Source organism: Callospermophilus lateralis, chromosome 3 (assembly GCF_048772815.1).
Source record: "Callospermophilus lateralis isolate mCalLat2 chromosome 3, mCalLat2.hap1, whole genome shotgun sequence".
NCBI classification, from domain to species: Eukaryota; Metazoa; Chordata; class Mammalia; order Rodentia; family Sciuridae; genus Callospermophilus; species Callospermophilus lateralis.
Window position 1 is genome coordinate 193,991,040 of NC_135307.1, and position 69,498 is coordinate 194,060,537.

The window sequence follows — 69,498 nt, forward strand, 5'->3', positions numbered from 1 at the left end:
AGGCGGTCCCCTTATTCTAGGAAAGGAAGGTGGTTGTGAGGGGGTCTTCTCTGGCTGATGGGGAGGGGAACACTTCTGTTTTGATCTCATCTCAGCTGGTGCTCTGTGCTCACTCTTGTGCAGGTAGCTGGTGTACTCTCCAGTCAGAACCTGAGCGCTTTAGAGAGCCCCCTAGACACCTAGGAAGTGCAGGTGCCTCCAGGCACAGGAGTGATCCTTGGGCAGTGCTTGCCAGGACAGGGCCCCAGTGCTGCCCACACACAAATTGGACAGCCAGACCCAGTGCATTCACGTGCCTCTTCTGTCAGCAGAGTTCAGTGTTCCTGACAGAGTCCAGTTCCTCCTTGAGGGCCCCCTGGAGTTCCAAATAGCACACCTCAGGCCATGAAGGGTATCATAAAATTATTTTTATTGCATTTTGTGCAGACGAGAGTCTAAAAAATTAATACAGTAAAAGCCTTAAAGCATTAAATGGGAGCATTCAACAATAAAGGAAAGAACAAAGCCTCTCCTTTTCATATTGGCACGAAGAACACAAGGTCAATACTGAGGCAGGATGCGGAATACTGAAACACTGAAAATTAAAGGCAGGCCTAGTAATAATAGTAATAATAGTAATAAATACTCTGGATTTGGTTTGCAACCTCTCCTATTTACAAGGTTTTCAACTTCATTGCATTGCCCTGCACATAGATCTTCTAAAACAAAAGCAACACTAGTTAATCACTACAAGGCTATTGAAATATTGCACTCAGAATAAAAGTCACTTGAATGGACATGAAACATCTAGCTACAGTGATTATAAAGATAATTTGAATGACGTGATAACATTCATAACAAATATTGCACATGTAGCACAGAAAACTTGGGTTTTTGTTGTGGGATGTTTGTTTCATCAACGGAAACTTTGCTCTTGCCAACCAGACAGTCTGGGCCCAGATAGTGCAACTTTGGTTCCCTAATTGGTGTTGACCACCACCACCGCCCAGCCCCACCACTTTAAACCAAAATGCTCAGGCCCCCAGAAAGCAGGACCCATGGTTCTCAGAGGGAGGGCTTTTGGAAGATGCAGGGGGCTGGTGTCTAAATAATTCCAACTATTCTGACTAGTTCTTGGAAGAATCTATCTAGTCCACGGAAGAATCTATCTAGTCCACGATTAAATTTAACTGGCAGACCTCCAGACCTATCCCCAACCATACCTGACCCTGTCTAGATGGCACCAGCTGCAGCTCTCTGCCTTGGGCTCAAAGGAAAGGAGGTGATGAGGTCAGGAGTACCCAGTGGCCCCAGCTCTGGGAGATGGGCAGGATGTCTAACTAGGTGCGCAGTTCAGGGCCCTGGGGCTGGAGATGCTGTACCCAGTCCCAGAGGGCGCTGGAACGAGCATGCAGTGCCTGTCCCCCTTAGTGTCCTGGGGGAAGGAAACAGCCCAAACGCTTTCTCTATGGGCAGAGTGCGCCTCGCTGATAGGGAGAAGCGCCAAGGACTGGAGTCAGTCAGAGGAAGCCAAAGGCCTTGGGTCCTAGCTAGAGGATAAGGAGGTGCTAACCTCTAAGCTCATGTGACTCCAGATGCCTGGGGGATGTAGCTAGAGGCCGCTGCTAGGCAGGGAAGCCTGGCCTCAGAACACGGAGTAGGCAGGGGAAACCCAAGACTGGAGCTGCGGATTGGGACAGGGGAGGGAACATCAGGGGCGGTGCTGGGGCCTCCCAGTGGGTCTGACCCCTAAACCAGAATTGCCCCCTCCTCCCTCAACTGACCCAGGGAGGAAACTCTGGGGGTGCGCCCTCCAGCTCCACGATTTCAGTCTTTGGCGAGGAGCCATGGGATGGGGGAGCAGGCGACAAGCCAACTGAGGAGAGACGCCTGCTCCCCAGCGAAGGCACCGGGGCGGGGCTTCCTCGGTGGGGCGCGGGCCTCTCTTGGTTTTTCCCTCCGAAGAGCGCCCCTCCCCTATCCTGGCCCCAACTTGCATAAGAGCCGAAGAGAGAGGCTGCGCACGCGCCTCTGCAGCCACAGTGGAGGCTCCCATCCGCTGGGAGGCGAGTCCACGGGAAGCTGGCCGCATCTCACTTCGTCTCCGAAAAGAACTGGAGGGAAGGGAAAGGAGCCAAGGGCGCGCGCAAAGGACGAGGAGGCGAGAGCGGATGGAGCGAGGGTGTCGAGGGACCAGGACCAGGACCACGACCCGCGCCTGGGCCTACAGCACTTTCGCTCTCAAACTCTCGAACGTCAAGGAAAACTCGGCTTCCCAGGCCTCCGCCTCCCCGGCGCCCCAGCGGGAGGGCGGGACCGTGGCGAGGAGTCCGTTGCGCTTCTAGTTACATAAATATGGGGACTTTAAAAATACACGCGATGTCTCCTGTACACTATGTATAGGCTCGGCCGCCCGCGCCCCGCGCCCGCGCCCGCGCCCCGGACTGGCTGGGCGGGGAGGGCGGTGGGGACTTGGGGCGCCGCCTGCCCAGCCGCGCCTCGGGGCCGCTGGGAGCGAGCCGCAGCGCGGAGGAGCGCAGCGCCAGGACCGCGGCGGGCGTGGGAAGGGGAAGGGGCCGCGTGGATGCCGGGGGTCCTCCGGGCCCCAGGTCCTCTGCTTTCTGCACCTGCTCCCGACCCTTATTGCAGCGTCTCTCCGGCGGGGCGAGGCCGCGCTTAGAAAAGGGCAGCGCAGCCGGGACGACAGGGCGCTCGGGCGCCCTCTCCGAGTCAGCCCCGACGGGCGTGGCCTCCAGGCTTCAGGCAGCGGGGAAAGGGGCCAGGGCACGGGCACAGGGTGTGTGTAAACGGTGACAGCGGCGGGGGGCGCGGCGAGGGCTCCGGGGCCGCGGCCTGGCGCGCTGGGGCCCGGGTGGCAGGTCCTGGCCCTCAGGAGTAGATGGTGATGACCTCGCGGCCGCCGCCGCGGACCAGCATCACCCGATCCAGGTGTTCGGTGAGGACCTCGAGGAACTCCATGTCTGAGAGCCGGTCAAGGAGAAAGACTCGCCCCTCCCCTCCCGGCAGAGCAGGGGCCTCACCTCGCGCTCCTGCGTCCCTGTCCGAGGTGCTGATCCTGAAGCAGGACCGGCTCGGACCTTTCATCCCGGGACTAGGACCAGGTTCCCGGAGGTCACCTCCCCGCCCACCCCCGCCATCTTCAGCCCAGGATACAGTTTTCGTCTCCGTTGCGGTTGCGGGGAGGCCCGGGCATGTTGAGCAAAACGAGCTTGGCGTCCCGGGATTTCTTCACGATGACCTCGTTGAGCCGCACGGCCGTGTGCATGCGCCGCACGTTGGACTGGTTCCTGCGGAGCAAGGGGAGCAGAGCGTGAGCCCCGGGAGGACTCGGTGCCCTCCCGGCAGACCGCGCTGCTGGCGCTGGCCCTTGCAGGCCCGGGACACCCACCCCAGGCCTCTCCGACTGAGCAATTAGAGACTCCGGAGGCCAGGGGCACCCCTGGGGGTCACGAGGGAGCAAGGAGAGGGGAGACCTGGCCGGCGGGAGGTAACATGGAACATGCTGAAGCACTTACAAGTTCTCCCACTCCCTTCAGGAAACAGAAGCAAGGAGAGAAAGAGGGAAAGGTGTCAGAGGACGAGGAGGCCGGGTCCTGAGATGCCATCACCTGCGCTCTCGGCCCCGCATCCTTCACCTCCCCATTTCCTGAACCTGGAAGTCCCCCTCAGCATCAGGCCAAACCCTGTGAGTTCTCAGGTGGGAAAGGAGCGGCCTCTGGGGCTTCAGACAGGACCCCTGCTTGTTCTCTGCCGTGCTGAGCAGGACCCAGGCGCACCCCACCCAAGCCCTGGGCCCCAGCCCATACGGCTTCATGCTGAAGAAGTCCTTGATGCCCTCCGAGGAGACGGGACTGGGGCCCTTATTCTTCTCTGCCACGGACTTGTCCTTGGTCCAGGTGAGATGCACCTTCTCGGGGTCTGTCTCGCCCTCCCCCTCAGGCTCCTCCCCTGGGGACGGGGAGCTGCTGGGGCAGCTGGGAGCACTCTGGTCGTGGATCAGCTGCACCTGGGGTGAAGGAAAGGCCAGGAGGTGACTCCTTTGGCAGCCAAAGGTCCTGCTCCCACTGGCTGAGGCCAGACCACTGCCGCTGCCCACCTCCTCCTCGGGCTTCTCCTCGCTGTCACCAGCCGTCTCTTCCGGGACGTTGAGGCGAAGCCGAGTGTTGGCTGGATTCTTTCTCCGGATGGAGCCTCGAGACTCATCTGTGATACTCTGAATCTAGGGAGTGACACAAGTTGGTGCCAGCTCTGCTGGGAGTCACCACTCATGCCCTGCCAAGAGCTACCACCGGTGCCAACATTCAGCCAGGAACCAACCAGCAGTTCAAACAGCGCAGGACTTCCCGTCTGGGAGGGCTGCACACTGACTGGCCACTCCTCCAGAGCCGGGACCTCCTGCCATCCCACGACCAAAGTGCAGCACTGCCACAGCTAGGCTCTACCACGCACTGTGGCCCACGTCAGTTCTGGCTGGTATGAGCAAATGCCATTTCTTACCATTTTTACTGCCACCCCTGGGTAACACCCCCATCCTTGGAGGTTCCTCCTTATCTGATAAAGGGGTACCCGTTACTCATTTCCCTGAGGATCCATCAACCACAGTCTCTCTGGGGGGAAGGGGTACTGGGGATTAAACCCAGGGACAACTTCACCACTGAGCACATCCCCAGCCCTTTTTATTGTTTATTTTGAGACAGGGTCTCACTGAGCAGCTTAGGGCCTTGCTAAGTTGTGGAAACTGGCCTCAAACTTGCAATCCTCCTGCCTCAGCCTCTCACGTTGCTGGAATTACAGTCGGGCACCATGTGCCTGGCCATCAGCCCCATTCTGAGAAATGTATCAACCACACCTGGGAGACTCATAACCCATGGTTCTGTCACCCTCCCCTATAAGATCTGCCCCCATTCCCCAAGCAACCTAGCACCACCTCCAGGAGTTTGTCCCCAGTCCTGGGTATTATCACTCATGACCCTAAGGACTCCACTCCCTGGGGAGGGCCTTTCATCCGCAGTCCTGGGACCAGTGATCCACACCTGGGAGGTCTCACAGGCACACTCCATGGGAGACCCATCACCCGTAGCCCTGGGAAGATGGACCACGCCCATCGCTACATCTGTGAACAGCCACCTGCCACCCACTTTCTGAGAGTCTATCACATGAACCCTTGTCTCCCACCCTGGCAGCCCACACCCCTGAGGACTCATCACTGTACCTACTGAGCATCCATTATTCTCCCTTGGGCCCCCAAAGTCACATGCAGAGGACAATCCACGCTGCATGCCAAGGCTCCTCTGCCCTGTGGCTGGGGGTGGCAGTGTGTCCTCCGCTGCCCTGCCCAGGAGCCCGTGCCGCGGGGTGGGGGGAGTAAGGGTGGTAGGGTGAAGGCAGCAATGTGCCTGGGCAGACCCAGACCTGAAGCAGGCTCACCTCCCGCTCGCGCTCGTTCTTGGTCAGGTGCATCTGCTTGAGGATCTGGGAGCGCTGCTCCATTACCAGGGTCTTCTCGTAGGTGTAGGCGGAGATGTCGCTCTCATGCTGTGGGCAGGGGCAGGTGCAGTGAGAAGGGCAGGGGGAAGCCTGCGCCCGGGGAAGCTGCAAGGCCCAGGGAGGGAGACCCAGGGAGGGAGGCCCAGAGCGTCCCTGCCCAGGCCTGGGACAGCGGGAGGCAGGGCTGGAGCACAGAGGGCAGCAACCTGGACATGGGCAGCTCAGCACCAGGCGTGTGAATGATGAGCTAATGAATGAGTTGATCAATGAGTGACCTGGTGAGTGAAGAGGCCGTGGAAAAGAATGAAGGGTGAGTGGACACACAGGAATGAGCGCAGCAGGAGCAGGTGAGTGCGCCAGCGGCCATGTGGGTAAACCAGGGGACACAAGGGGGACAGGCGCAGAAAGTCACTGCGAGGATGGATGAACAAGAGGCTGGGTGGTGTCACCACAGGAACACAGGCTCTAAAGCCAGCCTGCCTGGGTTTGAATCCTGGCTCTGCCATTTACTGTGGGTTGTGGGAGAAATTACTTAACCTTTCTGTGCCTCGATGTTCTAATCTGTAAAAAGGAAATCCTGATAATCACATCCATCTCGTGGTTGCTGGAGAATGACTGAACATGAAACGCAGGAGCGAGTCCTGCCAGAGGGAGCGCACGATCAGCCTGTTGTTACAAAGGGGCGCGGGTGGAGGTGGAAGGAGGGCGGACACCAGGATAAATGCGCGAGGCTAAGAGGTGGGCAGAGGGCGAAGCCGGCATCATGTGCTGTGGGTGCTGGTGGCCCCGGACGGCGCTGGGGCCAAGGGAGAGGCCCGGGCGCCTCCAGAACTTCCAGGAGCTCCGGGACTCACCATCTCCACCACCTCCACCTCCGCGGTGATGCGCAAATGGTACAGAAACGTGGTCAGGTCCTTCTTCATCTGGATGCTGTTGTCGTCCATCTGGGCCACAGTGAAGATTCGCATCTTGCACTTCCGCCAGACCTGCAAGGGGACCCAGAGAGGTCCAGCGGGGATGTGTCCCCAACCTTCCCATCCCTCCTCGCACACACGCGTGGGCCTGGGGGGCCAATGCTGCAGTCTCCATCCCAGCTCCGAGGCTCCCGGTGAAAACGTCACTGCTGTCCTTTACAGCAACGCGCTCACCTCCAGCCTGAAGCAGGGAGCAGAGCCCCTCCCCGGGAGTCCACAGGGGAGGCCAGATGTGGAGGCCGCCCGCCCGCGGAGGTGCCCACGCGCATGCGCACGCGCACTGACCTTGTGGTGGCGCAGCAGGAAGGGCAGCAGCATGAGCATGCCGCCGTCGTGCACGATCCACCAGACGTCGATGCTGCCCTCGGAGAAGCGCTCGGGGTTCCCAGGGAACATGGACACGTTCTTGGTGACCAGCAGGGCCAGATGGCCAGCTGTGGTTTCCCGGACCAGTTCTGATGGAGCCCAAGGAAGGAAACGGGAAACGTGACTGTGGCCCCCAGGTCTAATAGCAGCCAGGGGGCTCCTGGCACCCAGCACCTTCCCCGAACCAGCATCCACCCGGCCTCCCCACGTTCTGTTTGGATCTGAGGAAGTCCCCCAACCTCTCTGGACTTCAGCCGTCCCACCTGTCAGATCACAGTGACACCACGTGCCCTTTCTGATGATCAAGAACCCACCACACCCGGCTCCCTGAATCCTTAAGGGAGACAGAGCCACTTGGAGCTGAGTATGTACAGCCTCTGGGGTTGTTGTTAAACTGTGTGACCTGAGGCAAATTCCTTAATCTCTCTGTGCCCAAGTCTCACCAATAAAAGAGAGAGAAAAATGCCTAGTGCTCAGAGGACCCTGATGGGATTAGAGAAAGCCTCCACTTGTCTGGCACAGAATGTATTCTACAAATGTTAGTTATCATATGGCTATTTCCAACTATCACCAAGGAGTCAGATGCTCAGAGAAGGTGAGTCACTTAGGCACTATCACACAGCTAGGAAGGACTAGAGTTGAGACGCAGACCTCGGCCACTGTGACTTCGAAGCTGTAGCTCTTCCCCCTGCTCTGCCCTGTCTTTCCCTCAGGCCTTGAGGGCCATGAAGGAGCCAGGACGGTCTCATTCACATCTGAGTCCCCAGCACATAGCAGTGCTGGCACGTGGCCAGCCTTGGCGCGTCATCTGCGGATGCCGAGAACACACTTGTGCTGGGCCTGGGAAACTCCTCGGGCCACAGAAGCAGAACCCACCCCTGCCCGGCCCAGCCGCCTGCAGGGTTACCGATGAAGTTCCGCCACGTCTGATGGTCCTCCTTCTGCCTCCAGTTGCGGGGCCAGCCCACGAGCACCGTGTTGTGCTGCAGGCCCCCGAGGCCCCCCGACTGAATCAGGTGGGACACGCCGTCTCGCAGGTTGGAGGAGATGACCACCTGGCAGAAGCCTTTCACCTTCTCGGCCTCCATCAGGCGCCGGATAGACTGGGGGTTGGGGGGACCAGCCTCAGACCTTCCTGGCCCTGGCTGAGGCCCCTGCAGCCCCCTGGCTCCGTCCCCCTCTCCATACGTCCCTGTCCTGCTGAACCTCAGCCCTGAGCATGTCAGAACCGTGCCTCCCTCCTGCCACCTACGAACCCCATTCCTGCAGATGAGTCACAATTTGCCCAGACTTCCCACCACCCGCCCGATACCCCCCACCGCCCAACACATCCCCTGCCCCTGCTGGACATCACAGCCTGCCCTCCCTACTGAGTGCCACCTTCTTCAGATGCCTCCCTCCACCCAGACTGAGATCAAACTCTCGGATGGGGGCACGATCTGTTTTAAGAATTGGGGGGATATTGGGGGTTGAGCCCAGGGGCTTTACCACTGAGCCACACCCCAGCCCTTTTTATTCTTTATTTCCAGAGTCTCACTAAGTTGCTTAGGGCCTCGCTAAGTTGCTGAGATTGGCCTCAAACTTGCAATCCTCCTGTCTCAGGCTCCTGTGTTGCTGGGATCACAGGCGTGAGCCAGGGCACCGCCTGGCAGGGCCCTTTTGTAACGCAGCGTACTGCACAGCTGATGGGCGTCATGCGGGAAAGCTCTTCTCACCCCCATCTTGTCAGTGAGGAAACTGAGGCTTGACGAGACTAAGACTGGCTCAAGGACACAGCTCATGCCCACGTGGGCATGTTGTTGGCACAGCCTCCCTGCAGAGCCTACCCCACCAGCGGCTGTCCTGGGTCAACAGAGGGTGATTTCCACCTCCGCCACCCCTGGCCATGGCCTCGCGGACCATCTAACCTCCACTCCTACCTGTCAGGGGGCCGACAGCCACCTCATCTGGGGGCAGGGAGCACTTCGTGCCATGCAGCGAGAGGGGCTGGGCCCTGCCTGGCGTGCTGGGACCCTGGCCCTGTCTCCCTCCGCTGTTCTCCCTCCCAACAGCCCTCACGGACCGCCGAGGGTCTGAGGCCTGCTGGACGTCCCATCTCCCGGCCCTGGCCTCTCGAGGGCGGCCACGTGCTCCTAGACAGCTGACCCGCCCGCGCCCGGCCTGGTGCTCAGCACACAGCTCGCCTCAGCCGCTGCACGTTGCGCTGGATCGGCCAGCTGAAGCCTCCAGCCCTGGCCCTGACAGATTGGTGTGAACGGCTCAGTGAGGCGGAAACAGAACTGTCACAAGGCATTAGGGGTGTCCTGCCTGCCCCCCTTCCTGGAGCGCTTTCCTTCCTCCAGTGCAGCCACGGCCTGGGGAGAATGGCGCCATCATGGGCCGAAGGTTCTTCCTTTGGGTCCCCAACTGCCCACCAGGCTCCACCCGGCTCGTCCTGCACCTCATGCGCACACAGTGGCCCCGGCCCACACTGGACACTGCTCTGAGGACATGGGCCAGTAGATGGAGACGAACACATGAGGAGGAGCCATGGACCCATTTCTAGTCCTGACAGCATCTGTGTGACTTTCACCAAGCCGCTTTCCCTCTCTGGGCCTCAGCTTCTTCCTGGGCCGGAGATAAGTACGACACATGCCGAGTTCGTGCAGAGTGGGGATGAAAATGGTCCACAAATGTGAAGACAGTTTGGAATGTCTGTAGTTTGGCAGGAAAATGTCTGAGGTAGGAGTCAAGTATCCGAATTTGAATCTCTTTTTCTGTCCTTAGACGGGGGACCTGGCCTATCTATGCCTCAGTTTCCTTATCCACAACACGGGCCCTTCTGTTTCGGATGGGCTTTGGTTCAGTGGGTTGACTTCTAAGGGACTGGCTACCTGGGCCCTCAGGCTCCTCTTCTAAGGAAGAAGATGGGAAAAGCCACTTGATCCCAGAGGTTTCAGGATGAGGGGCAAACGCTGTCTTCCTGAGCACCCCACTCACCTCCTCTGCCCGCTGGGCCTGGGGGTGGTTGTCCAGAAAGGTGCCCTCGAGGACTGAGCCCACGATGGTCAGGCCCTTCCCTGCCTTGAGCTGGGAGGTCAGGGAGAGCAGCTGGGGGTGCACCACGTTCTGGTCCTGGTCCACGCGCACCAGCACCAGCAGCTGAGGCCTGCCGAGGGGACAGTCACATGACCCCCGTGCCCGCTCCCCAGCCACCCACGGCACGCCCATCACCAGTTCCCTTACCGTCTCCTCAGTCCCCACCCGCCTGTGCCCATCACCTGTCCCTCTGAACAGTCAGCCATCCATTTCTCCAACCATCTCCCCAATGTCCATGCCTCCACCCACCGCCCAGCTCGCCATCCTCACTCTTGGCAGAGGGGCCTGGGGGTGAGCCAGGGTCTGGGCCTGCAGAGTAGCTAGGCAGAGGGCAGCTGGGCCGAGAGGCTCGGGGAGGCTCTGGTTGGGTTTTGCCTTCTGTGACCCCAGGACCTCTCTGACCCCTGACCTCATGTGAATGAAAAGGAGGGACTGTCACTAGTCCAGAGTCCAGAGAGCTCCGTGTTCCCTAAGTGAGAGAGCGATCCCACCTGTCTCCATGGCCTTCCCTGCAGAAGCGTGAGCTCGCTACATCCCAGAGACTGGGAGGCCCGGCCGCGCGTTCACCAATTTTTTGAACCAACAGCTGAACACGTGGTCAGGAGGCCCAAGCTGGGCGGCACGTGGAGAGCAAACCGAGTGATCAGAGGAGGCCACGGAGAAAACAAGGTGAGTGGGGAGAGTCGGCCCTGCTCCCTTCCTGCCCCCCCAGCACCTCACCAGGCGCCCCTCGCACTGACCTCCAGTTCTTGGTGTGCGGGGGCCCTTCCTCCAGGCGCAAGAGGGCATAGCGAGCGGCGCTGAGGGACAGGCCCCGGATCCCATCGCCCCATTCCTTCTCTGCCCTGGGGGCAGGAGGGGACCACGTGAGGCCAGAAATCCCGGAAATGGCATCGAAGACCATGCACACAGAACTGGCTACCCCAGCGCGCATCCCTCTCTCCTCTCCCAGGCTCAGGAAGGGCGGGCTCTGTCACCCAGCCACCAGGAAACACTGCTGTCACCACCCATTTCTCAAAGCCTCCACCCGTCTCCCGTCTCCCAGTCCCACCCCATCACTGCGCCCTCCACTCCAGCCCCCCCCTCCTCACCCATCCCCCACCGTCCAGCCCCCACCGCCGCTGCGGGCCTCCCGCTCACCCGCGGTACTCGATGTACTTGTAGATGAGCCCCGCAATGAGCATGGCCACCAGCGCGTAATACCAGGAGCAGATGAACATGAGGGCCAGGCAGAGGCTCATGCCCAGGAAGGAGAGGGTCCTGCACATGGAGAGAGACCGGTAGACAGTGAGAGTCCGTGGAGCAGGGCCTGACCAGACCTGGGTGACTGCGGCCAGGTCTGGGAGCTCACTAGTTGTCACCAGGAGCACCCTGGAGATGCGAGGCCGTCTGGATGGAGAAGCAGCCACAGACAGGCACCACCCATGTCCTCGTCAACTCCAGAGTCACCCGAGCCCAGGCTGGACAGCCCCAGCTACATGGGCTCTGAGATGGGGTCCCTGAAGAGGCCACCAGCAAAGGGGAACAAGGGAGTGGAGGTGGCAGCCCCGGTACAAGCCCCATGATGCCACAGTCTTCCCGGTGGCCTTGTTTGAACTCAGTGTCCTCTTTCTAGAGTGAACAGGGTCATCCCTGCGGTCCTACTGTGAGCATGAAAAGCCATAAAGTAAGAGAATAAGAGGAACTGCGGGCTCCTGGAAGGGGGGTCCCCCTCCACTGGGCAGGACCGCTCTCCAGAGCCCAGGAGAGGAGCAGTGAGCAAGCCCCTCTTACAGCAGGGGACGGGTTCAGACCGCCACGTCCTCAGCAGGGAGCTCACAGCCAGAGTCACATTTTGGATTTGCATCAGCTGCACCTGACCCCGCGCCACGTCATTAAGAAGCTGAGCACCCTGGACTGCGCAGGGTGATGCTGAGGCTGCTGCTGACTACGCTTCATGCCTCTCCAGGATCGGCCTCCCACTAGCTGGGCCACGGGAGGGGGGACAACGGACGTCGCATTCAGGTTTGGGGTCCTTAGACCTGAAGGACCCGGCCTTTGGGGTTGGGTGGAGGTAAGAAATGGGTGGGGCGGGGCTGGTGGACAGGGCACCCACCAGTGGTAGTATCGAAAGCGCGGCCTCCAGTTGGGCGTCCTCAGCAGCGTCTGCACGGCACAGGCCAGGTTCACGAACATGTAGCACATCAGGAAGAACCTAGCGCACAGAGCCCCGGACAGACAGACGGACGCACAGGGAGCAGAAACAGAAATGGAGACATGAGGGAGCGGAGCAGGGGAGAGACCACCGGGCACCAAAGGGGTCCCAAGGCCAAATCCCCTTCTAACACACTCTGATATTATGGGGTGGATCTCTGTATAACAAAGGACGGGCTTCCATGACTGACAGGAAGTCCCCGGGTGACTAAAGTGCTCAGGTGTGTTCCTGGGCCACGGCGGGAGGACCCAGGGAGAGGCACGCACATGGACAGGATGGGGGCCACCTCGTCGAGGGAGGCGATGAGGATGCCGATCTCGCAGATGCAGGCCGTCAGCAGCAGTGCCCACGTCGGCTCTCCGTTGGCTTTGCCATGGCCAAAGACCTGGGGACAGACCGACCATCTCGGGGGACTGAGACCGGGCGGTCTTCTGGTCTCTGTCCTCCAGTCTTAGAAAACAGGAGGAGAGGCGGGAATCCTACAGACATGAGCCGTGGGAGAGGAGGCTGCATTTTTCACCCTCTGGGGCACCCGAGGGAACGGGAGATTTTGCCAGGTCTTGCCCACCCTGACATTGACACCCTAGTGCCATGAAGTTCCAATGACCCCTGATGGGAAAGGAAGCTCCAGTCAGATGGGCAGATGGGAGAGGAGCTGACGGGAGGCCAGCAAGTGACCATGATATGTGCTCCATACTGTTTTTTAAGCACCCTGGAGAGCTCCCCACCCCCGCCTTTTCTTGCCATTTTTCTGCTTCTCAGTCCTCGACCAACAAATGGAGCCAGGGGAGGGCCATTTATTTTCCCCTGAGAGCAGAAAATTCTCAAAATGATAGCACTGACCACAATCCAAATCCCAAATGAGATCCACCCATTCCTCTTAATGCAGTGTCAAGCAGGACCCAGGAGCAGCCCAGGGTGGCCCCAGAGGCTACGCAGTCTCCTCGGCAGCCCCCAGGCAGGGGCCTGGCTGGCTGACCTACTGGGTGGGGCTGCTCTCCTGCCCACACTGACCTGCAGGAAGGGCACTATGCCGTCCCGGGAGATGGCCTGTAACAGGCGTGGGGCCCCCGTGAGGCTCTGAAGCCCAGCCCCACAGGTGGAGAAGAAGGAGCCGATGACAATGACCCAGGGAGATGGCCAGGCCAGTGTGCCCACCACCAGGTTTCCATTCACAGCTTCACCAAACCTGGAATAAAGCAGTAGGGGAACAGACGACAACGAGTGAGCAATGCCACCTGGATTTCCAGGCTGGGGTCTCCCATGCCAACCGCGGGGCTGACCAACGCATTAGGCTCTGCAGGCGACAGAGAAAAGGCAACTCCTAAATACCCTGGGCAGCTCCTGCCCTGTGTGACCTTGAGCAGATCACTTCGCCTCTCTGAGCCTCAGTTTCCTCAGCAATGGGAACAATCATGAGCCTATTCCATATAATGGGTGAAAGAATCCATATGTAAAATGCTCACTATGGTGCACAGAGCACTAGCAAATTGGGGGTTGTCAGTACTCTGTCATCCTGAGAAAGTCTCTCAGCTTGCTAGGATCTCAGGGCCTCCATGTGAAAAATGGGTTTCTGGCTGCATCATGAGGTGATGATGTAAGAATCAAAGACAAAAATCTTAAAATAGAAGGGCAGGCTGGGTGTGGTGGTGGCGCCTTCAGACCCAGGTACTCTGGAGGTTAAGGCACGGGAATCACTGGAACTCAAGAGCCCAGGAATTCAAGACCAGCCTGGGCAACAGAGAGACCCCAACTCAAAAGGGGGGGCGCATTGTTGAAGGACTCCAAGACCCTGGGTGAAGCTCTGTAGGGGAGATCTGCTGGAATCCTGCAGTCCTGGGGGAGGTCCCTGATTAAGTGAGATAGACGGAGGTCAAGCTGACCTGAAGCTAATTGGTGTGATATGTGCAAATTGCCCACTTGACCAGGTCACTCCCCTGCTTAACATTTTCAAGGTTTCCTCCATTTAAAAAAAAAAAAAAAAAAAAAAAGTAAAGAAAGCTTCAGTTTCCTGGTATGAAAGTCAGGCTTTGATCCTGGCTCCCGCCCGTCTCCAGCTCCGGGGCCCCCATTGCATGACCTTCGAGAGGCCAGATGCTGGGGGAAAGTGACTCTGTGGTAGGACCTCCTCCCTCCCCCTCGTAGTGCCCCAGGGACATGGAACCACCACAGCCACAGGTACGCACACACGCAAGCCATTCCTCCCCCTCCCCTGCTCATGCCGTCCCATGTCCCCGCTGCTGGCAGGTCCTTCCCCCTCCTAGCCACCTAATGAATCTGTACTCAACAGTGGACGTGGGGAGGGTGAATGAGACACAACCCCCTCAGTATCCAGGATACCAAACTCCGAGATGCTCACGTCTCTTACATAAAACGACACGGGGTTTGCACATGACCTATGCACATTCTCCCGAATATTCTAAAACATTTCTAGATCACTTCTAATACCTAATGCAGCGGAGTCCTGGGTAAGCTGTATCGCAGAGGGAAGGATGACGGGGAGAGGGCTGCATGTGCTCTGTGGTTGGAGAGGACTGGACAGCGCTTGATCCATTTGCAGCCCCAAATCCCTGAGGACTGGATGGCAGCCCCCCCGCCCCCCGCACATTCCCGTAGCCCCTGGGCTCTCTTTCAGGCCAGTCTGACCGCTGGGCACTTGAAGTTGCTTACAAGTTGGCTACCACCCCAAAGAGCCTCCTAGGACAAAACTGTGAGCTCTTTATCTGTGCTCACCCAAGAACCCCGGACACGGACCTGCCCACAGATATATAAATATTAGGTGATTAATGAGCGAATAGGCTTGTTTCTTAAAAAAAAAAAAAAAGAGAGAGAGAGAGAGAGCGAGACCATCATTGTCCTAAAGGAAATGACTTAACATCCAAGCTTCCTGAACGGCCATGAGAAAGACAAATATGACAAGAAGGTCAGTGGGGAACAACCAGTCCTTCCCCTCACTGAACGGTGAGTTTCCAGAATCCAGCCTCCTGCGCCCACCCTCGCCCAGACAGGTCCGACTGATCCCCTCACTTACTTGTCCCTCAGGACGACCCCCTCGATGCAGGCCCCAAACAGGACGACGGAGCTAATGTCTACACAGAGGGTGAAGGAGAGCCGCAGAGTGGAGGAGCCCACACCCCACCCTGGACCAGCTGCCTCCCCCAGCACCACCCCCCCGTGGTCCCCGTCCAGCAAGGCAGGATACAGACTGCAGAGGTGGTGGCGATGGCCAGGATGGTGCCCGTGGGGATGGACTTCTGGGCATCCCGAAGGTCCCCAGAGCGGTTGGAGCCCGCCATGATCCCTGCAGAAGGAGAATACCTCAGACAAGCGCCAGGGACACAGGAGACCAGACTGACCAGGAAGAAAGGACCCAACTCGCAGTTGGGAACCCGGGGCCCGGCCCCGGCAAGACGACTCGGTGAGGTCTGGCCTTCACGCCTCGTCGTCCACTCAGGACTGAATGGTGGCTCTGCTTACGTGACGGGGTCGTCAGACTAAGAATCCTGAGGAGCCCCCTCTGACCCTGTCCTGCTTGTCCCTCCCAGGCAGGCGCGTCCTCCAGAGCTCCCTTCACCTGTGACTGACGGGAAGTAGATGCCGACCAGCAGGGTGAAGTAGGAGGTCATATCACTGAAGACGTAGGGGTGGTCCATGTCGACGGGGGTGCCATCCGCCAGGCCCACCGAGGGCATCCCACGCTTCTCCACAATCACCCCCTTGGTGAGGTAGGAGCTCCACAGGTTCTCTGTGGGGAGAGGGGATGCTCAGGGGAGTCCAGGGGTCAGGAGACCAGGTTTCTGGGGCCAGGAGGTGGGGCGGGACCACCACGTCTTGCTCCCTGGTCTGGGCTGCGTTTTATTTCCACCAGCATCTCCTCTGTCCTGCCTGCTGCTAGGCCACGGGCACAGACTGCACAGATGAATAGGACCCAGTCCCTGCCCTCGGACAGCCCCATCTAGTGGGGAAGACACACAAGACTGACTCAGACTGACTCCATAGGTCCCAGGTCGACCTCGTCACTGCCCCCACGCCATTCCCGCCTCTTATCTCAGAAAGACACCACTACCTTGGCCTTGCCCTCCACCGCTCCCCTCCCCCCCCACCTCAAAACATGGCCAACCTCTGCCCATCCCCTCCTCAGCGTTTCTCAGATGCCCTTGTCTTCATTCCAGGTTCCTCAGCCTGGCCCAAGTGACATGTCGGCCAGGTGACTCTTTGCCGTGGAGGGCTACCCACAGCCAGCAGGATGTTAGCCGCACCCTCGCCTCTACCCACTAACTTCCGGTCGCACCCCCAGTTTTAACAACCAAGCAATATCTCCAGACAGGCCAGATACCTGGTGGGTGGCAAGAGCACCCTGTGAAGGACCCTGTCCCATTTTGCCGTCACTCCTCCTCTGGCTCAGAAGGAATGTCATCTCTGGGGGTTCAGTGTACCTCCTCGTGGACCCCACTGCCTTCAGACACAGCCCAACCTCTCCGGCTTCCAAGGCGGCCACAGCTGGCCCATGCCAGCCTCTCCAGCGCCACCTCTTGCCCTCTTTCCTTTGCACTGTACGCCCCAGTCATGCCAGATGACTTGTGGTTGGGAGGACACACTATGCCCGTCTGTGTCTGCGAGCACTAAGCAGCTGTTCCTCGGTTTGAGATTCCCTTATGCCCTGATAGAACTCCAGGCTCACATTTGTCCTTCAAAACCTGCCTAAGGTGGGTATAAGAATCTCATCTTGTCACCTGATACACCTGAAGCCTCCCTCCCCTGAGAGTTCTCCATTCACCGAATACACAGCTACGTGTAATGGAATTTACTTGCTAATGTATCTCTCTGTCACTAACTCCTTGGGGACAAGGACTGTGACTTATTTATTTTGTGTTACTAGTACTTAGCACAGAGTTAGGCACTTGGCAGGTAAATCTGTTAAAGTGGTGACTTTCTTTCCTTCTACTGCTGAGATTCTTGGCTCCTTTGCATCCCCACCCCTCCATGAGGCTAGGCCCAGAGTAGGTGCTCAATTAAAGCTGATTGAATTTAACTGAATCCCAAGGAGGGCCTCTTCATCTGACCGCGTAACCTACAATCCCCGCAGTGCTCCCTGGACACAGCCCTCTTCCCTCCCCAGACCTTTGATGAGGCCGCTGGCAGCACCAGGAATGCCCTGGATCTCCGTGACATTGTTTCGGGTGAAGTACTCATCACAGGTAGCGTTGAGAAAACGTGAGGAGCAGAACAGGCCCCAGAGCCGCGTGGTCACCGTCTCATTTCCTTCCCAGGCCAGCTTGGCACAGACATCAAAGCCATGGCGCGACAGCGTGCGGTTCCCCAGGAGGCAGATCCTAGGGAGAGGAACAAGCTAGGAAGATGGGGGACAAGGCCTCACCCTGGCTTCACAACGGAACCCCAGGGGACCCAGGGCCCGCACCAGGGGGATCTGGTCTCATTTACATGGAGCCTGTGCACTGTGTTTGGGGGGTTTGGTTGGGTTTGGTTTTTTCCGAAGCTCCTCAAGCGATTCTCATTTCAGCACCGTGGACAGCAGTCTCCAGGCAGGGAGGGCGCCCCGTTCAGAGACCTGAGGCGGGCCCCTCTGTTCTGCGTCCTTTCCCATCCTGGAGGGGCCGTCCACACTAAGGCTGTCCGGTTCTTGGAGTTGTCCTATCCAGGGAAGTCCCCCCACCGCAGTGTGGATCCTTCAGAGGTCAACCCCATTCCCTTCTTCCTAAGCCCACCCACCAGCCAGCGGCTGACCCTCACCAGGGAAACTGTTCCCACCCTGAGGAAGCAGCCCAGACAGGGAGAGGCCTTCCTCCGACAGAGTGGCTCCCACCCACACCCTTCTGCAAGGCAGGGAGAGGGGGCTTGGCAGGGGCCTGAACCAGGGGCAGGCAGAGGGGATGGCCGTGCCTTGGGCAGCACTCACGGAAAGTTGGGTGGGTCGAAGGCAGACTTGATGACCCCGGCATAGATGGCCAGGATGGACAGGATGACACAGCCCAGGAAGACCAGGGCGAACTTGTTGACATACTTGACGCCCACAAACACCACAGTGGCCATGCAGGTGAGCACGCAGGTGCCGTAGACACGCATGTTGTTCAGCATGGCCGCCGCCTCTCCGCTGGCATCCTCTGCCTTGAAGATGGCCATGGCCGGGAAGAGGTACGCCTGCGGGAAGCCGGCCAGGGGTCAGGCAGGGGACCCAGAGAGGACCAGCTGAGGCTCACCCCAGGGAAGTCATCTGAAGCATGGGCACGGCTGTGGGGGCCGGTGACGCCCGCCACGGCACAGCGAGTGGGGCCAAGACCCCTGGTCCGAGGGTGGCCGAGGAAGGGCGGCCCACCCTGCAGGACTAGGCCGCAGCCGTCAATCACAATGATGAGCGGCCTGTGGTTTCGTACTTCCAGTCGGAAGGTGGAAGGAAATCAGTGTTCATTACCAGAGGTTGGGCAAATGAATCACATTCCGACATAAACTACGGGGCTGTTAGAAAAGGAGGCACAGGATCACCGACAGCCCGCGGCACAGCGTGTGCTCGGCTCGCACACAAGGCCCTGGGTTCGGCTCCCAGAGCACACACACCCACACACCCACACACACCCTCATACAAACCATGGGTTTATATAGGCTGACTAAAAAAACTACACGTGTGATATTGGTGGACTTAATCAGGTTTAAAATAAGAATGCTGTATGATCTCATTGTTGTAAATTTATCTGTGAAGACAGAGATATGTGTATGTCTGCAGCGTGTCTGCAGATACATCAAAATATTAACAGCGGTTTCCCTTGAATCATTAAATTGTGCATAATATTTATTCTTCTTGCACATCTGCACTTTCTAAAGTTTCTGTGCTAAACATTAGTATGTTTATATTCTCACAAAGTTATCTTCCCTTTATAAGAGTTTCCAGTTATTCAGGGAGATGCTTATAGCGTGAAGGTATATTTACAAAGATGGAATACGATATCATTTAGAAAAGCAAAAACTAGAAGAAAATACACCAAAAAGATCCTGATGATTTTCTCTAGATGATATTTTTCCCTTTTTTCAACCTTTTTTTATTTAATATTTTTCCTGTTTTACGTAGTGGGTAGTGGGGGTGGCGCTGGGGACCAAGCCCAGGGCCCCCTACATGGTGGGCAAGCACTTTACCACTGAGCCTCACCCCCAGCCCAGAATTTATTATAACACACATTTTAAAATCTTCAATTAAAAAAAATGTTCTAGTTGTATATGGACATGATGCCTTTATTTTTTAACTTTATCTTTTTTTGTGTGGTGCTGAGGATCAACCCTAGCGCCTCACAGTGCTAGGCAAGCACTCTACCGCTGAGCCATAGCCCCAGGCCACAATATTCAGTTTTTAAAAGTCACAAACGTCTGTTCTTCTTCTCTCCCCATTTGTCTCCTCGGGTCTTCCGGTCCCCATGCATCCTCTCCACCCCTGGTTTCTCCTGTCTGTCCTGCCCCCAAACCGGAGCTGTGGCACCTTGAGCCATAGCTCTTCGAGTCGGTGCGGTGGGGCCAGGGGGCAAGCACAGACTCTGGAAGCCCAGACACAGGTCCACGTCCTCCCCATGTCCCTCAGGCTCTCTGAGACTTGCTTTCCTCATTGTCAAGTGGTCATCTTCCAGCTCGAGAACGAGTCACGAGGGTAAGATCAAATGACATGCAGCGAGCCTCGGAGCCTGCCTAGGACGGGGCGTCCGCACTGTCAGCTCTGCCTTCCGTAAACCAGGGACCCTCACTGGCACCCACCTGGGCGAGGAGGGTCTAGCAGCCCTGTCCTTCAAACACGGCCAGGGCCTGCCTTCTGCCCATTTGCCACTGCTCCTAACAGACCTCTTTCCAGGGCTTGTTATTCAGCAGCCACAGGCCCTTTAGAATGACCATTCCCAGAGTCCTTGACACAGTCCCTGGCACGTGGGAGGAAACCACATGGTAGCTATTGTGTGGCTTCACTGCTTTTATCATCATCATTATTATTATTATTATTATTATTATTATTATTTAGTTGTAGTTGGACACCATACCTCCATTTTATTTATTTATTTTTACATGGTGCTGAGGATCGAACCCAGGACCCCGCACGTGCTAGGCGAGCGCTCTACGCTGAGCCACAGCCCCAGCCCCTTCACTATTGTTAATTCTACTATGATTTTAACTCTTATCAACCCACCTCTGTCACCTTCCTGAAAACTGAGTGACTTTGGGCACGCTATCTTACCTCTCTGAACTTCTCACTTGTAAAATGGGCGTCATAATATTTGACCCTCGGGAGGATTCAAGCTAATGGCTGCACAGCACTTGGAACGGTGCAGAGAGCTCGGTGGAGGCCTGATGAACGACAGCTGTTGGTGTTGCATAATTTTTGTATCTCGTCTCCCCAACTGGGCTGGGAACGCTTTCAAGACAGAACACCTGATTCCCCTGGGCCTGGCTGAGCAGCCTGGCCGACCGGAGTTCAGGGAGCACTGGTTCCCTGGCTGACGGCCTGGGACCCCAGGTCGCCTCCTCAGACCCTCTTTTTTTAGAAAGATTTTTAGCTGTAGATGGACACAATATCTTTATTTTATTTATTTTGTTTGTGGTGCTGAGGATGGAACCCAGTGCCTCACTCATGCCAGCGAGCACTCCACCCCTGAGCCCCAGCCCCAGCCCCAGCCCCCTCAGCCCCTCTCACCAGCAGGATCTCGATGGTGCCCAGGATGTACATGGCCCCAGCAAAGGTGGTGCCGAGGTAGAAGCAGAGGCCCACGGCGCCCCCAAACTCTGGGCCCAGAGACCTGGAAATCATGTAGTAGGAGCCACCAGCTGCAGAGAAAGCCGAGTATCAGCAAGAGGGCCCAGGGGCACTGGGCTGCCCTAGGGGACAAGGAGGGCTCAGTGACAGAGGGCAGAAAGGGTTGCTCTGGGCCAGGCTGCAGCCCCCAGCAAGGGGCCTGGGGGAGATCCAGCCAATCATTCTGTGTGGATCTTGCAGCACTAATTAGCAGCATGTTGCTAATTACCCCTGTAAGGAGGTCATGGCCCAGAAGCTACGATGTCACCATCCTAGGAGGGTCTCAGGCTGAGGGGGGAGGGCTGGCACTGCCCTATTCAACCCCAACAATGGCCTCCCTCTTCCACTCCCAAAAAGGCTGCTCCTGGCCTACCCCATAAGCAGACAGGCCCCTGGTCTGCAATATTGCCTCTCTCAGGTCCTGACAATCCCCAAAGCCCAGGGTTCCGTCCCTCCTTCTGACCATCAGCCCCTCCCGCTCCCTGGAGTCCCCTCCACATACCAGGCACAACACCATTGGTTGCAATGGCACTCATGGAGATGGCCGTGAGCATCGTCTGTAGAAGAGAGATTATCAGAGTGGCGGCTGCCGGGGGCCGCAGTGGCCTGGGTGGAAGCCAAGCCGTTTACCCCGTAAACACCAGCCAAACCCACAGGTTCTCTTCTGCTGAGCTTCTCCCTGGGCCTGTTCCAACTTCTCTTTGTGCCAAGTCCTTCTCAAGAAAAACTCTTATTCACCATGCGAGTGGACGTTCAGGAGCGTCAGTACCAGAGGGCTCTGGAAACCCCAGTTTGGCCCCCAACCAGCCACGTGACCTGGGACAGCTCCCTTGGCTTCTCAGGCCTCGGTTTCTTCATCTATAAAATAGGTGCAATGACTTCTGCACCGGGTACGTCGCATGCAGAGCTGTCTCAAGATTATATTTGAGGACACAGAAATGTGTCAAGAATTTGGCGTTCATTGAATAGTTGATTTTTTAGAGAGAATGAGAAGAATCCAGTTGCGATGTTGTTTGTGAAATATAATCTCAATCTACCAAAACATCAACTTTTGTGGGATTATCAGTGAACTCTAATTTCTTTGCTATGCTTATCATTTTATCAATGAATCTGCATTTAATTACTTGTGTAATTAAACACACTCGCAGATCCACGTGAAACCTGGTCAACAGCCATCAGGGACGAGCCCATGAGTTGCGGAAGGGCCAGTCAGACCTAATCTACTCTCAAAAGCCACCAGCAGTGGCTCCTATAGAAAGCTCAGGTCTCGAGCCTCCACCTCCCGCCTCCCACTCCCAGGCCTCTGCCAAGCCCCAGCTGTCACAGGGGGCAGTGTCACTCACACAGGAGCAGCAGATGAAGACCATGCAGAAGGACTCCATGATGCCCGCTATGCCCACCACCCAAGTGAGTCTCAGGAAGAGGATGACGCCAAAGATGTTCTGCAGACACGGGAGGTACACACCCATAAAGGTGCCCATGCGCGGGGCCTGCAGGGAAGCCAGCGTCAGTGTCTGGAGCCCCCTCATCACCAGCACCCGCCCGCTCCTCCTCTGTGTCCCACTCTTGGTCCTGCCCTCTCCTTCCCCAGCCCTCATCCTGCTCCTCTGATTGGGGGTGTGCTGCTGGGGGTCAGACCCTCAGCCTCACGCGTGCAAGGCAAGCACCTTTCCACTCTGAACTGCATTCCCGGCCCTTTTCATTTTTTTTTTTTTTTTTCGAGACAGGATCTTATTAAGTTGCTTAGGGTCTCACTGAGTTGCTGAGACTGTCCTGAAACTTGCCATCCTCCTGCTCAGCCTCCCAAGTTGCTGGGATCACAGGCGTGGGCCTCCTGCTCAGCCTCCTTCGGGTTTCGCATACTCTTTCCTTCCTCTCCTCCATCCCCCACTCCACCCCACCATCCGTCCTTCGAGCCACCTCCTCCCTCCTCCCTCCCATCTCCATCCTTCACCTCCTTGCCCTCCCTCCCGCGCCCTGCCTCCTACACCTCAGCCTCTACCATCCACCCTCCATCCTTATCCGCCTCCTCCCAGCCTCCCGCCAGGCCCCACCTGCACCGGCTTCTTCTTCCCGCCCTCGTTGTTTTCTGCCTCCTCGTGCTCCCTGCTTCCCTGGGGCAGGTTGGTGTAGTTGGCCAGGCCACTGAGCAGGGAGGACACCATGGGGCTGGTGTCCATCTCCTCCTATGAGGAAGGGTGTCGGTGTCAGGAGCCTGGAGGCCCAGGGGAGGGCTGGGAGGAGCTGAGGGTGGGAGCAGAGGGCTCAGGACAGGGAGAGCCTGGGTGGGGTGACGGGGACCCAGGGAAGGAGGATGGGGGGCAGAGAGCGGAGAGGGTGAAGCCGGGGGGAGGGCGACCCAGGCGGAAGGCGGCCCAAGGGAGGGGTGGAGAGGATGCACTCTTCCTGAGGAGGAAGGAGGAGACGGACCGGCGGCGGGGGTCCGCCAGCCCGAGCAGCCCACCTCAAACAGGGCCATGTTCTTGCCGTCATACTCCTTGCCCCTCTCCGTGTCGGTGCTGTTGATGAAGGGGCTGCTTTCCTTGGGGTTGCCATCACCTGAGGAGGCAGAGAGTCAGGGGTCTGCCACCAACTGTTTGTCCTCCGTCCACCTGGGCATACAGTTGTGCGGCCACTTGGACTCTCTGAGCCTTGGTCTGCACGTTAGAAAAATGGGGCTCATGCTATCTTCTCTGTAGAATGGACAAAGAGCCTGTTACACGGCCTGGCAGAGGGTGGACGTGTGAGTGCTTCCTTGCTCTGGGGGGGGCTACTTCATTCACCAGAGTACCCCAAGACCCTCCAGAGACCCCATTTTTTCCTAAGGTACTAGAGATCAAACCCAGGGCTTCACACATGCTAGGAAAGCACTCTGCTGCTGAGCCACAGCCTCAGCCCTTTTATTTTCTATTTTGAGGCAGGATCTCACTAAGTTGTTGCCTAGGCTGGCTTCAAGCCTGCAGTCGTCCTGCCTCAGCCTCCCAAGGAGCTAAGATTACAGGTTTGTGCCCCATGCCACTTAGAGTTCCTTCTTGATCATAACCAGGACCATCCTGGTGCTTTGGGGTGGACGCATGTTCCTTCCTGGGGAGAAAGGAGAACAGTGCGGCCTGAAGCCCCAAGGGTACTGCACGTCCTGGAGGGCAGACCTCCCCCTGCCCTTTTCACTGTCAGTCAACCGGATGTCCACCAGGTACCGACACGGGGAAGTAAACACACAGAACGAGATGCCGTCCTTGTCCTTCAGGAACCAAGCCAAGGGAGATGAAGCAGTGATCAGGAATTTCCAGCAGATGCTGAATTTAGTTGTGGTGAAGCACTATTGGGAGCTCAGGCTGTGTGGGAACCCAGGAGGGCACTCAGCCCAGCCTGGGAGGTTACGGAAGGCTTCCCAGAGGAAGTGACGTGTCGGCTCAGAACTGAAGGATGAGTAAGAGCTAGACTGGGAGGGAGGCGGGGAGGGTGTCCCAGGCAGAGAGAATAGCAGAACAGCACGTTCAAAGGCCCAGAGGTGAGAGTGAACCAAGTGGGTTAGGGAAGCTCAACAAAGTATGGTCTGCTGGAGTTGGAGGAAGGGGCGTGTTGGGGGCTGAAGAATAAGAACTGGCCAAGATGAGCCTAGGAGTGTAAATGTGGGGTGAGCCTTTGACCAAGTAGCAGATGATCTTAAAGAATTTGGAGGACAGTGGGCAATCATGAAGAGTTTAACACAAAGAAATGTCACAAACAGGCGAGTGTGTTTCAGAGCCATCACTCTGGGCTTTAGGTGAGGAATACAGGAACTAGAGACTTCTGGTATCCAGGCAAGGGCTGAGGATGACCCAGACCAGGGCAACGTGAGGCAGTGGACAGACCCGGGAATTACTGGCACATTTCTATGTCAGATGATTGGGAAAACGGGAGAGGAAAAGAATCCAAGATAATGCCTGGGGTTCTACCATGGTAAACGGGTGGGTGATGGTGCTACCTTAATAATTTGGGAGACAAGAAAAGGGGTTTGGGGTGGAGCAGATGCTGAATTTAGTTGTGGTGAAGCACTATTGGGAGCACTATCTGGAAGCCATCGGGATATATGGATCAGATACACCAAGGACAGAAGCTGGGCCAGAGAAAGGAGAGCAGAGTACCCGCGTAAAGATGCGCAGGCAGAGAGCTGAGCCATGCCTCAATGAGATCACTCAAGGAGAGAATCCCCTGGCATCAGGAGAGGGGTCCCTTCAGAAAGACCTGAGGTCTCTGCAGGTACCTTCCCTCCAGTCACCAGTCTTCCCCAGATGCAGGGCTGAGTCTCAGCAGTCATCATCTCTCTGGACCCTAGAGAGACTCCCCAAGTCCCAGTTGAGGCCCTGTGTACCCTTGAATCTGAGTCCCCTCCTCTCTTGGTATCCCTCTCTTCCCATCCCCATCTGTTCAAACGCTCTGCATCCTTCTCCTGACCTCCTGGACACCTTCCTAAGTAGTCCATACAGGGCCCATTTCCAGAGCATTACCTGGCCCTCTTTTAAACCCACTTCCATCCTGACTAAAAACAGGCACAGGAAAGAAGCCCACCACCACCCAGTCTCCTGCCTCCACTTCCACTCACTCATCAAGACCAGGGTGCCTAATAGAGGAACATCACCAGCTCTTTCTTCTCACATATGAGAAAAACAGAGATGTTCAGGAAACAGTCTTTGGAGGTAAATTCCTCAGGTCTCCCTTTATGGCCCCAGGTCATAACAGAGCTGTCTGGGGCCACCGAACAGGAGAAATAAGAGTCAGGTAGGTGGCCCTGTGTTTACAATGCTGACAAGGTGCCTCCTGTTCTCACCGCATCATGGTGAGCACTAGAGAGGCTGAGGGAGGGGCATGGGATGAGAGGAATTTCCTGATGGTTCAGGAAAAGGGCTGGAGTCGGAGATCCAGGTTGCAGCCCCAGTGTCACTCACTGGCTTTGCCTTCACCTCGGCAAGTCACTCTCTAAGCTCGGTTTGCAAAGGGATAACGCACAGTGTTTGATTCATGGGTGGAGGGGGATTAACTGGAATAATGCGGGTTGGGTGTGCCCACACAAGTTAGCTGTGCGCTACTATCACAGGTAGGCTTATTAGCACCCCTGGGGCCTGCCAGTTGGGGCTTCTCATCCCACAGCCTCCCTCAGCCTCAAGATTTAGGGGTTGCTCTGTCTCTGGTCAGACTAGGTCCCTCCCCAGAAGTGTCCCTTTTAGGACCAGGACCTAGACATGACAGACCCTCCAATCTGCCCCTTTACACCCCCTTCCTAGTCCTTCTTCCTTTACTGGGGGTACGGAGGGAGCAGGGACCCAGAAAAGACCGGAAGGGGGCAAGCTGGCCGGAGACCCCGTAATGAGGCGGCCCCGCGCCGGTCTCCATGGTGACCGCGCGGGCCAAGAGCGCCGCGCCAAGCCGAGCAGGCCACGCGCCCGCAGCCGCTTATGTAACGCGGCGCGCAGCGCAGACCAGACTCCAGGCCGGATCCCGGCCAGCAGGAGAGGGCAGGGGAGGGGGCGCCTCGGCCAGCCCCAGTCCCGGTCCCGCGTTTCACCCGCCGCCGGGGCGGGACGCCAGGCTGCTGGCCTGTCAGCCAGGCCGGTGTGTCCCCTCCCCGGAACGCCCAGCGCGCGGCTTGAGGGGTGGGGAGTAAGCTCCGAGTTCTCGCAGGGGCAGGACAGCTCTGGGGAACTCGCCCTGACCCCCAAGCCAGAGTCGGGGTGACGGGGAGCGCCGGGCGGCGCGCGAGGCAGGCCAGACCGAGGCTCAGCCTCCCGCCCCCGCCCCCGCCCCCTGGGAGCTCTCAGCCCGAATCGGCTTTCAATTAAGCTGCGGCGGCCAGAGCTCCCGGGGAGGACGCTGGCGAGCGGGCAAGGGAGCCTCCAGGGCCTGGGGCCGGGCCTGGGGGAATCCCCAGCCAGCCTGGGGGCGAGGGGGCGTAGACCCCACGGGAAAGGACAATACCCTTGCATTTTTCTTTAGTCCAGAGGAGCCCTCTTATCCGGGCCATTCTCGCCTCCCTCCCGAGGTCAGCAGCCAGCTCCTTCCATTCAGCCTCAAGAATCCAGAATCTGACCTGCCAGGGGTTCTTGGACCCACTTTCCTCCAGCCCAGAAAGTCCTTAGCTCTTCCTACCACCTTTCCAGCGTCCCTGGGAGGCCTTCTCTCTTTGGGACCCAGAACCTGGCCTGACACAGGTTCTGGCCACTCTAGTCCAGGTCCTGGACCATGTATGGTCTCTAGATGGGCCACCTATAACAGCATGTAGAAACTGACGGGGAGGGGCAGGACTATATAGTTCCTAGTTCCACTCCTGCTTCAAACACAAAGATGCCTCTTTACTAGGCCTCCCAAGAAAACCCCGAGGCCCAATGAAGCCTTGGTAAAGAAAGTGGGTGCTGAGGGACTGAGCCATATCCCACGCCTGGGGGAGAAAAGAGATTACCTTGCAAGCTGAGCCCCTGTCACAAAGTGGAAGCATCTGAAGGGGATCCCGGATGGAAATGAAGTCTCCCCCACCCTGACTTTGCTCCCTGAGCACGGAGTCCGCATGCCACGCGCTGCCGCAGACTCAACTTTGCCAAACCCCCTCTCCCTGCAGCCAAAGCCCGCGGGGGAGGGGGCGGTTGCCCAATGAGGTGACCCCAGGGTCACTGGATAGATGGATGAGTTGGTCAGCTGGTAGCTCTGGTTCCTGTATGCCACTCAGCCCCCAAGAAAAAATGGGGAAGGGGTGTCTCAGACAAAGGATCAGGAACCCTGGTGTCCCCAGCCTTCCCTGCGGCCACTTGGCCCTGAATGGAATCCAGGATGGAGGACCTCAGAATCGAAGCTGCTAGAGTCTGGAAGACCCCACTCTTTCAGCTCTTGAGGCCTTTCGGTCCACCCCCAGAGAGGTCCACGGGAGTCTCAGCCCAGAGGGTCAAGCAATGCAGGGGGTGGGGAGAGCGTTCGAAGGCGCTGAGCGCAGACAGCAGGCGCGGGAGGCGCGCTAGTGCGCAGGGGACGCAGCGCCGCTGGAGGGTGGGGGGTGGGGGCGGCTGACAGCCGTGATGGATGGCTGAGACCGCTGGGGGGCGGCGGGGGGCCTGCGAGCCCGAGGGGGTGGCTGGCCCCAAGACCTCGGAGCAGGAAAACCGCGGAGGAGGGCCGGGGGAGAGCGGGAGCAGCAAAAGGACTTGCTCGGAGCCCCTCTGGTCCTAGCCATCTCCGCACCCACCGCAGCGCGTCCGCAGTGTCCGCGCCGCGGCGCCTGGGATTCAGTTGCTGGGACCCCATTTCTGAGGCCTCACTAGGAAAGCTATCAGAGCTAACTAAAAAGACTACCCCCTGCCCCGCCCTGGAAACCACACTGTCGCCCCAGGTTACCAAGGGGAGGGGGGAAGGGAAGAAAGGAGGGTGATCTTGCTTCCCGTCCTGAACAGGAACCCATGGGGAAGCGAGAGGGAGAGGGAGATTCCGCAAAGTAAAACTGAAAAATCCACGGAAAAGATAGCTTCAGTCTGAGGTCGGAGCTCGGGAAGCCTTGGGGGAGGGGGTCCGGATTGCACCAAGTGTCCCCTTAAGGGAATGCCGCAGACCAGACGGGGGCTGTCTTATGCCCCCAAATCCCCAGAGCTACCTTTCCCCCCACCTTCCAGCTAGAAGTCTCAGAGCAAGAGACTGCAGCAGACTGCGCCCCCCCCCCCCGCACCACCAGCCCCTGCTCTGCGCCAGGACGCCAGGGTTCCCTCTCGGGGAAAGGAGTCTTCCCGCCCGTCGAGCTGCATGTCAGCCCATTCTGGCTCTTCCATTCCCTTCCCACCTCCTTCTCGGCTTAGCTAACCTAAGTCTGTCCCCAGGCCGCGGGTAACGACAGCCCTTCGGCCCCAGCTCTGCCCCCGGGCGCGGCGCATTCCAGCACCTCGGACAGCGCGTAGCGCATTCCAATGGAGCTGAGCTCCAGGCCGCCGCCGGCGTCCACCACCCGGTCAGTCCTAAGCTCTTCCCTAAAGGAAGCCGCCCCCGCTCCGCCTCTCACCCAGCACTGACTCCCTTCCTCGCCGCCCCCTCCCCCGCCGCCCCCGGACCACTGCTCACCCGGGTTGGCTCCCCCGTCGCCGTCCTCGCAGTCCGTCAGGTTGTTTAGCATGGTGGCGGCGCGGCGCCGGGCCGGGGAAGGCTGCGCCGCTTCGCTCGCGCCCCTCTGCCCGCCTTCGCCGCTCTCTGGCTCGCTCTAGCTCTCTCGCTCGCTCGCTCGCTCGCTCTCCGCTCCACAGAGGAAGGAGCTGCAGTGCCCGCCCGCCCGCCCGCCCGGCGCACACACACTCGCACACGGACACACGCTCACACCCGCGCGCGCCCCCTCTCAGCAGCGGCGCTGCTCACCTCATCCCGTATGCAGGAGGCGTGAGCCACTGGCGGGGTTTTTTGGGGGGGAAGCTGTAGGGAGGGAGAAGAGGGGACGTGGGGGGCGGGCAGAGCGCGCCTGTTGGCCCCCTTACAGGAAAACGGGGGCGTGAGCGGGTGGGATAAAGGGGTTGCGGCGGGGGACGGGCCCTCTCCTCCCCTGAGCAGCCGCAGCTCCCCCCACTCTCCAGCGCAGGCGGGGCCCGGCACGTGGGCAGGTGCCATCCCGCGCCCTAAAAATAACGTCAGGGAACTAGGTCGCGGCCGCCGGGAGGTGGCCCCGCAGCGGCTGCCTGACTGGGGGTCTGAGGTGACCCCCAGAGGGAAGATGAGGTGGCGGGGTGGAGGAGCGCCATGGAATATGGGGCCCTAGGGAGCCTGTCTGCAAAGCTGAAGAGGCCAGCCCTGAAGGGAGGAGGAGAATCAGACTCTCATATCGCTATTCAAGAGGTTGGAGGTGGAGACATGCAGAACCCAGGGCCCCAAAGTGAAGCACTGTGCTGCACCCCGGAAGGGGTTTGGGTCACTGATTGTCTGACCCATCCTATCTTAAAATGGATGGGGTGGAGCCCTACTAGTTACAGTGCACTCTTATTATGCTTAGACTGACAGGAGTCTCAGCACCCGCACCCACCCGCCCACCCAGGACAAGTCTCTGGAGTCTGCAGACTGGGGCTTTCTGATGGTAGAATGATCTGGGGACGAGAATGATCAGGAGAACAGACAGCAATGATGTTCCAGGGAGCACTGACTTTCCACCAGGGATGGTGCAGCCTCTAGGGAGGGCACTCTGGCCTGAGGCTGGCCAGAGACAGGGTGGGGGAGGGGGGAATGAGGCCGCCAGTCAGTTGGGGACCAGATTTTCTCCTGGGGCAGGAGTGTCTAATCCCCTAATCCAGGATTGCTTTCTGAGGCTTCCACAGCTAACATGCTTTCTGTGTTTCTGCCCCCTCTCCTGAGATCAGGTCCCAGAAGCTTGATCATCCTGGAACCCCTAGAATACAGGTTTGAGTCAGTGTTGGAGAAATCTCAGAAACTGGCCCCAGAGCTTTAAACACTTTAAGTGTCTGGAAGGTCTAAACATGTGAGGGAATGAACAAATTAAGGAAAAATATTTTCAAACTCACCTTAACACCAAACACTAGTCCTCTAAATTCCAGGAGAGTTACAGGACCAGAGAAGTATTATTTTTCTTATCTAATACACAGCTTTCATTTTTACAGATGAAAACACTAAGGACCAAAGAGGGGCAATGATCGCCTAGTTCGCTTGCCAGTGAAGGGCAGAACTCAGTCTAGAATCCGGTTCCCTTCACTCCAATTTAGGGCTCTTATCCTTGGAAGAACTTTCTTTGAACTGGTCTTTCCTTCAATAGAAGAGACAGCATCTCTAACTTAGTGGCCTCTGGCTACTGGCTCCTAAAAAAAAGGAACAGATATTGGGTCTGATGAGCCCTTTCCTTTTCATGCTCAGGCTTCAGAGATTCCAAGCTGGAATGGACCCTTGATTTTCAAAGGAAAGGAGACCCAGAAGACCTTCAGTCTCTTGCTCTGAGACTTCTAGCTGGGGTCCTAAAGAGCCTTCCATATCCACAGAGACCCCTTTATAAGACAGGACCATTCAGAACCATGGACAAGGCTCACTGCTCCAATTCTGATAAAAATGTGTCCAGGACTTCATTTTGGGTCAATGCGGAGGATTCAGTTACTGACTCAAAGATGCTTCCGAGGGACCCACCAACAACATATTGCTGCCACTTGGTTTTGAAGGGTCTGATGTTGACACTAACCCTTTAGGGTGGAGAGTTAGCTATTCAGTCGAGGTGTGCACATTGGTATTCTGGGTTGGAAGGGGACACAAAAAAAAGGTGAGATGATTTAGGACTGGTGAGAGGGATTAAAAGGGTCGTAGGTGGGGAAGGCCAGTGTTCAAGAATTTCCCAGTGCTCCACTACTACTGCCACCAGCAGTAGTACACTATGGTATTCCATTACTCTGCGGAGATGTGTGACATACTAGAAACATGTCAAGTGTGTTTGTCTAAGTGCTATGGAATAAAGCAGATGCTGTAGTTTTCAGCATCTCAGGTCTGCGACATTCCCCTGGGGTCATTTCCTTTAATTTGTGGCCCAGAGCTAGGGTAGCTCTGACCACCTGGAGCCAAACCATGGGGACACCCAGGTCCCTGGGGAGTTCAGGTGATTCCTCCTCCCCTGGCCACCCCATCTTTCCACCCTTACCAGAGTTCTGATCTCAAGAGCCATATGGAATTCAGGAGGTAGTGGAATTCTGTGTATTTCTGGGAAAAACCAAGTTCTTTTCTCTGAGCCTCAATATCTCATTTGTAAAACAAAAGGGCTAGGCTACATAATCCTGTTTCCTCCTGCTCCATATTAGCCTCCGACTAAAGCCACAGAGCCCAGACCTGAAAGGGGACATCGCAAGGAGAGACCTCAATCCTTCAGTTTATAGGGGGCCCTAACCTAGCCTCATACCAACCGTCAGTGGTGAGGGTTTGAGAAAACGCTTGCAGGCACCTCCTACACTGCCAGCCTGGCACTGGCCGATAAGAAGTAGCCCTCATCTCTGAACCCCAGGGACCCAGCTGCCTGCTCAGCAAAGCTTCCTCACCCAGAGGAGGGTCTGATGCTGAGGAACCCCTCATTAAAGCAACACAAGCTGCAGAGCTGGGTGGGGTCCTATTTTTGAACTCTGAATCTAAAACTCATACCCCCTCCCACCTTATATTTCCCAGAGGCAGGGGAAGCTCAGAGAAGCTGCCCCCTGGGTATCAAGATTTGGGAACTGGAAGAGACTTTTTAGATTATTTTCCCCACCACCACTTACAGTGAAATTGGAGTCTGGGAATGGAAATGGAACGGAAAGAATTTTCTTCATGGGGTGAACTTGTGACAGTGGGGACTAGTGCAGCTCCGTAACCTCTAACCTAGGCTCCACCCATTGAACCAGGAAAGGGAACTGTCAGGAGGAACCTGGAACACCTGACTGGGTCCTTTCCCCTCAGAGAGCAGACAGTGTTCCCCGCAGGGCTCAATTCCTATCCTTCCTTGTCTCATGACATCACCCCATGACCTACCTACCTCCCCTCAGCTGTGGCCTCATGGAGCCAAGGTCCTGAGCCCCCTCCTTCACGCTTCTTCTCTCCCACTTGCATAGCCCGTCTTCCAGACCCGGAAGCCCAGCAGTAACTCGGTGAGTCCAGCACCCCGCACACCCCACACGGGGCTCGCCGCAGAGCACGTCAACCACCACTGTCTCCGTGGCAACCGGGGGCTTAATTAACAGGCTGCAGCCCCGTCGCCATAGAAACAGCACCCCCAACAGCCCCCCACTACACTGCAGATTCAACCCGTCTTCCCTGATTCCCAATCTGAACCCCTTCCTGCACCCACCCCGACTCCCACCCCACCAGGAAAGCTAAGGCCTGCAGATCTCTCTGGTTCATTGAGAAGAGAGGAGGGGGATGAGAGAGGAGAGAGAGAGAGAGAGAGAGACCTGTCACCATGGCAACTGCAGCCCGTTCATAACCAGTTTGTTGCCATGGAGATTCCCAGGGCTCACCTTGGGCTGAGGTACTGGGCAATGAGGCTCTGAGTCCTGGCTTAGGATGAACAACTAGAGAACTCCTTGGACAGAGAAGATCCCTCCCCCCACACACACACACACATGCACACACACACACACACACACACACCAGTAATAGTAACAGCATCATTTTTCCCAATTTACAGTTGGAGAGAGTGAAACATGAGGTTTGGGTCTGGAGGAGGCAGATGGCTCTGCCCTTCTAGATCCTTAAAACCTCTTGACATCTTTTTGGCTAGAGGGGTGCTCAGAAAGCTTGTGTCATGCTTTACAATACAGGTAGGTGACCTGAGACCCAGAGGGGAATTGCCAAGGCCAGAGCACAGAGCCGGAGCTGGAGATGGCTGGGCTGCCTTGTAGTCTTGCCCTCTCCCCCTGTCTCCATCTGTGGGCACACATCCCAACTCCTGTAGTCTCCCCAGGTCCTGAGTTCTTTCTGGGAGGTATAAAAGGGCCGGGGAATAGCTCAGCATTGTAACAACCTGTCCCAAGTCCAATTCTCTCCAGCCAGATCCCATCAGTCTTCCCATGGTGCAGGTGGGGCAACTGACACACGCAGGCCCAGCCTTGGACTTGTTCTTCACCACCTGTAGGTCAAACCGCTGACATCTGATCCCCTGGAAGCCGGAAGCCCAATGAAGGGAAAAGCCCGCCCCCTTGAACCAGAGTAATGGACACACACATGGGCTCTGCAAGATCTCCTCCAAACCTCCCATACCTGTAGTGTTGCCACCTCTCCCTTTGTGCCCAGGGACAAGAGTAGGGAGAGCATCTCTCTGGGACCAGAGGGCTGATGCAAGAACAACTGTGGAAAAGATACCACCAGATGCTCTTTCCCCTGAGGAGCCTCATCTAGTTCCCACTGAGTGACCTTCAAGCAGGTCTGTTTGAGGCTGCAGAGATTAAGAGGTTAAAAGTCACCCACTCTCAAGATAGAACTTTTCATACACTCAGGTCCCTCCCCCCCAAGAAAGACACAGAAATATACACACCAACATGCCAATCAGCACACTGGCAATGCAGTAACACACATAAGCCCTGACTCACCAAGCACCACAGGGATCTCCCTTTTCAGGACACGCACACACACACACACACACACACACACACACACACACAAAGCCTCTACCACAAGCACACGGCATCCAAGAATCACATCCATTTGGTATGCACATCTGCACACCAGAAACCTGGGGAGTGTGTCTCACTTCCATAGTACAGAAGCTTGGGAGTGTGAATGAGAAGACTAAGCTGTCACCTTGGGACACAAGAGAGGGTCATCTTATTCCCAGGTCAGGGATACAGAAGGAGGTAATAAGGTAGGAGAAGTATGAGACTAGAGTCACAATCTCTCACCCATGGGCATCAAACACCTACTAAATGCCAAGCGCTGGGCCTGAAACACAAAGATAAAAGGATATGGCCCCTGTCCTTGAGATGCTCCAATGGAGGAGACACATAAGAAAATAACTGCCATCCACTGGGATTTGTGCTCCAATGGGTGGGTCAAAGAGAGATGAGCACCTCTGACTGGGAAGAAGGGACATTGAAAAGGATTTTCAGAAGACATGAAATGAGCTATAACTTACAAAACGAGGAGGAAAGTTGTCCTGGTTTACAGAAGTGGGGGATGAACACTGATAAATATACCAGGAAAGGTTGTAGAAAGAGTTTGAGTGACAGATTAGAAGATTTGGCTTTTATCCTACAGTGACAGGCACCTTACATGGGGGATGGTTGGAGCAGGACTGGAGGCAGGGACACCACATGAGAAACATTGGAGGCTTGGACCAGGGTGATGATGACAGAGAGAGATCTAATCAAATTCAGGATCAGTTTTGGAGGTCAGTGGCAAACGCACGAGGACAAATTGGATTTGGTGGGAAGAGAAAAGGAGGCATTAAGAACTGGCTCCAGGTTTCTGATGTTTGGATCTGGGAGGCTGGTAAAAGGGGGCAAACAATATGGGAAAGGTGGCCAGCGGAAGAATCTCAAGAAATGAAATGGAGTGGTCACGTCCAGAGGGGATCAGTTTACGGGACCAGAATTCAGAGGAAGTTCAGGCCTCCATATATTAGTCTATACAACGAGGAGTTTTGCTCAAGAATTATCTGCCTACCACTCAAGGGTTTGGGGCGCTTGGGTTTGCGCCAGTCAGGGCAGGATCACCTGCGGCTCAGCAGCGACCCCTGGTGGCCCGGGGAAGTTCTTTCTCCTCCCCTCACTAGGGCCACTCCAAGCCGATTGGCCTCGTTCCTTCCAGACTTAAGGGGCGCAGAGCTAGGGAAAGGATACCTGATAAATGCCCCCTGCAGGGAGGTTCTGCTTGCGACCAGGTTGCTAATTGTGTGTATGGCGGGGGAGAAGGGGGCTCGTGCATGTAGGCAAGTGCTCTATCATTTGTCTACACCCCAGCACAGGATGACACTTCTTTATGGAAGACCGGAAATACCCTAACCCCTCGCGTCCCCTCTGTATCTTGACCAAGACTATCGCACTGGGCCCGTGAAAAAGATGCCCCCAACCCAACATAAACTGGCTCCTCCCAATCCTGCGGGAGCTGGAACCGAGAAGAAGCGGTGACCCCGAGGGTCCGGACTGAAGTCCCTTTGGGATCCTCCTCCGATCTAGCTGGCCAGGATTCAAACCAACTTTCCTGTCTCCATCTCCTAGGGAGCCCCAGGGTTCCGCGATGCCTCCAGGGAGGCAGATGATCGGCGGATACTCCCTACAGCGATAACCCGCTGACTTGGCCCCTGTCCCAGCGACCCTGACTCTCTTTGCCTCCCGCCCTCAACCCCGCCCCACTCCGGCCCTACTCCTCTATTCCAGGTCCAACCCTCTCCCTTTCCTGCCCCCAAGGGACCTAATCCCGCCTTCTCCCCTTGGCTCTGGACCTTGATCGCCGCACAGCAGTCCCCTTTCCTCTGGTCCCGCACCCAACCCAAGTTCTCGTGCCCCCGTTAGAGCTCTGAGCTACCCCTGGACTAACCGGGGCCCCTGCGGCCCAAGATCGCCCCTCTGCGCCCGGGGCCGCGCCTCTCCCGAGGCCCCGCCCCCAGCCACGCCCCCGTCTGGCCACGCCCCCTCGCACTTCCCCGGGCGCTCCGCAGGCCTCGGACTCCCACTCCTCCGGGCTCGGCGGCCTCTCGGGACCCGGCGCCCCGTCCAGGCCCCGCCCCCAGCGGCCCCAGGCCCCGCCCCCAGGCCCCGCCCCGCAGGCCTCTACCTTTGACGTCTTCCCCGGGGAGGTGGCGGGGGTCGGCGGCCGAGTGCCGGCGGGACTCCGGGTCAGCGGCTCGGGCGGGCGCCGCGGGGGGCAGCGAGGTGACAGTGAACCTGCGGCTCATGGCGCGGAAGGGGCCGGGCGGCGCGGAGCGGCCCGGATCGCACAAGTGGCCGCAGCCGGCCTCCAGGACGGAGCAGAGGCGCTTCCCCGCGCCCGCCGCCCCCCGCCCCCCGTCCGCCGCGCGCCGCTCCGGGTCCTAGTGCCCGCTGCGCCGGCCTCCCCGAGTCTGGCCACTTCGCTCGGAGGCCCTGGGCTCTCAATTCCACCCGACGTTCCTGAGGAGCCCACCTGGCTGAGAGTCATCCCTCATGAAGGGCCCCGGTGTGTGACCCTTGGAGCCGGGGCCTAAACCAACGGAGTACACTCATTCACCAAGCACATGTTAATGGCGCTCCTGTGTTTCAGACAATGGTGCAGGGCTAGGCCCCTGGGGACACACCGGAGAATGAGAGGGACTGGCTTCTGGTCCTCCTGGGGATTATTTTCTAATGAGGAGACAGGGGAGAAAGAATATAAGTAAACAGACATACATAAGATCATTTGAGACTGTGGTATATGTTAAGGAAAAAAGAAGGCCATGGGAAGTGGGCAGAACAACTTTAAGGGGTGGCCTGAGAAGGCTTCCCAGACAATTGATATTTGAGAAGAGCCACTTTTCAAAGATTTGGGGGAAGAATTCTCTGGCGGAAGAAATAGCAAATGCAAAGGCCCTGGGGTGGAAGGAACCTGGACTGTTGCAGAAGCAGCAAGATGCCGATGTGTCTAAAATAGAGTGTCTAAAATAGTGTCTAAAAGAGAAGGATGACAGATGAAGAAGAGAGGAAAGTAGTTCAAATGATCTTTTGAAGTCTCTGGGGAGGAGTCTGGATTCTTTTCTAATCCACAAAGGAAACCATTGAAGGGTTCTGAACATAGGAATGCTGTGATCTGATTTATATTGTAATGGATCACTCTGGTTGTGAGTGAACACTCTGCTAAAGAAGGGCAGGCGTGGAAGCTGGGAATCTAATTAGGAGTCTCCTGCAGACCCCCCCACCCACCCCAGGTGGGAAGTGATGATGACCAGGCTAAAGTGGTGACCATCATCTGCTTTCAGGTAAGTTATGGAAGAGGAATCAGCAGGACCTGCTGATGGTGGGGCCTGGTGGATGATGGTAGGAGCGGAGTCCAAGAGGACCTCTGTTTGGTCACTCCATGCATATATCCTAGGTATACACACCAAAGAAATGGCTGCCCATGGGTACCAAAAGGCATTTCCAAGAATCTTCATACGACATTACTCATAACCCACTGGAACCCACCAAAGTGTCTATCAATAATAAAATACATAAATTTTGTAGTACATTCACAGAATGGAACACTACACAATACTAAAGAATAAACAAGGCACAATTTACAGAATAATATGGATGACTCTCACAAATATAACATTGAGCAAAAGACTCCAGACACAAAGAAGTACATCCCTTATAACATTTAAGTAAAGCTTAAGAAATGGTCAGAGTCTACCTAAGCTGTTAGAAGCTGTTAGTAGTAACTTTTACAGAGAAGAATTGATTGCAAGGGAGGCTGAAGGGGCTTCTGGGGTGATGACGGTGCTTTGTTTCTGGTTCTAGGTGCTGGTCGCCTTCAGTTTGTGAAGATGTATTGAAACATACGCTTGTAATAAGTGCACTTGTCCTACATTTATTAAAGCAAAGTTCTTGTCTTGGGTCCATGTTGCCCATCAGGGGATATTTGACAATGTTTGGGGAAATATTCAGTTGTCATAGCAGGAGGAGGGCAATACTTTTACCTTGGATTTGCACCAAATCTGCTGGCTCATGAATCGTAGGTCCACCATCACCTCACTGTACCTTGTCCCTACAATGGGGCCTGTCATAGGAGAAGGGCTGACACTGAATGGGCCTAGCACCTGGCCATGGATCATGCTACTTCCCATAGGAAGACACCAAACATCCTATCATGGATGGAATGGTTCCCACAGCAAAGAATTGTACAGCCTGAAAAGTCAGTCATGCTGAGGTTGAGATTCCCCATACTAGAATCAGAAGCTTAAATAACTTGTTCCTAGGTTTTAGGATGATCAGGTTTTAGGCTTGATTGCGGGTAGATGAGATTGTCTTTGATTAATGTGGTCATGACTGGAGGAGGAGCGGTTTTGGAAGATGGTGCCCAAGAGTAGGGTTTGACCTGATTGGTTGAAATGCCTGGTAAGTCAACAAGGAGTAGGCAGTTGAGCATATGCATCTGGAGCTCAGGGAAGAGGTTAAGACTGGGGATATAAATTGTGGAGTCTTTAGCAGAGCACAGGGAATAAGTGAACACAGAAGAGAGAAGTCCAGGCACGGGGTGCAAGGGCGCCATCACTCAAAGGTTGCCAAGTGGAGGATCCAGCCAGTGAGTGGGAGGAGAACCAGGACTCGGGCGTCTCTGAGACCAAGGGAAGAAAGAATTTCAGGAGGGAGGGCAGGTCAATCCCACCAGTGCGTGATGCACTGGCAGCTGGAGCCCGTGGTGGCTTAGAGAGGGAGACTCAGTGGCTTAGTGGGGCTGACAGGAGGCGGGATTAGTGAGAGGAGGATGGGAACTGAGAAGGGGAGCTGGGGGAATAGAGACCATATGGGGGGAGTTTTCCTGTGATGAGGATGAAAGCAGAGAAACAGAATCGTGTCTAGAGGCAGACGGGAGGTGAGAGGGATTTTAAAGGTGGGTCACTCCTGGGCGAGAAACAGAGGACTTTGGAGAGTGGGTTCCCCCAGAAGAAACCTGGGGGCAGTTCTCTGAACTCCTCTTTAAATTCCCACGTAGGCTTCTGGTCCAGGAGATGATCTGATCTAATGAAACCCAGCACCTCCACTCACCCACCCCGCTCTTCAGTCGAGGTCCCCCACTGTCCTGTGAGGTCAAACCCACACACCTCATCTTGGCATCTGGGTCTTCTCTCAGCTGGCCCTCGCCCCTTCTCCTATCTCAACCATTCCAGAATCCTTTTTGTCCTCTCCTATCCACATGCCACCTCTGCATCCTTGAGTTCATCATCCCCCCACCCCTGCTTTTTCTCTTCTCCCACTGTTTGCACCAAGAGCGCACATTCCAATGCCACTGTCACTGCTCACTAGCTGTGAGGCCTGGGGTGAATTGGGTCACTTGGCCTTAGCTTCTCATATGTAAAACCGGGGGCTGGTAATGACTATAATAGTTCCTGGAAGGCAACAGTAGTACCTGTCTCATGGGATGGTTTTAACTCACACAAAGACTTGGAACAGGGCCTGGCACATGATGATGTACAAGAGGTAGCTACTGTCATGTTTGTGTGCATATTTTACTTACTCACTGCCTCATCCCAGGCTCCTAGGCTGTTGCCATATGAAAAACGCTGCGAGCACCATCCGAGTATCTGTTGTTGCATACACACACGTGTGAGGGGCACAGAAGAGTTCACAGTTCTTAGCAGATTCCCTCTATGAAGATGGGCCCGTTGGCACAGGAAGATGCCCTTGTTCATCCTCCCCAACCAGTCCCAGGTGAGAGGGCATCCTGGCTGGGAAATGTTCTCCTACTTCAACCGTGATGCACAAATCTCTCTCTCTCTCTCTCTCACATACACACACACACACACAAGGATGACAGGCTCTGCACCTTCCCAGCATAACCCCACCCCACCAGCCACAGAATCTGCCTCTGAGAATGAAGCTTGGGTCTGTGTTCTAGGAAGCTCTGAGGACACTGTCATTCCCTCTAAGGTCTGAGGACCACTGGGAGGTCCTTCAGAGAAAGATTAGACCAATTCATTCCTCTGTCTCCAGTGCCCAGCACAGAGCCTCACTCCATGAAGGGGCTCCATAAATGTTTGATGGATGAATAAATAGGTCATTTCCTCAGCTGTAAAATAGAAGCAATCACAAACATTTCTAATAGGAAGGACTGGATACGTTAATATTTATGAGAATCCCAGAACCCTGCCTGGCACCTAGTAAGCACTCTATCAGTGAAATATATACATCCGTCCATATGACGGAGGAGAATCCAAGATTAAAAAAAATGAATATGATAGAAATTACTGAGTACCTACTGTGTGCCAAAACTGTTGGAGGTCTCAATTCTTTTGATGCTTATACTCTAGTGGGGCAAGACAGAGGACTAATAAGCAAATATGAAAACACCCATAAAATGCGAACATACATAAAGGAAATCTGCTCCTAAAGGTTAGAGAATCCAAGTTTATTAAAAACATTCGGACAAAAAAGAAAGCTGTGAAGAGAGGGCCCAGCCCACCCCCACTCCTCTCTGTGTTCTAGAAGACTTCACCAGTTTGTATCCTGCAAACTGGCCTCTTCCCCGTGGAGAGGTCCCGTGGGGACCTGCACTGCGCTGCTGGAGCCCTAGTCCTCAGGGCACTGCAGGAGGTCATAGGTCACGTAGCCCACTTGGTCCACCTGGTTCACCTCTTTCTTGGAACTCACTCGCCAGAAGAAGCGGTCCTGACAGAAGTAGGCTTTCTCTGCAGGGGATAGCCAGGCATGAGAGGGGTGACTCCCACCCCACCCCCACATACATCTGCAGACACAGGAGCAAGAGCTTTGCAATCATCCCTCCTGGCTTTCTAGATTTTTCCAAGATTTTTACATGACACTTCCATCTCCACCACCTGCCTGTGAGATGCTGGAAGGCAGTGGCACACAGTAGGTGCTCCCTACACATTTTGTGAATGAACTAGAAAATAAATGAATGGATGGCCTATCTTAATACTCAAAGAAATTCACTCAATACTATTCATTGAGCAAATCCATGTATTCATTCAAAAAATTTTTACTGGAGCTGGGGGTGTGGCTCAGAGGTATACAACTTGACTAGCATGAACAAGACCCTAGCACTGCAAAAAAAAAAAAAAAATTACTGACTCTAATTTTCTTAAAAAAGATGAATATAATTAAAATTATTGAGTACCTACTATGTGCCAAGACTGTTGGAGGTAATAGAGATATAGCAAAAAACAAAACCAAAAAAAAAAATACATATATATATATATAGGCATGATCTGAATTCTTTTGGTGGCGCAAGCCAGAGGACTAATAAACAAATATGAAGACAAATGAAATTGGTTCTGACAATGTAGAAAGCTATGGAAGAAATACAAACTCCTGGGCTGGGATTGTGGCTCAGCAATAGAGCGCTCGCCTAGCACGGGTGGGACCCAGGTTCGACCTCAGCACCACATAAAAATAAAGGCATTGTGTTGTGTCCATCTACACCTAAAAATATATATATATATATATATTAAAAAAAAAGAAATACAAACTCCCAAGTGAAAAGATAACGAGAGTTCTCTGAGGTGGCCTTAACACTGAGATCTGAAGGATGAGAGAGAGGCAGCCTGGTGACAATGTAGGGAAAGAGACTTCCAGACAGAGGGAACAGAAGGTACAAAGGCCCTAAGACAGGAATGACCTTGATCTGTTTAAAGAGCAGCAGGTGGAGGTGGAGTACAGGGAATCACAGGAGCAGCAGAGAGGATGGGACAGCAGGGGTCAGATCGTGTAAGTTTCCTTGACCTTGGAATAGGCTGGGGGTCATGTCCGGACCATTCCCCTCCCTACTCTCAGGGAATACACCAAAGGTTACTGGAAACCAATATGGCTTGGATTAAAGGGTTTGCAAAGGAGATAGTAAAAAATGCTAGATTCAAAAATGATTTTGTCTGTAAAGAGAACAGATCTTGTCAACTGATGGCATAGGAGGAGGAGGAGGAGGAGGAGGAGGAGGAGGAGGAGGAGAAAGTACAGTAACTCTAGCTCTAATCGAGGAGGAGGAGGAGGAGGAGGAGGAGGAGGAGGAGGAGGAGAAAGGACAGTAACTCTAGCTCTAATCGTCCCCAACTCACAGATGGGAACGCAGAGGCTCCAAGAGCGGCAGTGGCTTGCCCAGAGACGCCCAGCTAGGAGCTGCCTTTTCTCTCACTGTATCCCAGTGGCTGCATAGCTCTTGCCGTATTATGGCACCTGATAGTTGCTGTGTGACAAAGGAACATGCCCCCTTGCAAAGCTACATCCTGTGCTAAAGGGGAAACAGCTTCCTGTTGGGGACGCGGTTATTCTGGGTCCTAGTCCTGACTCTGCTGCTGACTCCCTGTAAGACTTGGGGAAGTCTCTGCCTCTACAGAGAGTTAGTCGGTCACTGCTGGGGCACTTCCCCAATCTCCAGGGACCCTTTTCTTTCTTGTTGAGAATTTGTCCAATCGCCATCGCAGTGGGGCGAGTAGGGGTGGGGTCTCCTAAAGGGAGACCCTGGCTCGCACTGCAGCCTCACCTCGGTATTGGAAGATGTCGTGCGTGTTCAAGGGCACCCCGGGAAACATCTGATCCACCGGAGTGGGGCTCCGGGAATCCACCCTCTGCGTCTTCACGTCGAACCTGCAGCGGGGTGGGGGGTGGGGCGAAGGGACGGTGCTGAGCCCGCGGGCGGCCGACGGCGCCTGGGCTCCCCCTGCCGGCGGCCGCGTGGCTCTCACCTCCAGAAGAGATGCCTGCTGAACAGCAGCGCCTTGCCCCCGCCACGCGGGAGGACCCCGGTGACTTGGGTCACCTCAGAGCCCAGACCCAGCTTGTCCAGACGCCGCGGGCCCAGCACCGACGCTCCCGTGTACACCCACACTTGGCGCCCTGCAGGGGAGAAGGGTCACGTCGGACTGGGCATGCGGGGCAGGGACGGAGTCCTCCTTGAATGTCCGAGGGGAGAAGCCGGCCAGGCCTTTCCTAGCCCGGCGTGCCCGGAGTCTCGGCAGCCAAGAGGCCCAACAGCTGGGTACCAGTGTGCAAGGGGTGGCGAGCAGCCGGACCCAAATGCAACCCCAGAAAATATGACAATTTACGGGTACCAGGAGGGGGCGCCCTTTTCCAATCGTGTAATTTTTTACCTAATTAAATTTATTTATTTATTTATTTAGATGTGCTAGGAATTAAGTCCTAGGGCGCCGTAACTCTGAGCTACATCTCCAGCCTTTTCTTTCTTTCTTTCTTTTTTTTTTTTTTTTTTTGTTTGTTTTTAATTTGAGACAGAGTCTCACTAAATTGCTTAGGGCCTCACTAAATTGCTGAGACTGGCCTGGAACTAGGCCTCCTCCTGGCTCAGCCTCCAGAGTTGCTGGGATCACAGGGTGCACCTTGGCACCTGGCACTGATGTATGCTTCACCGGTCACAGTGGGTCTCTTGATCCTCCCTGCCTGGCGCGGGATGAGAGGTGGCGGAGCAAGAGAGCAGAAAACTAACCCGAGAAGAAGAAAATCTTCTTGGAGAGTGGCTCCTCGAAGGCAGAGTCCAGTCGGGCGGGCAACGCGGGCCACGTGTCGGCGATAAGGAAGGGGCCCTGCAGCCGGGACCCTCTGCCCTCAGAGAATCGCCAATACCGTCTGAGGACGTGAAAAGGGCAGGACAGGGCGCTGAGCATCGAGCCTGGGGCCAGCGGCGGAGGAGGCGGCCCCTCACCGCACATCCTTCGACCCAACATCCCTCATCCGCACACCCCCGCCCACTCACCCATCCTTGAAGACGTGCAGATAGTTCCCGATCTCCGCAATGGCGTCGAAAACGTCCACATTGCAGGGACTGTCCACCGGATCCAAAGTCACTGGGGCCTCAGAAGGACCAGCCGTGGGAGGACCTGTAGGGCCAGCTGAAGGGGGGCCTGTAGGGCCGGTTGTGGGGAGCTCTGAGGGGCGGGCGGTGGGGCAGACCGTCGGGGGAGCGGTGGGCTGCGGTTCAGGTGTGGTGGTGGACGGAGGTCTTGGGTCAGGTTCAGGCCGAGAACCTAAAGAGAGACCCTGACTGAGACTCCCGGCTCCACTCCCGCAGCCCAGCAGAGCCCCGCGCAGGCGCAGCTCTCCTCGCTAGCCTGGAGCCGGCCTTCACCGAGCCGCCGGCAGGCGCTCCCCATGCCCTCGGCTTTTATTCAAGTCATACTTTTCCTGGCCTGGGCCCTGTGCACAGAGGACCGAGGGCTCACCATCCCAAACAGTGCTGAGGGCTTTAGAAACTCACAGGTTAGCCTTTGATCTTAAAAAAACAAAAATCAAAAAAACTATGACTTAGATTCTTTTATACCCTCACCTGTTTTTGCTCCTTTCTCTGTGTGTGTGTGTGTGTATGTGTGTGTGTGTGTGTGTTGCTGGGAACTGAACCCAGGTCTTTGCACATGACACTCAGCACTGAGCTATACCCCAGCACTCCATATCCCCAATTTTTTTTAATGAGGAACTAACACTAGATCATGACAATGAAAATATCAAACACACGATGCTTCCTATATGCCACACGTCATTCTAACTCATTAAATTTCATGACAGCCCTTTGAGGCAAGTACTAAAATTAACACTTTACAGACAGGAAACTGAGGGGTGAGTTGATATACCCAAGGTCACCGGCTATGAAGTGGCTTGTCTGGCTTTTGAACCATATCTACCTCTCCCTAGAGTGTGGGTTCCTTAGCACCATCTCCAAGCATTGACCAGGCTGCTCCCAGGCCCCACCCCGACGGATGTTGAGGTCCTCCCCCTCTGGCAATCCCTGGTCCTGTGGCTGAGCTACCCCATTTCTTCTGCTGCGTCCACCCCTGTCCTGCAGCCTCACCATAGAGATGCTGGATACCCTTCATGTCGTCCTCATGCAGTGGGGAGCCCTCCAGGAAGCGATACATGGGGTACATGAGCGCCTCTGGCACGGAGGAGTGATCCAGACCCAGCGCATGACCGAACTCGTGTGCTGCCACAAGGAACAGGCTGTATCCTGGAGGGAAGGAACCTGAAATGTAGCTCCGGGCAGAGTCCCCAGCACTGGCCACCCGACCACCACTACGGCCCAGGCCACAGCCCCCAGCCTGGAAGCCCCTGAACCATCCCGCTCACCTTGGTCTGGGCAGAAGCCCCACTTCTTGTCATTGTCGAAGTTGGAGGTGGTGGCGCACCAGAGGCGCCCATCATTGCGGCCATCGCTGGTACAGGTTGAGTACTCCTTGCCCAGGAAGATAAAGGGGAAGACGCACAGCTCCCCGGCGGAGTTGCCCCCAATCACAGTTGCATCAGCTGGAGAGACCCAGAGTGTTGGTGAGCCAGGGGACTGGGTCCAATAAAGTGCCAGAGGGGGGCCAAGCAAGGAGCTAGAGGATCTTGGTGGCCTATTTCTAAAGCCTATGGGCGCTATGGAGCACAGCAGAGACCCGGGTCTCCAATGATCAGGGCCTAGGTCACCAAACCAAGGAAGAGGCCTCAGGCTGAGCAAGGAAAGTCCAAGCCCTGGACTTTTGGCTGGGCAACTGGAAGTTAGGGCGAGGGGACATAGTCATGGTGTGTGGATGAGGAAGGAGTAGAGACAGAATAATGAGTGAAGGAGCCACATTTGAGGAACCAATGCAGGATGGCAGAGGAAGGCTGAATCAGGTAGGCAGACTAGGTACCTCGAGTTGGGCAGAAGCCATAAAGCTTGTCCTGGTCATAGTTGTCGGTGGTGGCACACCAGCGGTAGCCATCAGAGCGACCTTGGGTGGTGCAGGCAGAGTAGGAATTGCCCTCGAAGATGAATGGAAACACGCAGGGTTTGCCATCTGCATTGCCATGCTGGGTGTAGAGTTCTGGGGAGGTGAGAACCATTTACCTTCTCGTGCTCCACCGACCACTTGCAGTCCAACCCTCCTCCCTTCAGTTCAGGAAATTGGGCCCAGAGAGCAGGAGAATGACTTGCAGGCCACACAGCACTGGTGGCAAAGATGGGATTAGAATCTAAGATTCTGGACCTTCAAGGGTAGTGACACCCACATCCCTCGCCATGACCCCTCACTCACTCTCACTGGGGCAGAAGCCGAACTTGCGGTCTGTGTCATAGTTGGCGGTCGTGCTGCACCAAGGAGCGCCGTCGGTGCGGCCGTCCGTGGTGCAGGCGGAGTAGGAGCGGCCCTCAAAGGTGAAGGGGAAGTGACAAGGGGCTCCATTTGCGTTTCCAAAGTGGGTAGGAACCACTGAGGGAAAGAGGACTAGAGTCAGGAAGGCTGCTTATGGACGTGGGAGAAGGGAATGGAGGAGGCAGGCGTGTAGGGACGCCGGGGCGGCTCCAGATCTCACCGACGCCCTTGCCCAGCGACCACAACTCTTCATCATCGAAGTGGGCGTCTCCCTGAATACCGGGGCCAGGAGGAAAGGCGTGTGCCAGAAGCCCGTCTTTCCCGTCGAAGGGATACCCGTCTCCGTGCTCTAAAGATGCAGAAGGAACCCGAGTCAGCCAAGTATCGCTGGGTAGGTTGTGCGCTGTGCAAGGGCGCGGGACCCAGCTCGGCCAGGAAATCTCCCCGCGCACCGCTTTCCAAGCCTGGAGTGAGCGCTCTGCCCTCCCGCAGGTGGGGGCGCCCTGTGCGCAAGTGGCGGTCAAGGCCACCAGGAAAGCGGGTCCACCGCGGCTCTGCTCTCCTTGGCCCTCCCTCCCAGGCCTGGTCCGGGAGTCCTGATTTGCCCCTTCTCACCAGCGACACCAAACTGGATGACGATGTCTGCTTCCCGGCCATACACGCGAGTGAAGGTGAGCGGCGTCACTGCGCTCCACACCGCGAAGGCACGGGCAAAGGCATCGTCGATCACGTCGCGCGGCAAATCTTCCGAGTAGTTTTGGATCCTGTAGGGGAAGGTGGGAGGAAAGAGGTCAGAAGTGAGAGGATGGGGCAGGACAGCAGCGACACCCCACGTTTCAGAGTCTTCAACATATGCCTTGTTCCCAGAGGGCATCCCCCTCAGGTATCCCCCACGCCGCCGTTTGGGTCCCCACAATGGACCTGACAGAAGTTCCACTCAGAAAGGGAAACTGAGGCTCAGAGGTGGAGCCTTTTGACCCAGGCCCTACAAGTAGTGGATCCAGGACCTATGACAGGATGTGATCACCCCAGTACAAACCCGGATCCCGACCCCACGCTGGTCACCCACTCTGACCCCAACCGCTCACCAGTATGTGATGTTGTGGTGGTGCCACTTGAGATCACCCTCAAACGTTTGAAATTTGCCCAGATCTGGGACACCGCAGCGTGGGGTTCGCATGGCCTTCAGGGTGGCGCTGTCCAGCTGACCGGTCTGGGGCAGGGACAGCCGCTTCTGCAGAAGCAGCAGTGCTGGGCGCAGGGACAGTGCATCCGTATGCATCTCAGCCACGCGAGTGTAACCATAGCGGAATAGGTATTCCTGAGGATGGAGAGCAGAGACATCCCAGATCCCAGCCCCTTTCTCTGCCCTTCTGGCCCAGGACTTGTCTCTCAGGTGCTCAGGGGTTATCAGTAAGGCATTATATCCAGGACACTAGTGCTGCCCATTCAAGAATCCACCTCCTGCAGACACCCTCAGCTCCTTCCCACCCCTGGGCACTGCTCTCTCTAGGACCCCTAGGGCTTACCCTTGTTCACTCCCAATTCTTGACCACTCCAGAATCCTCCAGTGTCCCATTCCCCACACCATCTTCCATTGCCCACCTAGCAACCCCCATTTTCTGTTATCTGCTCTGAACATCGCAGACCCCAGTGCCTCACCCCAGACACCTCTGTTCCCCATCATCCCAAGACGTCCCTGAATATCTCTGAGGCCCCATGCCCCCTTTGGTCCACTGCATACCTTCCTGGCCAGCCCTCCCCCACTCTCCGTGGAGGTGTTTGCTCACCTGTGCCAGCTGCATATCAGTGAGATTGGTGGTTCTCAGGTCTCTGGGGAAGACCACAAAGGCGGGCTGGCGCTGTGCAGGTGCGGCAGAGCAACATCCCAGCACCAGAAGTGCCAGGACCAGGGGCTGCCGGGATCTCATGGTGAGGGTAGCAGTGTCTGGCTGCAGCTGTCCTAGCAGGGGCTTTAAAGAGTTGCCACTAACTGAATCAGTGACCCTGCCCCGCCCCTCCAGGCAAGTGCTGACTCAGGGTGTGTGTGTGTGTGTGTGTGTGTGTGTGTGCGCACATGCGCTGAGCAGCCCCAGCCCTAGAAGACAAAGAAAGGTCTTACACCATTCCTCCTGTCCCCGCCTGTCGCAGCTCCACTGCAGAGTCAGGCAGGACCCCAGACCCGCAGGAAACCACAGGCGCTCCCGGGAGGGGCTGGTTTTGCAAACTGCAGAGTTTGTGGGAAAGGGAGGGAGGGGGTGGACTCCCCCAGCCCTCAATCTAAAGGCCTCAAGTGGTCAGCCACAGAACGTCCTTCCCCAGGCTCCTTGTCCAGACTCCTTGAGATCCCCAGCCCACCTCTGTCCATCTGCTACCTCCCCTCCTTGGATTTCAGTCCCACCTCTGCCATTTTCCAGCTATGTGGCCTTGGCCAGAGTCCCATCTTAGCCCCTCCCCACACTCCGGGCTCTGTGCTCTCATCTCCCTGAAAACCTGTCTGGACTTGTTTTCCTCTCCCATCTGGGGGCGGAAGGTCTGGGTTCTGGAGGCACAACCTGGGGGATTTCTCCTGGGGAACCCCCTGTGCTCAGGATAGTAAAGGAAGCCTTTATGCTTCTGCAAACCAGCAGAGTTGGCTGTATTCTTCTTTCAGGGCCTTGGGCAAATGTCCTCACCACACTGAATTTGTTTCCTCAGCGGTAAAAAATGGACTTTTGGTCCCTAAACTGATGTGCAGATAAATATCAAATACATACAATGCTTAGTACTGAGTACATTTTAAGTCCCCAGTAGATGGTGGTGATTTTTAATTACAGAGGCCAAGACCAGGATTGTGACGGGGAATGAGAACACTAGGGTCTTTGGCTCTATGCCCACCCTGTGACCTGGGTAAGTGCCTTCCCACTTCTGGCTTTGGATTCTGATCGCCCTTTCCCTTGGCAGCCTTGCTCCATCTAGGGAAGGCTTCCGCACCAATAATCAGTTCTCCAGTAACCAGAAGCCTCCCTCCCTCCCTCCCTTCCAGCCAGCCAGCCAATGTGGGGCAGGGCCTATATTTTTTTGTCTTCTCCAAGGCCTTATTTGGGAAAAACAACAATAACAATTCAAACGGGCTAACCAGGCAGGCGTGGGTGGTATGATGCCAGCGACTTAGGGAGCTGAGGCAGAAAGATAGCAAGTTTGAGGTCAGCTTGGGCAATTTAGCAAGACCCTTCTCAAAATAGAAAATAAAAAGGGCTGGGGTGTAGCTCAGTGGTAGAGTGCCCCTAGGTTCAATTCTCAGTACCAATCCATTCATTAATTCATAAAAGTGTCTAGAAGCCAGGTGTGGTGGCACACACCTATAATCTTAGCCTCTCAGGAGGCTGAGGCAAATTCAAGCCCAGCCTTGGCAACCTATTGAGACCCCGTCTCCCAATAAAAAATTTAAAAATGGCTGGGGGTATACTCAGTGGCAGAGCCCCTCTGGGTTCAGTCTCTAGTACTACAAATACATTACCTAGCAGGTGTCAGGCATTTTACATACACCTAATAAATGAGGTTGTGAGACAGGAAAACAGAAGCTCTGAAATTTCCTATTTAATGAGAATTTGCTTTGGAGTCATGCAGTCCTGGACTTCAGCGCCAGCTCTGCCACTTTCCAGCTCTGTGATCTCGGGCAAGTCACTTGACCTCCACGTCATATCAATGCATTCTTTGAGGTTGATTGTGTTGAGCACAGTGGTAAGCTCTCTGCGGGCTTCTCAGTTCATCCTCCCCGTCCATGAGGTAGGTTTGATGAGCAACCCTCTCATATTCAGAGGAGGGAACTGAAGCTCAGACAGTTAAGGAACTTGCTTGTGGCCACACAGCAAATTAATACCCAGAGTCAGGACTCGCGCCATGGGCCGCCTCCTTCAGAGGCTTTCCATCCTGAGTAGGAGTGGTAGGGATTGAACCCCCAGAGGTATCTCGCCACTGAACCACATTCCCAGATCCTTGCTTTTCTTTTCTTTTCCTTGGTACTGGAGATTGAACTCAGAGTCACTTGATCACTGAGCCACTTCCCCAGCCCTATTTTGTATTTTATTTAGAGACAGAGTCTCAATGAATTGCTCAGCACCTTGCTGTTGCAGAGGCTGGCTTTGAACTTGCTATCCTTAGCCTCCTAAACCATTGGGATTATAGGCATGCACCACATGCCTGGCCCCAGCCCCTTAAAAAATTTTTTTTATTCTTTTCCAATTCTGAGACTAGGCCTTGTCTTGTTAAGCTGCTCAAGGCCTCACTGAATTGCTGAGGCTGATCTTGAACTTGTGGACCCTCCTGCCTCGGCCTCAGTTGCTGGGATCACAGACGTACACCACTGCACTTGGCTCGTGTTTATTATCATTTACAGGGAACTGAGATGACCAGAATGCAGACAGGGGCAAAGAGTGGAGTAGTGGGGTGCCTTCAGCCTGGACCCTTCTCCTTTGATTATCTGCTGCCCATTGAAGACAACAGAGGGGCCTCCAGCATCTGAGAGATTGGAAGATGGAGGACCCAAGAACTATAGTTTTAACTTGGGGGTATGAAGTCAAAGACCAGCATGATTTTTGGAGATGGAAACGCAGTGAAAGATCCTCCAATGTGAAGGGTCTTCCCCTGGGTAGCAGGCATAGGCTTTGGAAGAAGTCATGAGCTACAGCCAATTTGCCATCAATTGCACAAAATATGTTCTATGTATGCATACACGCCATATTTCTCAAACTTGGCTCTCTTGATATTTGGGGCTGAATCATTCTGCTTTGAGGGGCTGCCCTGTGCACTGTAGGACGTGGACCAGCATCCTCAGCCCCTCTTCCTACTAGATGCCAGTAGCACCTCCCCCTGCCAGTTGTGACAACCAGAAATGTTGCCAAACATTGCCAAATGTCCCCTGGGTAAGAGGGAGGGGCAGAACCACAGGTATAAATTGATTTTTGAAATAAAGAATCAAAAAATTTTCATTAGATACTCAAACTAGGGCTGGGGATGTGGCTCAAGCGGTAGCGCGCTAGCCTGGCATGCATGCGGCCAGGGTTCGATCCTCAGCACCACATACAAACAAAGATTGTTCACTGAAAACTAAAAAATAAAAAATAAAAATAGATACTCAAACTATTGGTGATGGCCCTCAAACGTTTAAACACTATTCATTTGTTGAGTTTTATGGGCCAGACATTGTTCTAAAAATTGGGACTACAGTAGTGACCAAACTCGCCTCTGTCCCTTACTTTTGGAGATGAGAGTCCAGTGGAGGAGAATCAGAGAGACAAGCATCCTAAAGGGTTGTGACTTTAACTACTGCAATTACTTGTGCAGATGAGGAAACTGAGGGCCAAGTGGTCACAGAGCAAGCAGGGGACAGTATGTAGGACAGTAAGGAGCAGAGGGCAAAAGCCCACACTGCAGAGCTGTGTTGCCTAAATCCAAACCTCAGCCCTCCCACGAACATGCCGCATGACCTGAGCGACTGGCAGAACTTATCGGTGCCCCTCAGTCCCCATCTGCTAAGGGGGTAATAATAGTACTGCCCTCATGGGTCCGCCGTAAGGATCAAGGGTTAACACTTACAAAGTGCCTGGCACGGGGTACTAAGTGCCTGCTGCCACTCTGATTGTGGCTGCCTTCAGGACAGTCACAACTGGGCAGCAAGGACAGAGTCCAGCCAGGACCCCAGAGCTTGATTCCTGGAGTTTGTCCAAGCAAGAGCCCTCTTCTCCTCATCCCCCAACTTCCTCCTTACCCCCTCCCAGCCCCCAGCCCCCATCAAGGGGAACTTGGGGGAAGCGTGGCTTTCAACACAGCAATGGCAGGAAGTGGTTCTGGTTGCCACATCCCCTTCCCCACTTCCCCAGCCCCTCCTTCCAGAACCACAACAGAGTTTAGCCAAGGCCCCAGGAGAGGAGGCAGAGAGCAGGATGCACCCCTGGGCGGCCCCCAACTATCCTGACCCCCTGGCCGGACTCATAAGTTGCACTTTAAACCCCTCCTTCAGGTGGAGGCCCCCTCAGGATGGGGAGGGGGCTGACCCTGGATCCCTGAGTCACCAGCTGGATGACACAGCTCCGCAGGCAGCTATTAATAGCTCAAGGCCCCCAGACTGGGCTCAGCCATGGGATGAGGCATCTCTCCCCTGCCTAGGATGGGGAACTCCAAGCCTGTCTCTCCTGAGCCTGACAGAGAAGGGGGGCTACGCCCCACAGGCCTTGGCAGGATGTAGGGGAGACAGTCCCCCTGTCTGGGATGAAGCATAAAGGTGTGTGTCTACAGGCTTTGCTCCAGGGGAGAGCATCACTCAATACCTGCCTCCCCACAGCCACAGTCACACCTACCCCCTCTAGCCCCAGGGTGGTGGCCATTCCCAGGCTGACTCTTAGAATCCCTACTGACACGAGGTCATGCTCCTACTTACCTGTGAGCACCTTCAGTAGAGAAGTCAGAGCAGAGACTTAAAAATCAGACTCCTTGGGTTCAAATTCTGGCTCCTGCCATTAACTGGCTGTGTGACCTCAGACAAGTCACTTTGCCTCACTGTGCCTCCATTTCCTCATCTGTAAAGTCAGGGTGAAGCATGTGCACAGTATATGCACACACACATGGCCCTGGGTTCATTCCCCAGCACCAAAAATAATAAATCAAATGAGGGAAACAGTCCTCACCTGAAAGGATTGGAATGGGGATTAAATGAGATTATGCATTACAGGTCTTTAGCACAGTCCCAAGCACAGAAGAGGTAAGCATGGAAGAAAAAAGAAAACCGCACGCAAGCTTCAGCGACTCTTTAGCCTAGGGTGCTCGCTTTGGCTTCACAAATTAGCTTTCAGGCTTCCACCTTACTGGTGAGGAGACCAAGGCTCAGGGACTTGCTCAAGTGCACACACCTAGCAAGGGACAAACTTAGGACTCAACCCAGATCTGACAACAGCCTCCTGATCCTCCCACCACAGATTCTGTGTATGTCCTTAGCTATCTCAGTCTGCAGTAATTCTAAACCAATGGATCTGGGTGACATGTGACAGATTTTCCCGGAGCTGTCATGTGCCCCATAACATCTGATTTGCCCCTGTGGTAGACCCTCTCAAGGTCCTATTTGAATCTGAACTTTTAGAACCCTTGGAATTCACAGAAGGCTGTGATTGTGAGCCATTTTCAAGGTGATAGAGGCTCAGAGAAGAGCTGTAAGTTGCTCATTGTCACACAGCTGTGAGTGACGAGCTCTGCCTAGGCCTTCTGACTCCAAATCCCGTGCTAAGATCAGGTCACTGGCAAGAAGGAAGTCAGTGGGGGAAGCGATGTGGGGGCCAGGAGAGTGTTACTCAGAAGCCAGGCTGCGGGGATTGGGCCTAGGAACCAACAGAGGGAACCCAGCATTTGTCTGGGCTCAAAAAAAAGAAAGAAAGGAGGGTAAAACCGGGGACTAGAAGAGTCAGGTAGCGGAAGGGGCAGGGAACAGTGGGTGCAGTGCAGTCCCGTTGAGGCCAGAGGGTCTTGTCCCCGGGAGAGAGCTGAAGGCTTGGGGGAGGCGGAGGAGGTGCCCCTGGATTGCCCACCAGCAGGTAGGAATATGTCTGGAGCCCCAGCCAAGCAGGTGCCACCCCAAAAGCACATTCACATAGTTGATTTTGATATTTTGGGAAAAAAAAAATCTCCAATGTGACCAGAGTCCAAAATCAACCGCCAGTTGGACTTCCCCGTAGGGTCATTGTTTCACTCTGGATGACACCTGGGGAAGGACACCATATTGCCAGTAACCACAGCCCCTAAAGGTCTAAATCTAGTCCTTTAGATTTATCCTCCCAACACCCAAGGCCGAACATTCAGGGTGGCTCGTCCCTGCTGGGGAGTGAATGGGCAGAGCCTGGCAGAAGGTTCAGGATTTTTGGGGGTGCACACGGAGCGATGGGAACAGCTCATCCCTTTGACCAGCCCAAGGGACCGCCTGCTCTTGGCAGGGCACACTTCCCTGTGTTCCTTCAGCTGGGTGTGGTCCTATGTGGTCTCTGGACCTCAGGGTCAGCAGTACTTGGGAACCTGTGAAAATGCAGATCTTGCTAATGTGATGGCTCAGGCTTTGGCTCAGGGAGGCTGAGGCTAGTTTGAGGCCAGCTTCAGCAACTTAGTGAGACCCTGTCTCAAAATTAAAAATAAAAAGTGGGGCTGGGATTGTGGCTCAGAGGTAGAGCGCTCGCCTAGCACTGGCGGGACAAGGGTTTGATCCTCAGCATCACATAAAAATAAAGGCATTGTGTTGTGTCCATCTACACCAAGAAATAATATTTAAAAAAATAATAATAAAAAAATAAATAAAAAGTGCTGGGGAGTTAACTCAGTGGTAAAGCACCTCTGGGTTCAATCCCCTGTACAAAAGAAAGAAAGGGGGAAGGAGGGGAAGGAAGGAAGGAATGAAGGAAGGAAGGAAGGAAGGAAGGAAGGAAGGAAGGAAGAAAGGAAGGAAGAAGAGAGAGAAGGAAAGAAAGAAAAGAAATGCAAATCTCCAGCTCCCACCCCAGAAGGATTGCATCGACAGCTCTGGGGTGGCACCAGCAATCTTTCCAAGCCTGCCAAGTGACTCTGATGTGGGCTCACGTTGAGACCTCTGTTTGAAACCTCTCAGTTTCACCCCTACACTGAGAGAGAGGGTTTCTTAACCCATTGGTTACTCAATTTCCAGATGAGGAAACTGAGGCTCAGAGAGACAAAGTCACATAACAGTAAAAAATTCAGGGGGCCTTTCTGACTGTAAAGCAGAGACGCCTTACCACAACATTAGAACTGGGAGTGACATTCTAATATTTAACACCCAGGACCTCAGGAGTCCTGACCACTCAGAACTGATGCGGTGCAGGGGTTCAGGACAGGGCCAGGGCTAGAGCACTGGGCACTCTAAAGTTCAAAGCAGCACCTATTGCAGATGAGTAGGGCAACAGTACTCTATTTTATAATGAGTGCTGCTGTACTCGAGTGTGCCAGATGCATGCTAGTGCTGACTATAGAAGCTTTGGAAGCCTACACTGGCTAGTGGGCCTGGAGCTCAATATAACCCCAAACAGGGGACAGATAGCAAGGGTCTTATGGGACACATTACCTTTTCAGCAAGCCTTCTCAGATTTGGCTGTACATTGGAATTACCTGGGATTTTTTCTTTCTTTTCTTTCTTTTTTCTTTTTTCTTTTTTTTTTTTTTTTTTTTTTTTTTTTTTTGCAGTGCTAAGGCTGGAACCGGGGACCATGCGGGTGTGTACTAGGCAACCGATGCTCTACTACTGAACTGCCGTCCCAGCACCCAACCTGGGGTTCTCCCTTGTCTAGCTGGGCCTGGGTTTCTGACTCCGTTGGTCTGGGGTGCAGCCTGAGCCTTGGGATTTTCTCAAGAAGCTTCACTGATTGTGACAGGGAGCCAGGGTTGAGAACACAGCTCTACAGAGACCCCTGGAACGTGAAAGAGACTCCCCATTAGGAGCCTCTGGGGGCTGCAGTAGTAGCTCAGTGGTGGAGCACTTGCCTCCCATGCATGAGGCACTGGGGTCCGATGCTCAGCACCACACAAAAATAGATAAATAAAACAAAGGTACTATGTCCATCTACAACTAAAAAAGAGAGGTTTGTCTCAGTATTTGTCAAGGCTGGGGACTTTGGGGGGGAAAAAAAAGAGATTGTCAATAGATTCTGATTCAGCCATCAGTGGGTCCGGAAGGGGCTGTTAGCAAGATCCCTGGTTTAGAAACCCCAACAGGGACAGCTCCCAGAGAGGTTCAGAGATTCATACCCTCTCCCGCCCCACCCCCAGCAGAGCTGAAGCAGTTGAAAACATTTGGCCAGGAAGTATCCAGAACCAATTTCCGCTGCTCTGCCTTCCCCTGTGCGGCAGAGACTTGCTTCAAAGAGCACGGTCTGAAGGGCCCAGGACGCCCTCCTGGGAGAGCCATCTCCGAGGCTGCTGCAGAGCCGGGCTGTGGCCGGCTGGGCCCGCTCTGATTGTCGCTCTGCCTATTCATCCTGGGACTCCCTCATGGAGCTGCGATCTGCATACATTTGCATACTGAGTTCCAGAGCTCCCCCCACCCCTGGGGCATGTTAGAAGAAAATAAAACGAATGTACTCCCACAGCCTGCTGAGATGGGTCCAGCCTGCACTTCCCACAGCCCGGGACTGGATACACCTGAAGCCGGGGCGGGATGAAGGGAGGGTGGCACAGGCCCTGCGTGGGGGCAGCAGGAGGGCGGGCAGAAGGGAGGCACTGAAACCTTTGCTGGGTGGGGGACAGGTCTGGAAGCTGCAGCTGTAGCCCAGCTCCTGCTGAGGGGCGCTGCCTGACTTCTCCAGGGGAGATGGAAGGACCGCAGAGGGTGTGGGACTTCCCCTCTCAGGGCTGTGGATGAGATTCCTTCACAGCCACCTAAAGCCTGGCTTGGAGACCACCAGCGCGGCTCTCCCAGCTCCAACGGGGGGGTTCCACGAGGACGCCAGTCAAGTGACACCTGGGGCTGTAAAGGTGCTGGGCCGTGGGTCTGACAGACCTGGATTTGAATGGTGTGGCCCTAGGTCAATAATTGCCCTCTCTAAGCCTCTGTTTCTTCATCTTTATAAAAGAGTAGTAAGCCAAGCGCAGTGGCGCACACCTGTAACCCCAGCAGCTTGGGAGGGAGTCTGAGGCAGGAGGATCACAAGTTCAAGGCCAGCCTGCAACTTAGAGACACCCTGACTCAAGATAAGAAATAAAAGGGGCTGCGGATGGAGCCTGGTGTTAGAGTGCTCCTGGGTTCAAAACCCAGCACTGAAATAAATAAGTAAAGTAATAGCTCATTACACGGTGAGGGGAGTCATGACTTCATTTGGTTACTCAATAACTGAACATCCCCCCCAGGCCTCTCTGAGGCTGGGAGGGAATACGAACAGGTGCTCCTATAAACTTTACAGCTCTGGCCCGGCGTGATGGCACACCACGTATGTAATCCCAGCAACTGGGGGGGAGTCTGAGGCGGGAGAGTTCAAACCCAGCCTTAGCAATTGCAAGGTGCTAAGCAACTCAATGAGACCCTGTCTCTAAATAAAATACAAAATAGGGCTGGGGACCTGGCTCAGGGGTTGAGTCCCCTAAGTTCAATCCCTTGTATATAAAAAAGAAGTAAAAAAAAAAAAAAACCCTTTAATAGCTCTAAGCAGTGGCATGAGTCTGGATTCTCAGCTTCTTCAGAGGCTGAGGCAAGAGGGTGGCTTGGGCACAAGACCAGCCTGGACAACACAGCAAGACCCCAGCTCAACAGCCAAGAAAAAGGAGAAGAAACAAAGCAAGCTTAATGGCTCCAAAACAATCATTTCTCGTGACTGTGCCCACTGTCCTACATGTCGGGGCTGAATAGACCACAGCACACCCGTTCCTCTGCTCCCTGGGCTTCGATCGGTGGCTGAGGGTTGGCTGGGAGGTCCCTGGTTTCCATTCACATTCTGGGTGTGGTCATCACTTTCTATTTTCTCTATTACATGATGCTTTGATATCTTGGGGCCTGGTAGACTGAGGGGAAGACTAGGGGTTAGAATGACCCAGGGTTGCTAGTTCCCAGAGAGAGCAACAACTTGCCTGTGAGCACCCCTTTGATACACCAGCCTCCGGTCCTGAGCCCACGTCCTCCAGGCCTCTTTTTTTTTTTTTTTTGTAATATTTATTTTTTAGTTGTAGTCGGGCACAATGTCTTTATTTATTCATCTTTATGTGGTGCTGAGGATCAAAACCAGGGCCTCGCACATGCTAGGCAAGTGCTCTGCCGCTGAGCCCCAACTCCAGCCCTCCAGGGCTCCTCAATCATCCAGGTCAGGTACTGGACAACTAGGTCCACTACTATAATCAGAGCCCCGTGAAGTTAATCAAGTGTGCCAGTCCTAACCTGCTTTGCCCACCTGTTCTTTTCCACCAAAAGCACACTAAAGGCTGTGAGCCCTGTTGTCCTCTGCCTCCTGACTCACCTTGGTATCATGTGGCCCTGGGTGGTATGGCACCCCCTCCCACTTGAGAACTATGGGTAACAATCTGGCCAGGACAGTCTTCTTGAGCTATTGCCTAACCACACCTGAAGAAAACCAAAATCCCAGGTGTATTTTCCAGCACTGGGGTCTGGCGGGATCAACAGGGAGGCCGGGCTCCCCTGGACCTCCTCTTCCTCCACGTGCTCTCAGGCTCTGTGTGAGCTCTCAGACCAAGGCAGAAGCTGCCAGTTCCCTTAAAGTCTTGACCTGGAGCTGGCACAGGGTCATTGCCACTGCATTCATTGGCCAAAGCAGTCACAGGCACCAGGAGAAAAGTAGAGCCCAGTTCTCCATGGGAAGAGTGTCCTGGACATGCAGACATCTTACTCAGCCAGGGAGGAGTGGTGACCTTCCATTAGACATGTGTGGTCCTCTGGATGCAGACATGTGACGAGTTTTGGCTTTAATATGCTCCCACCTAGAACCTTGAATCCCAGGAGACTCACAAGCAGGAGGTGGCACTGAGAGAGAGCCCAGAAGCCCTGAGAGTCCTCCCAGGCGCCCTGCAGCATGTTCCTGACATGCTCACTGTCGACCAGCCGGCATGGATTCCAGCTCACTTTCCAAGTCTAGCCTGGAGCCTTCACATCACGGCTAGGAGACCCCAAAATCTCTTTAGTACATTACATTTTACTTAAGTTAGTTGGAACCAGTTTTGATTGCTGTACCCCAGGGCCCCAATTGGCAACCGGGAAGGCCTGGCTGCATTGCTAGTCCCACCAGCCTGACCTCCTTCAGCCTCAGTGAGAGCACCTCCCAGAGGTCCTAGAGGTACTTCCACTGCAGCCTGGCCCAAGTCCACTCTTCCACAGCCCTGCTACTCTCTCTGGGTCACCCCTTCTGCTGTCTATTCACAGTACCTTTTTTTCCTAAGTCATCCTGACTTCCAAACTACCTGCATTTAGCCAGTTGCAGTGGTGCACACCTGTAATCCCAGTGACCCAGGAGGTGGAGGCAGGAGGATGGAAAGTTCCAGACCATCCTCTGCAACTTAGCAAGACCCTGTCTCAAGAAAGAAGAAGGACTGGGGATGGGATATAGCTCAGTGGTAGAGCACCCCTGGGTTCAATCCCCGGTACAAACAAACAAACAAAAAGGAGCTGAACTATGTGCATGTAACCCCACAGATCCCTCCCCCCCACATCATCTAAGTAGTTGATAACCTGGACAATTTCATAAATGCATCCCCTCTGAAGGTATTAGTTAGCTAGGACCGCAGTAACAACAACAACCCCCGCCCCAAAAAAGACTGGGGGATTTCAGCAGCAGAAAGTTATTTCCTCAGCATTCTGGAGAGTTGAAGTCCAAGACCATGGTGCTGGCCTGGGTTGGCTTCTTCTACAGCCTCCCTCCTTATTTGGTAGACAGCAATCTCCTCCCTGTGTCTCATGTTGTCTTCCTTGTGTGCATCTGTCTGTGTCCTAATTTCCTCCTCTTAGGACATCAGTCATATTGGATTAGTGACCAGCCTAGTGACTTCCTTTTAACTTAATTACCTATTTAAAGACCCTATCTCTAGATGCAGCCCTGTTCTGAGGTGCTGGGGGGTTAAGCCTTTAACATTTGAATTTGGTCCAGCTTATTACACTTCCTTCCTCTGTGCTCTTGCGGCCTCTGTCTGAGCACCCTCCCTACCACCCCTCTCCTGTTACTGCAATAGCTCAGGCCCACTAGCACCCATCACCCACACTCCCAGATTCATCTCCTTGGTCAGCTCTTCCTGACCATCCTCTGAAAGTCCCGTAGCTCCCCAGTACCTCCAGAATAATGTCTGAACTCCTGCCTGGTGCAGTGCACGCCTGTAATCTCATCAATTCAGGAGACTGAGACAGGAGAATCACAAGTTCAAGGCCAGCCTCCGCAATTTAGGGAAGCCCTAAGCAACTTAGTGAGACTCTGTCTCAAAATAAAAATAATTTTGAAAACTTTAAAAGTCTGAACGCTTTAGACTGCCATCCAAGGCCCTTCAGGACCAGGCTCCAACCTACTTTTGCAATCATCATTGTCATCAAGGCCAGGAAAAATGGCCATGTTGTGTAGCGCCTTGCTGCTCCAAGTGTAGTTCATGGACCTGCAGCCCAGTGTCACCTGGGAGCTCATTAGAAATGTAGAATCTTGGGCCAGACCTGCTGCTTTGGAATCTTCATCACCAGCATGGAATCCCCAGGTGATGGGTACCTGCATGGAAGTTTGATTTTGGAGGGGTGGAGGGTACTAGGGATTGAACCCAGGGACATTTTCCCATAAGCTACATCCCCAGCCTTTTCAAAAATTCTTTTTTTTTTAATATTTATTTTTTAGGTGTAGTGAGACACAATACCTTTATTTTATTTACTTATTTTTATGTGGTGCTGAGGATTGAACCCAGGGCCTTGCACGTGCTAGGCGAGCGCTCTACTGCTGAGCCACAACCCCAGCCCCTCAAAAATTCTTACTTTGGGCTGGGGGTGTGGCTCAAGCGGTGGGGCGCTCGCCTGGCATATGAGCGGCCCGGGTTCGATCCTCAGCACCACGTACAAACAAAGATGTTGTGTCTGCCAATAACTAAAAAATAAATATTAAAATATTTAAAAAAAAATTCTTACTTTGAAAAAATCATTAAAAAAAAAAAGCTTCTTCTTTGAGGCAGAGTCTCCCTAAGTTGCACCCGCTGGCCTGGAACTCGCCGTCCTCCCGCCTCGGCCTCCTTAGTTGCTGGGATTGCTGGTGGGCGCCACCCTGCCAGGACCTACATGGGAGTTTGAGTGTTCACAGGCCTCAGAGGTTCCAGAGAGGGACTCTGAGGACCAGGACTGAACTTGCTGGCCCAGGAACTTGACTTGCCCTGAAGGAATCACTATTCCCAGGAGTCTGGTAAGCACAGCAAATGATAATTCCAAACACAGGGACCTAACTTCCTAAGGCTATTAAGAATTCTAAATGGGGGGGGGGAGAGGGGTTGTGGCTCCGTGGCAGAGCACTTTCCTAGCACACTGAGGCACTGGGTTCCATCCTCAGCACCACATAAATAAATAAATAAAGGTATGTGTCCCTCTACAACTAAAAAATATTAAAAAAAAAAAAATAATTCTAACTCACAAGGAAAAGATTGCCTGAGATGACTCCCTGATGGGCAGGGCAGGCTTCCCATTTCTCATTTCCTTTGTGAGGCCATGCTGAGTGTGTTGGATTAAAGGACGTGGGAGCTGAGTGCTGTGACGCAGGCCTGGGATTCCAGTGACTCCCGAGGCTGAGGCAGGAGGATCACGAGTTTGAGACCAACCTCAACAACTTAAGATTGGCCCTAAGCAACTTAGCAAGGCCCTGTCTCAAAATAAAAAGGGTTAAAGCACCTTGGGGTGGGAGCCTAAAAACCTGGAAGGAGACAGACCCTAAAGCGGAGCATTGGACAACTGGGGACCCACACGTCCTCACTTAGCAGCCCCTCCCCTTGGAACACATCCTGACCTCAAGTCAAGGAGCCCTGGTAGTCTCCATCCGCTGCCTCAAACCCTTCCCACGCGCCCCCTCACTGCCTCTCCCCTTTGCCCGATGAAATCTTATTTATCTTTTGGATTTCGGCTGAGACATCATTTCTTCCAGGAAAGTGATGCTGACCACCCCAACCTGGGAAGGGGGCCATGTCCATGCTCCCATGACCCCTCTCTGCCGACCACTTCCCTTATTGTGGCATCGTTCATCCTTCAAGTGAATTTCCTGTTTATCTATCTCACCCCAGGATGAGAACATCCCAGGCAGGAACTTCATGTGCTGTGTTCACTGTATTCTCAGGTATTTTTAAAATATAGAAACATAATAGTAATAGCAGTCAGCTGTTTTTGAGCTCATACTATGTGCCAGGCACTGTCTTAAGCAAAATAAATTTGTTTCTGTGGTACTAAGAATGAACCCAAGGTCTACCACTGAGTTGGGCTACATTTCCAGGCCATTTTATTTTTTATTTTGAGACAGGGTCTCACTAAGTTTCCCTGGCTGGCTTCTAACTTGCAATCCTTCTGCCTTGGTCCCCCAAATCTCTGGGATTACAGAGTGCACGACTGTGTCGGGCCTGTCTTAAGCATGTATATGTAATAATACACTTAATCCTCATGACTACCCATGAGGTGGGGGCTATTATTTGTCTCATTTTCCAGATTTAGCAATAGAGGCACAGAGAAGTTAAATAACTTGCCATAGGTTGCACAGCTAGGGATTCAAAGTGGGGATTCAAACCCAGGCAGTCTGGCTTCAGTGCATTTGGAAGAGGAGGTGATTAACTCCTTGGGGGAGAGATTAGAGGTAAGAAAGGCAAGAACAACACCCAACACCGAGCCAGGTTGGGTGTGCCCCATGGAAAAGGAGGAGCTTGGGCCGCCCCTGGCAGTGCCCCAGCATTTTCCTTGAAGGAGAAATGGAAGGCAACAGACAGTACCCAGAGCTGGGCAGAGGAAGCTTAGGCTAGGCAGATGCCTCAGGGTGCTCGCCTGGTGGTTTCAGCCTGAGTCACCCAGGGCAGGGTAGGGAAGGTTACCACCCTGGGGTGAGAAGCCAGTGGCCTTCCCTCTTGCCCCAAGCCTCAGGCTCACTCCTGGGCTGCCACGCCTTCCTCTGGGGACGCAGGGACTGTCACTCAGGTGTGGGTTCTCAGTTGACCTGGAGCCTGTGAGGGGAGCCTGGAGTTTCCTCTCTTCCCTGCCAAGCCTCCAGCCCCACTCGAGGTGTCCTTAGCCTGACCCCAGAGACTTTGGGAGTCCCCTCCAGCCTCTCCATGACCCCTTCACAAACTGGATCTCAAGGAACCCTGGTTCTGTATGTGAACCAGACGAAGAGGAGGTACTGTCCCACCGCCTGTCCCTGGGAGGGCCGCTGGGCCCCCAAGACACACACATTCACAGACATTTACAACCCATTCTGACCCAGACCACATCTGATTCCTTCGTCACATAGTCCCAGGGCCTCGTCCCCATAGGAAATGCTGGGAAATTCACAGGCGCACCAAGGAAGGGGGACATGGGATGGCAGGCAGACAGACGGAAGGGCCTTGCTGGACTTCAGGGCCCATCCCCAGCCTCCCCATCTTCCCAGCACTCAGACCTCCTCCAGGGAGCTGAGGGATTCTCCAGGCCCTGCCAGAGCCCCAGCCTGTGCCCTAGGACCTAGGCTGTGGGATTCAGTGGCTGTGAAACCCGCTGTGAAAGCCACTTAGATTGAAAGTTAAGTGAAATTAAGAATCCAATTCCTCAGTCTCACTAGCCATGTTTCTTTTTAAAACTATTTTATTGTTCTTTTTTAAATGGCTCCAGAGATAGGAGAGCTGGGGAAGGAGGAGGGGGGAAGCCAGGCTCCAGCCCCACAAGCCCTCCCCACCCGCCCCTTTCCCCTTATATCTTTGTAATCTATACACAGGCCCCTGGGGTGGGGTGGGGGGCAAGGGGAACTCCCTCAGCAAGGTGGGGGCAATTCAGGCTCCCTGTCCCCTTGGGACCCAGGCTCTTCTCAAGAAGGTGGCTCTATCTGCTCCCCAGGCTTCGCATCCAGTGGGGAGGCCTGCTGGCAGGGGTCAGTGCATGGCAGGCTGCATTTCAAGTGCTCCAAAGCCATGTGTGGCTAGTGATGGCCCCACGGGGCTGTATAAGTGACAGAAAATCTGCATCTGGACAGGGCTGCTGGTCTAGAGCAGAATTCCAGGTTTTGAATTTCCAGGACAACTGCATTTTCAAAAATATTTGGGAATCAGTGTAATTTTGTCAATTGTTCATTCTGCCAGGAAAGTTTAAAAGGACTAATAATGACCAGAGGGCACAGTGGTGTGCCTCTGTAATCCCAGAGACTTGGGAGGCTAAGGCAGGAGAATGGCAAGTTCAAGGCCAACCTCAGCAACTTAGTGAGACCCTGTCTTGAAATAAAAACTCAAAATGGCTAGGGATATAGCTCAGTGGTGAAATGCCCCTGGTTCAATTCCCAGTACCAAAAACAAATAAGTAAATAAATAAATGGAGTGATAATGACGAGAGATAGAAAGAGAGAGAGAGAGAGAGAGAGAGAGAGAGAGAGAGAGAATATGAATGATCACTAAAAGTAGTATAAAATTCTGGGGTGTGTGTTTGGCTGGGAAATGAACCCAGGGCCTTGCACACGCTTGTTAAGTGCTGTACCACTGTGATCTATGTACCCAGTTCAATATGAAGTTCTTCACCGGGGCTTGGGTTGTTTTGTTTGTTTTTGGTATTAGAGACTGAACTAGGAGCACTTTACTATTGAACTATGTTCTAGCTCTTTTTATGTTTTTTTTTTTTAAATATTTATTTTTTTGGAGTAGATGACACAACACAATGCCTTTATTTTTTATGTGGTACTAAGGATCGAACCCAGGTCCCGCCTGTGCCAAGCGAGCGCTCTACCACTGAGCCACAATCCCAGCCCCATCTTTTTATGTTTTGAGACAGAATCTTGTTAAGTTGTCCAGGCTGGCCTTGAACTTGCACTCCTCCTGGCTCACCTTTTTGAGTTGCAGGGATTACAGGCGTGTGCCACAGCCCTCAGCTTTGGGCCTTGGGTTTAAAGTATATATAGCTTTCATTATGGGATATTAGAGGGACAACTAGAGGAATTGCATATTGATCATGTATTGAATAATTGCACTGTGGTTTGTAAGAGACTGCTCTTGTTCTTTGGAAGCTTAAAGTGGAGGATTTACCTGTGAAATGTGAGGATATCTACCAACTTCCTGTATTTAGGAAAAAAGGTTATAGTTTGGATTTGGAATGTCCCCCCAAATCTCATGTGTTGAAGGTTTGGTCCCCAATGCAGCAGTGTTCAGAGGTGGGAGGTGTTTGAACCACAAGGGCTCCAATCTCATTAATGGATTAATCCATTGGTGGATTCATAACTTAACAGGCTACTGGGGGATGGTGGAAACAGGAGGTGGGGCCTAGTTGGAGAAGGCAGGTCTTGCGGGTTTGCCTAGTCCCTTTCCCTTTTATCTCCTGCACTTTCTCTGCTGTGGCAGCCATGATGTGAGCAGCTTGACTCTGCCATGCCTTCCGCCATGATGTTCTGCCTCACCGCGGGCCCAGAAACAACCAAGTCATGGACTGAAACCTTTGAACCGAGGAGCCAAAACAAATTCTTCTTCCTTTGAGTTGATTTTCTCAGGTATTTTTGTCACAGAAAAAGACAGCTCACTAAGGATACTCTATTTACACAAGTATTATTCTATGTATAAGTATAAATAAATACATAGAGAGAGAGAAGAGTTTTGGAGCAAATCTGGCCGTATGTTAACTGGTGAATTAAGGTGATGGTTATAAGAGTGCTCATTGTATTATTTCTGCAACTTCTCTGAAGGTCTGAGAATTTTTCAAAATAAAAAGTTGGAAGAAAAATAAGAAGTCAAGGCAGAAGTTATGCAGGTAGTGGGCAGAGCATGAGGGAATCTTCTGGGGCCTGTCATGTCCTAATTCTTGATATGGGATGTTGGTTACATGGGCAATGACATGGATTGAATTGTACCCCCACCTTGTCCTTACCCCTACCCCACACACCATAAGATACCCATCTGGAACCTGTGAATGTGACCTTTCTGGAAACAGGCTCTTTGCAGATGTAATTAAGTTAAGGATCTTGAGATGAGCTCATCCTGGATTATGGGAGACCCTAAATCCAATGACTTACTATCCTTATAATTAAAGGCAGCAGGAGATTTGAGACAGAGAAGAAGAAAAGAAGATCATGTAAGGATGGTGACAGAGATGGTGTCAGGAACTTCCATGGGCCAAGGAACTCCCAGAACCACCAGAATCTGGAGCCTAGGAAGGATTCTCCCATAGAGCTTTCAGAGGGAGCGTGGACCTGCTGACACCTTGACTTTGGACTTTGGACCTCGGAACTATGAGAAAATACATTTCTGTTGTTTTAAGCCACCAAATTTGTGGTAATTTGTTATAGCAGTCCCAGGAAATTAATATAGGTGTGTTCAATCAGTGAAAGTTTATCAAGCTGCACACTTAAATTATTTATGAACATTTCTGTTACATGCTTCTTTTAAAATGTACTCAAAATAAACCAAGATGACCATCTACTATCAAAAGTTTAAATTTTTAAAATAAAAAGTATAGTAAGTACATTTTTTTCAAAATAAAAGGTGTGCCCTTGAAATGTAAAGTAATTTATGGTGCTCTTGCTTTTTTCCTTCATTGCTAAGAATCCAAAAAAATATCTTGTCATGGATAAGCACCATCTGCAGACTGGCTGGATCCGAATCACCTGGGGAGCTTTAAAAAAGACAGAATCCCAGACAGAGAGATCACCAGGACAGGATAGGGAGTCCAGAAATAGACCCAATACCTATGGGAATTTGGTATATGCTAAAGGTGGCATTTTGAATCAGTTGAGGGAAGACAGAATTTTCAATGTGGTGTTGGTCCAACTGGCTAGCCACTTGGAAAAAAATAAGGCTGTATCTCTACTTCATTCCAATCACCAAAATAAATTTCAGTGATTGAAAATATAATTAGAAAAAACTACTCTAAAATGATGACAAAAGAATATGAAATGCTTTTCTTCTATAATCTCTAGGCAGGAACTGTTTTAAAGCAACATTTGCCAAATACGGATGGCCCCCCTAACTCTGCTGGGGGAGAGTGGAGAGCACTTCAGGAACTCAGGTTCTAGGGAGCTGATCTAGAACACTGGCTCCCGGGTCAAAGATTTCATTGACCATTCATAATACTTTTTAAATTATTTGCTTCATAATACTCTTAGAGTAGGAAAAGCACTCCTATATACATATAAAATCTCAAAGACATATGAGAAAGATTAATAAATTTGACTACATAAAAATAAATGGCCAGCCAAGTGCAGTGGCAAGCATCTGTAATCCCAGAGGCTCAGGGGGCTGAGGCAGGAGGATTGCAGGTTCAAAGCCAGGCTCAGCAACTTAGTGAGGCTGTCAGTAACCTAGCAAGATCCTGTCTCAAAGAATAAAAAGGGCTGGGCATGTGGCTCAGTGGTTAAGCACCTTTGGGTTCAATCCCTGGCATAACAAAAATTGCCAAAACAAAACCAGGAACTGGGCGCCTGCAGGACTCCCTCCACAGTCCATCCTCTTGAGGGGGGAAGACTGACCAAGAGCTATTTGCACAGAGTGGGGTAGTAGTAAACAGACCTGAAGCTGGGCTACAGCACCCCCACACAAGAGGAGGTTGAGAAAGTCTCCGTTTGTTACTCCCCTCCCCAGTACTGAAGTTGGAACCCAGGTTTTTGAACATGCTAGGAAATCGCTCTACCATGCAGGGGGTGAACTACACCCCAACCTCTATATTTCTTATTTTATCCCAATTAAAATTTGAGAGAGGATCTCACCAAGTTGCAGGTCTGGAACTTGTGATCCTCCTGCCTTCGCCTCTGGAGTCTTGGACTATGGGCATGCACAGGGCGGTGGCTCTCATTCGCATTCTTGCCTTCTTCTCACTCCATGGCAAATTCAGTGCATTTGGCAACTTGCTTTTCCACTTTGTATTACATTTTTGTTCAACATTCCACTGTTAAGTGCTATTTATGTTTATAGGTTTAGCTCCAGCTTATTGATTTTCATTCCCATACAATATTTCATTAAAGTTTTCAAAGTTTCAGATTCCTGGCCCATATCCAGAAGATTCTGATGCCTGGAGGATTCAGATGGAGCTGAGCACCTGCTCTCTTGGAAGCCCGCACAAAGAAGCTGAGCAGCCCAGTTTGGGGGATAGGGGAGATAAATCCTTGGCTTTGCACAGGCTATTGCCTCTTTTCTGCTCCTCCCTGTGGTCCTGGATGCCCCCTGCCTGGCTCTCCAGCGCTACCTCCTGATTTGGTCCTCTTGGCTGCCCCCTGGTGGACGCCAAAGGGAGCTGAGCAGACCCAACCGGCACTCATTAGCACCCATGCCTTTGGGGCTCATTTAGTGAGACTCTACTTAGACACCAGTAATCGCCATCTCTTCTAGTTCTAAAAAACACCCCACATAACATAGACATTTCAAACAACTCTCGTTTATGGAGGCTTTATTAGGGATGGAGTCGCTGGAGTCTGCAGGACTCAAATCCAGGTCTGCCCACTGATCTGTGTGACCTCTGGCAAGGCAGTGGACCTCTGAGAAACTCAGTGCTCATGAAGAGAGTATCACCTGCCTCAGAGGACTGCTTTGAGGATTAGTCAGAGTGTGAAGCACTCCAAGCAGCGCCCAGCACACAGCAAGTACTAGTTACTATTATGGGCCAGACCAGGGGCTAATGAGTTCTCAGGAATAGAGGGCTTACCTGTGCCAGACTCAGGTCTACATTCTTTCTGTTGGTTCTATCATTTAACATCACAACTGAATGAAGTGAGTACACTACGTTCATCCCTGAGTACAGGGGAGGAAACTGAGGCCCAGAGAAACCAAGCTACGTGGAATGTAACCTGAACGCAGGAAAATGTACTCCAGGGACCACAGTCTAACCACTGCATCCCCGTAACGAACTGGTGAGACAGGAACTAACCCGCGTTCGTTGATGGGACACTGAGATGCCTTGGGTCATTTAACAAATTAGTATTGGAGCTCTGGCCTGGACTTGACCCAGTTCTGTCTCCCAGCATTGTCTCATGTAATACCTTGACAACCCAGCAGGGGGGGATGAGACTGTGTGACAAATGAGGACGCCGAAATGAGATGGTTGAATGACTTGCTCAAGGTCACAGAACAAGAAGGCAGGGAGCTTTTTGTTGGGGACAGAGCCCAAGGACATTCTGTTTGGGACCCAGCACCTCGTTGACACCCTGCTATAGCTTCTGGCCATCTCTCGTCTTTGTGGTCCTGGCTCAACTTCCCAGGCATCCGACTTTAGCACCACCTGCCTCTGGGCCAGTCTCAGCTCAGCCACCAGAGCCTATCTCAAGCTGTCATTCAGCCTGAGACTGACCTTAGCCTTGACATTTGGGGCTCAGCTTCCATTCCCTACCTTCTGAGAGGCAGCTGGTACCATGAAAAGAAGACACAGGGGGTTGGAGCTCAACAGTCCAGAATTCAAATGCAGCTGTGCCCCTTCATTTCTGCACAGCCTTGGGTGAGCTTCCCCATCCCCTGGAACTCATAGTTCATCACCTCTAAAGTGGGGGCAGTGATCTGTGCCACACAGGCTACCGTGAGGATGAAATGCAATGTGTTAAACATTGAGACATGTAGGTGTCCCAGACCCTACATTTCCCCCTGCCCCGAAGTACCTGCCTTCCCTTCCAAGATGGTCCCTTGACCTGTATAAAATGTCTCAGCGCCAGGGTTGGGCTGCTGTAGGACATATGTCCTCTGATACCTGGGACAGAAGAGGTCACAAAGCACTGGGCTTACAGGCAGAATAATGTTATGTGTAACTCAGTCACAGTTCAATGGCCCCACTACATGGATGGAGCACCTGCTCTAGGCCCGTGACTATGCCGGGTAA

At 54.1% G+C, this 69,498-nt stretch overlaps 2 protein-coding genes across 4 annotated transcripts; both read right to left on the reverse strand.

Annotated features, from left to right (window-relative positions):
• Positions 1–2,868: 2,868 nt before the first annotated feature.
• Positions 2,869–36,209, reverse strand: Slc12a5 (solute carrier family 12 member 5). 3 transcript variants are annotated; one of them, XM_076849200.2, is made up of 26 exons: positions 36,089–36,209; positions 23,340–23,434; positions 22,930–23,061; positions 22,219–22,365; positions 21,378–21,432; positions 20,777–20,907; positions 18,017–18,258; positions 17,221–17,432; positions 15,674–15,844; positions 15,302–15,400; positions 15,131–15,188; positions 13,114–13,288; positions 12,366–12,484; positions 12,001–12,099; positions 11,046–11,165; positions 10,646–10,750; positions 9,807–9,975; positions 7,735–7,930; positions 6,747–6,916; positions 6,342–6,473; positions 5,428–5,535; positions 4,097–4,219; positions 3,807–4,006; positions 3,516–3,530; positions 3,154–3,287; positions 2,869–2,960 (listed from the first exon to the last, which is right to left on the reverse strand). In XM_076849200.2, exons 1-26 carry the CDS (start codon positions 36,207–36,209, stop codon positions 2,869–2,871), a joined length of 3,420 nt encoding a protein of 1,139 aa, XP_076705315.1. The 3 variants fall into 3 exon arrangements, with proteins under 3 accessions (XP_076705315.1, XP_076705316.1, XP_076705314.1); XM_076849201.2 differs by lacking the exon at positions 36,089–36,209 and adding an exon at positions 28,946–29,012; XM_076849199.2 differs by lacking the exon at positions 3,516–3,530.
• A 4,202-nt stretch (positions 36,210–40,411) lies between these two features.
• Positions 40,412–47,968, reverse strand: Mmp9 (matrix metallopeptidase 9). Its single transcript, XM_076849203.2, has 13 exons — positions 47,828–47,968; positions 47,126–47,358; positions 46,653–46,801; positions 46,258–46,386; positions 45,981–46,154; positions 45,597–45,770; positions 45,049–45,225; positions 44,774–44,929; positions 43,685–43,955; positions 43,418–43,557; positions 42,660–42,810; positions 42,458–42,561; positions 40,412–40,652 (listed from the first exon to the last, which is right to left on the reverse strand). Exons 1-13 carry the CDS (start codon positions 47,966–47,968, stop codon positions 40,534–40,536), a joined length of 2,118 nt encoding a protein of 705 aa, XP_076705318.2. The 3' UTR covers positions 40,412–40,533.
• Positions 47,969–69,498: the final 21,530 nt, after the last annotated feature.

What these genes read in the sequence shown, in the direction of transcription:
- Slc12a5 (XM_076849200.2), bottom strand. Translation starts at nt 36,209, where the DNA reads ATGAGCCGCAGGTTCACTGTCACCTCGCTGCCCCCCGCGGCGCCCGCC. An exon ending in CGCCACCACCTCTGCAGTCT is followed by an intron (nt 15,189 to 15,301) that starts GTATCCTGCCTT and finishes CCCTCTGTGTAG; the next exon opens with ACATTAGCTCCGTCGTCCTG. An exon ending in AGGCCCAGCGGGCAGAGGAG is followed by an intron (nt 7,931 to 9,806) that starts GTGAGTGGGGTG and finishes CCCAACCCCCAG; the next exon opens with TCTATCCGGCGCCTGATGGA.
- Mmp9 (XM_076849203.2), bottom strand. Translation starts at nt 47,968, where the DNA reads ATGAGATCCCGGCAGCCCCTGGTCCTGGCACTTCTGGTGCTGGGATGT. An exon ending in CTGCACGTCTTCAAGGATGG is followed by an intron (nt 43,558 to 43,684) that starts GTGAGTGGGCGG and finishes TCACGTCCTCAG; the next exon opens with ACGGTATTGGCGATTCTCTG. An exon ending in GAAGATTTTCTTCTTCTCGG is followed by an intron (nt 42,811 to 43,417) that starts GTTAGTTTTCTG and finishes TCTCCCCTGCAG; the next exon opens with GGCGCCAAGTGTGGGTGTAC.